The sequence below is a fragment of the Xyrauchen texanus genome, chromosome 8 (genome assembly GCF_025860055.1).
Source record: "Xyrauchen texanus isolate HMW12.3.18 chromosome 8, RBS_HiC_50CHRs, whole genome shotgun sequence".
Classification (NCBI taxonomy): Eukaryota; Metazoa; Chordata; class Actinopteri; order Cypriniformes; family Catostomidae; genus Xyrauchen; species Xyrauchen texanus.
Window position 1 is genome coordinate 48,584,934 of NC_068283.1, and position 72,089 is coordinate 48,657,022.

Genomic DNA, 72,089 nt, shown 5'->3' on the forward strand with positions numbered 1-72,089 from the left:
TCTTGGGATTTCCCTGGCTGGAGAAACATAACCCACACATTTCCTGGGTAGAGAGGAGAATTATTCAGTGGTCACCCTTTTGCCAGAGAAGCTGCCTGTCCCCTGTCCAGGGTCCTGAAACTAACAGCAGTTCCGCTGTTCGGAGTCCGGAGACGAGCTCTCCCCCCCCCAAGGATTCATGCCTCCAAGAGTTACCCGCAGCTTACCGCTGCAGACCCTGGCATTCAGCGAGAGGGAGGCTTCTCTTTTACCCCCACATCGGGCAGGTGACTGCGCCATCGAGCTCCTGCCGGGGGTCCGTACCACCGCGCGGGAGAATTTATCCGTTATCTCAACCTGAAACTGAGGCCATGAATGCGTACATCGAGGAGCAGCTGGCTAAAGGTTTCATCACCACCTCTACGTCTCCAGCATCTGCCGGCTTCTTTTTTTTGTTAAAAAGAGGGATGGGGGGCTCCGGCCATGCATTGACTTTCGGAGTCTCAATGATTTAACGGTCAAATACCGCTATCCGCTGCCACTCGTCCCGGCTGCCCTGGAGATGCTCCGCACTGCCCGCTACTTCACCAAGCTAGACCTACGAAATGCTTACAATTTAATTCGTATTCGGAGAGGTGACGAGTGGAAGACGGCCTTTTCCACAACTTCCGGCCATTATGAATATCGGGTGATGCCGTTCGGACTTTCTAACAGCCCCTCCGTTTTTCAAGCCTTTGTCAACAAAGTTTTCCGGGACCTGCTCAATCGGAGTGTGATCGTGTACATTGATGACATCCTGATTTTCTCAGATACCCTCGACACACACATCAGGGATGTACGCATCGTCCTTCAGCGGTTAATTGAGAACCAGTTATATGCTAAAATTCAGAAGTGCGAGTTTCATCGGACACGAATCGCCTTTCTGGGGTACGTCATCAGCGCAGAGGGAGTGCTTATGGATGACAGCAAGGTCCAATCTGTGGTTAACTGGCCCCAACCCACATCAGTGAAAGAGCTGCAACGCTTTCTGGGCTTTGCCAACTTTTACCGCATATTCATTCGGAGTTTCAGTATGATTGTGGCCCTGCTCACATCCCTTCTTCAGGCAGGGGGAAGAGGTTTTCGTTGGTCCGCGGAGTGCAGTTCGGCGTTTGAATGGCTGAAATCAAAATTCACCACAGCCCCCATCCTCCGTCATCCAGATCCTGAGAAGGAGTTCATTGTAGAGGTGGACGCCTCTAACACCGGTGTGGGTGCGATCCTGTCCCAACGCCACGTCAGCCCGCTAAAATGTATCCTTGCGCTTTCCACTCACGTAAGCTAAATGCAGCGGAACGCAACTATGATGTGGGCGATCGGGAGCTCTTGGCTATGAAGGCAGCCTTCGAGGAATGGAGACACTGGTTAGAGGGTGCACGTCAGCCCTTCACGGTCCTCACTGACCACAGAAATCTGGAGTACATCAGATCTGCAAAACGTCTGAATGATCGCCAAGCTCGTTGGTCCCTCTTCTTCTCCAGATTTGATTTTAAAATCACCTACCGGCCGGGCTCGAAGAACGGAAAGGCAGACGCCCTATCTCGTCAATTCGACAGCCTCTGTGAGCCTCCTAAACCAGAACCCATTCTACCCACCACTCTCATTGTTGCACCCGTACAGTGGGACATAATCGCTGAAATCACTGCGTCTCAGCAGCGACACCCAGCTCCTCTTGAATGCCCCACGGATCGCCTGTACGTCCCCCTCGAGCTCCGCAACCGAGTACTCCAATGGGTTCACTGCACCCCTTGCGCTGGACATCCGGGCATCGCAGCCACCACTCAGCTGGCCTCTAACCGCTTTTGGTGGTCTTCACTTCGATCGGATGTTGTAAAGTTTGTCCATCACTGTACCACGTGTAACGCGGTCAAGTCCTCTCACCTGAAACCTGCCGGCCTCCTACAGCCTCTGCCAGTACCACAACGTCCTTGGTCTCACATCGCCATAGACTTTGTCACAGACCTGCCACGGTCACAGGGGTTTACCACTATCCTCTCGGTAGTCGATCGCTTCTCGAAGTCCTGCCGCTTTATCCCCTTGGCTGGAATTCCCACAGCTCTGCAGACCGCCGAGGCGCTCCTCAATCAGGTATTTCGCATATTTGGACTTCCCGAGGACATCATCACTGATCGGGGTCCGCAGTTTACTTCTCGTGTGTGGAGGGAACTTTGCACCAAGCTCAATATTAATGTCAGCCTCACCTCTGGATACCATCCTCAGGCCAACAGGCAAGTCGAACGGCTTAACCAGGACCTCACTCGCTTCCTGCGGACTTATTGCCACCAAAATCAGCAGGACTGGAGCCGCTTTCTGGTCTGGGCAGAGTATGCCCAGAACTCCCTGCTCAAACCGGCCACAGGACTGACTCCCTTTCAATGTGTCTTAGGGTTTCCTCCCCCCCCTATTCCCGTGGACAGGAGACCCATCTGACCTCCCGGCAGTGGACACTTGGCTCCGTCGTAGTGAGGCGACCTGGGATGCTGCTCATGTCCACTTGCAGCGCGCCATCTGCCACTATCAGCATTACGCGGATTGGAGAAGGCGTGGCGGCCCTCAGTATCGCCCCGGCCAGTGGGTGTGGCTCTCCACCAGAGACTTGCGTCTGAAACTGCCAAGCAAGAAACTATCCCCTCGGTTCATTGGAGCATTTAAAATTCTGCGCCAGATCTCTCCCGTCTCTTTTCGATTGGCTCTCCCTGCTCATTACAGAATCTCACCCACTTTTCATATGTCTCTTTTCAGACCCGCGGCTACCCCCAGGAGAGAGGAGGTCCGGGAGGAGAGCACACCCACGCAGGCCCCTCCCATTGAGGTCGGCGCGAGAGGCTTACCGGCATGCAGTGGTCCTGGACTCCAGACGCCGCGGGGGTCTCTGCAATATCTGATCGACTGGGAGGACTACGGTCCTGAGGAGCGCTCTTGGGTCAGGGCTCAGGACATCCTGGATCCCGCACTGCTCACAAACTTCCACCGTAACCACCCTGATCGACCTGCTCCCAGACCCCGAGGAAGACCTCGTCGACATCCAGGACCTCGCTTCCGGAGCCGCTCGCAGGGGGGGGCTCTGTCACGGAACGCACTACAACACCTCCTTCTGACGTCATCCGATCCCTCTCTCCTGAGTATTAACTCTGCACTCATCACCATCCAGCCCTGCTGCATTCCCTTATTACCTTCAGTATTATCACCTGTTGCTCCCTATCCTCTATTTATATGGACTGCTTCCCCTTTGTTCTCTGTGAAATATTGCTTTACCTACCTGTCTGTTTCTCACGTAACCCTGTTGCCCTTAGACCTTGAATCTCTGACCTGGACTATCAAACGGACTCCCGCACCTTTGCCGCCTGCCCTGACCCTCGCCTGTGTTTCATTCGGATTATTGGATTGCCCCTCTACTATTCCAGCCTAAGGATTGGACCTCGGCCTGCTTGAGTTCACCTCTATTGCCAGCGTGAGCTGATGTCAAGATTACTTTGATTCTATTACCTGTGTTCATTAAAACCACTGCAAATGGATCTAACTGCCTCAGCCTCTTTATCACAGCAGTCCTCTTGAGCTCTTGCAGCAGCCACTGTTTCTTCTTGATGTGTCTTTAATGACTTCATCATTGTGCAGTTATCCCATGTACTGTGTAAATCATGTGTTTTAAGTCTTGTTGCTGTTCTGCTGCACCGCTCGTCACTGTCATGAGATAAAGGCGGGACTTAAATGTAAGTAAATAAATGGGAATATTGTGGATTATTAATATTCCAGCGCATCAGTGTCACAGTTCAGGTTAAGAGTGTTTGTGTCATATATGATGTCTGTATATAAACATGTAATATTTCATCACTGTTGTATGATTGAAATGTTGCACAGACTGACAGTCATTTCCAACAGTGCAAACTATTCTCCATTTGGCGAAATTTGCCATTTCAAATTGAAAATATTAATACGTCATTCATAATTGTGAATGTGGAAACATGAACTACATTAAGCCTCATGGGAGGAAGCATTGTTCACTAGAGTGAATAGTACAGTTCGGAATCAAGATAGGACTAAAATGTCCTCTCGGTGGTTTCATGAATAAAACTCATGAATAGAAGAACATGACATGTGTCAGAAGTGCAGCCTGTCATCAGTATTGTAACCAGTCAAGATATCGGTAAAAGGGAGAAAATAAACAAATAAAGAGTAAAAGCGGTGTGCACATCAGACAAAATGGAGCATTTCAAGCCACCCATCAGTTTTGGACATGCATGATGCAAGAGCCAAAGCAGACTGATAAGTTTGTTACAGAAAGCAAAGAACTACTGAGAGGACCAAATCTGACAAAAGGCCATAGATATATGAAGAGCATCAGAGAATAACATAATGATGTCAACTAAAAAGGAAAATGAAGTACATGCTGTCGTGATGGCTAAAGGAGAAAAATACAAAAACAGTTCCCTTAAAGTCACATTCACACAACAAAAAAGAGAAAGTTTGTGGCACATCAAAAGCATGTACCAGATGTGGACAGACACACGAATCAAGATCATGTCCAGCATATGGGGCTAAATGCAAAACGTTTGGCAAAGACAACAGCTGTGAAGACACTCCAAACTGTTGATAGTTTGTTTATGGGGACCGTTCATTTCACTCAGAAAAATGCCTGTGGATGTCATACTGAAGCCCACTTAAACCTTGTAGCATATGACCACACAAAGATCAAACCAGCAGCTTATGCATTCCTGAAGTGTCAAATGGACTTAAAGAGACAAAGCTGTTGTTTTTTGTTACAGAACACGCAACACTTCCTCCCATGAGGTTTCTAACACTGCCCTCTAGTGGGACACTGATGTAATAGCATCAATCAACACCTGTGTCATTTCAGTACATGTACATACACATACTACAGAGTGAATGTGTGTATGTTGTAAAGGAACTGAATGAATGTCGTTATCTGCCAGACATTTGAAAATTCACTTGATATTGTCTTAGAAAATGATCCATAAAACAAAAAATAGAGTGTTTTCACCCTCAGATTAGAACTATAGTCTAAAAAATGCTGTGTTAAGTATTTTAACCTATTTTGCTGGGTTATATTCTTCGGGTGCCCTTTAACGACATCAATTATTCAGTTTAAACCATGTTACTATGTTTCAAGACATAGTTTGTTCTTAGATTTATTTAGGCATATATATTTTTTCGTATTAAATGTTCTAGTGGTTGTATAAAACAGGTTATTTCCATATTGTGTTTTCAGTCTTATCAAACGATGCAATTATACAATGATAAGAGGAAAAATATCAGGCCACAATGAAACTGTTCAGTAAAACAAAGAAAGAGGTTTCAGTAAGGTTTAGGTGTCATGACGTATCGAGCATACACATCACATCATCACAAAAGAGGTGCAATATGTTTTATTAAACACAAAATAACAACAATATCCACGCGGTGTCTTTTTCATTCGCTCTGTGACTCCACCAGATGCTTCTGAAGACTGAAACTGCTTGTAGTTTGGCAGAGATGCTGCTGGATCTCTCTCACTTGACAAATCCTGATGTCAACACAACTCTATGTACTGTAGTTTAAAGTGTATTTGGATCATTATTTATCTGTACAAGAACAATCAGTATACAATGAACTCCAGAAAATCAGATGTGATCTAGGAGCTTTACACAGATTTATACTGTCCGAATTAAACAATTACAATTCACAATAATTTGCATATCAAATCCTACTTTTGTCATTTAACACAAACACATCTCCATATCACAATAGTTACTGTACACATACTCAAAATGTTAAATAGATAAAAAACAACTAAACAAAACAAGAATATATATATATTTCAATTCTTCAACATTCAAGGGGAGTTGAATTAATACAAAGCAAGCTTAAGAGTTGAACAGACAATAACTGAAAGTAAAGAGACTTAGACATCATATTATACCATTTGTTAAGAGACTGCTTATTCATAAAGTTTTTATGGAGTTTTTATGGATGATTCATAATTCTTACATTCATTTTTAACACAAATTAAGGAGGATTTACTCTTTTTCCATTTGCTTTTATGCATGTAATATTTACCATAATAATGATTATGTTAACATCTTTGTTGTTTCTTTTTTCTTGTAGTTTCAGCAGCTGGATAAACAGTTCATTGTTTTAAATAGTATTTAATTTATTTTTTAGAGAAATTGTCCATTTGAGGTAATCACAATATTTATTCATTGACATTACATTGCCAGAGATTTTGATTATAGTGTTTTAAAATGAGAAAATATCTTTGATTTTAAGACATTTCCCATTATTTCTGATCAGAGATGAGTAATTCACCAATCTTTAATCAGGCAGTTTAACAGACACCTCTGAAGATGTATTTTGTATTAGTTGTTTTAGAGCAAGTGGGATGTTTTGCACACACTATTAAAATCTCTAAAGGGGCATTTTATTTGTCATTTCTCAATAAAGTAATTATACTGTATAATTTGACCAGTTTCATCCATCAAATCAACAACATATAACACTTTTTCGCATACCGCTCTTGTACATATAATGTCTTCCTGTTAATGTAACTGAATGTTGCTCCGCCCATATGTCGCTCCGCCTCGTTTTGTTCAAACACACTTTCGCTTTTGATTTGGGATCTCGTGATGGCGCAGTTTTGAGGTAAGAATTAAATTCGATTAAAAAGTGTTTTTAGTGAAATTATGAGTTGCTTCAAATGCTCGTTTTAATCAAAGAATGCTATAAACGATTATTTTGGCTACTTCGTTTTGTTTATTATGTTTACCACTGTAGACTACTTCCGCATTGTAATAACGGCCAAAAAACAGGAAACTGATTGTTGTATTTGCATTTTTTAATTCCACAGAGGAATTAATAAGAAGTTTGAGTGAGTCTAAAGTTACAAATAACGAGATGTGAATAATTCAATCAGAATCATTTTACCAAACAGCTGAACATGAATGAATGTCAATATTTCCCCAAAAGCTGATCTGTGTTCATCAGTCAACACTATGATGTGATTTGTCACTCTAATAATGAACTTCCTCTAATCAATCAGAATCATAATGCAGTAATACTCATCAAATATTGTGTGTGTTTTGTTCTTCTGTTTATAGAAATGAAGAGAAACCAAAGTCCACCTGATGATCATCCCAACAGTAAGTCAATAAAATTGGAGGAAATAAAACTGTATAAAGTCAATCTGGAACTCTGTGTTGTTGAATCCAGTCATTTTAATAGACCCCTCTCTCCATCAGAAGATATCTAAACGTCTAGGTTATGGATGTAACCTCCACTCCCTGATGGAGGAAACGAGAGGTTGTGTCGAAGAATCGACACTAGGGGTCTCTCTTGAGTGCCGTTTGTATCTCTGATCTATGAGAAAAGGCCAATGAGAAATTGGCAGACTGAATTTGCATGTCCCGCAAATGAAATAGGGGCAAGAAATGCCTGTTCAATAACAAACCAGGGAGGGGCTCTCTCAGGTGGAAGTGACCAATTAGCCAAATGTCTGACACTGAACGCATAGTAATAAAACAAAATCTTGGGTAGGCCGTTACTGGACAGAATGCTGTCAGAGACAAAGCTTCGGATTTAGACCAATTGACTTTGTATCCTGAGAACATGGAAAATGAATTAATAATTCTGTGGAGGCAAGACATAGATCTAGTAGGTTCAGAGACAAATAATAAAACATAATCTGTCTAAAGCAGAAGTTATGCACCACACTTCCCACCACCACCCCTGGAAAGTCATCCTCCTTTCTTATCGCGGCTGCTAATGGTTCCAGGGCAAGACAGAACAATAATGGGGAAAGAGGGCAACCCTGCCGAGTGCCCCTATTCAGTGCTTTTTGACAACATTTTTACATCTAGTTGGATCAGGGAGATTAGACGGTAAATTTTACACTCACTTGGATCTTTGTCCTTTTTGAGAATCAGACTGATCTGGGCTTGTGCTATGGTTGGGGGAAGCTTTCCATTCTTTAATGATTCAGTATAAACTTCAAACAAAAATGGAGTCCGTTCTATAGCATAGGATCTAAAAAATTCAGCTGCAAACCCATCGTGCCCCAGAGCCTTGCCAGTAGGTAGGGACTTAATTACCTCATCAAGCTCCTCCAAGGTTATCTCAGACTCAAGAGAATGTTTTTGCTCCGTCGTCAGTTTAGAGTGATCTAATGGTTCCACAAAGCTTCTAATATCTTCATCGGTAGACGAAGACATGGAACAATAAAGATCAAGATAGAACTCTTTAAAAGCATTATTAATATCAATGGCTGAGGTAAAAATGTCACCAACCGCAGATTTCACTGAGGGAATGGTAGAAAAAGACTCTCTCTGCTATATATATCTAGCCAAAAGCTTCCCTGCTTTTCCCCCGACTCAAATTATGACTGTCTTGCCCTGAATAAGCAAAACTCCACCTTCCAGTGACAATCTATATTTCAGTTGGGTCAATTCTCTGAGGCCATCAGATGACATTCAGTGCTTCAGCGCTGCCTCTGCACTTTTAATATTTCCTTCCAACTCCAAGAGTTCCCGGGCTTTGGATCTCTTGATGAATGAGGCGTACTGTATGATCAGACCCCTAAGAACTGCCTTAAGTGCCTCCCAAGCCACACCCACAGAGGATACTGAGCACCAGTTGGTCTCCATATAAACATTAATTTCAGCTTTTAACATTTGTTGGAACTCAGGATTTTGCAAAAGGGATACATTAAGGTGCCAACTATATGATTTATTTTTCTCCGTATGTGGCAACACCTCTAAACTCACCAGGGCGTGATCTGTGGCTCAGGTGGTAGAGTGGGTCGGCCACTAATCTCAGGGTTGGCGGTTTGATTCCTGGCCCAAATAACTCCACATGTCGAAGTGTCCTTGGGCAAGACACTGAACTCCAAGTTCCTCACAATGGCAGGCTAGCACCTTGCACGGCAGCTCTGCAGTCATTAGTGTGTGAATGGGTGAATGAGTCACAGTGTAAAGTGCTTTGAAAACCGCTAAGATTAAAAAAGCACTATATAAGTGCAGACCATTTACCAGGGTGTGATCTGAGACTAAGATATTTCCAATTGAAAGATAGATGAAAGTAGAGATTTGGATAAAAAAAAATCCTATTCTTATTTTATTCTAATCTTATTGACTGATGAAAAAAATGTATAGTCCCTACCAGATGGGTTCAAAAGTCTCCAAATATCTGTAAGACCAAGATTTTGACACATCCTGTGAAGCATCAGTGTTGCTCTAGGGAATTTACACACTTTTGCTTCACTATGATCAAGGACTGAATCAATCAAAATGTAAAGTCTCCTCCCAATTTTATATCATGAGGGGTGCAAGCGGCTTGCAACATCCCTTCAAGATCTATAATAAAAGCCCTGATCATCAGCTTTAAGTGCGTAAATATTAGCCAAAATCAGACTTTGCCCCTGAATTTCTGTTAAAACAATAATTAATCTCCCTAATTTATCTTTAAACTGTTTAAGATATTTGAATTGTAGATGTTTATTTACCAATATAATGACTCCCTTGCTCTTACTTGAGCCAGCACTAAAGAAAAAACATCCACCCCATATCTTCCCAAATTCTTCAGCTTCCTGAGGGGAAATATGCATTTTTGAAGAAACACTATATAATATTTCTTACGTTTAAGGAAATAAATAACCTTCCTTCTTTATATGGGGTGCCCCAACCCATTCACATTCCACGTGGAGAGAGATAGTACACTCATATTAACATTTGACATTTTGATATAATAGAAAAAATTAATTGTGTGCCAAAAACAAAATTATGAAGACCACATTTCAACATTAATGCAACAATCAAATCCCGAACTTCCCCCCGAACAAAACAAACAGAAAAAAGAAAAACGTGCGCATTAACCCCGAGCTCGACATTGGCAACCGACATCAATCCCTTTAAACTCAAAGAGTCAATGTATGCCTACGAGAGCCCCCGCGACAACTTTGCCATTGGATTGCTCTATTTTGCCTCGTGAATTTGTTAGGAAAAATTACATAACATAAAATATTTTGTAAAGCAAACCCCAGCCAATAGTCAGAATAAACACAAATAACATGTAGACTCATTCACAGAACTGTCTCGAAAGTGTGTTCCTTCACAAAACAAATTTTAGCCGATATAAAATGAGTTTCCTCGGACAGACAAACGAATGTTCAGTGAGCCAGCTGATGAGTGCAACAGATGACGTAATCATTCCAATGTCCCATTAAAATAATCTACAAATCATACTCTAGCCAACAGGAGGCATAAGCTCAAGGAACTAACATATTCATCCATAACTGTCCCGAAGCAGTGTTATTTAACAAAACAAGCTCCAACCGCTAGGTGGAACCAGCACAAAAGATTAACAAAACATGCATCCAGCTTCCTCGGATGGTCAAGTGTCAGTTCACCCTGAGGCCGCATAAAAGTATGTACGATGACTTACACAGTCCGTCAGCTTTATAAAAGACATATTTTGTATGGGCATGTAGATATTTTGCGGTCATCCATAGTGTCTATTCTCAATCTGGCCGGAAAATTCATTGTAAAACTGATCTTTCGTAAATGCGAAGAAATTCTTGCATTCCTTGAACCGATCGCGTTTTTCTCTTGACGAGTTTGCAAAGTCCAGGAACAAGAAAATATTGTGATTCTTTGAAGAAAACTTTCCTTTGCTCCTCGCCTGGTGCAACACGAGATCTATATCGGATGATCTCAGAAATTTGGCCAGGATTGATCACTGTCTGTCTCTGCAGATCTGCGTTATGTCGAGCAGACTCAGGAAGAGCTCGTCCAGACATTTCACCATATCTCTGCCTTCCTCATGCTCAGGAATTCCAATAATCTGTAAATTGTTCCTTTGGGTTTTTATTTTCTAAATCTTCCAATTTTTCCAAAATATTTTCCACATCTATCTTGGTCTCAGGCAGTTTAGTGGATAATTCCCTTTCTGATGACTCCAGATAATCGATTCGTTTCTCAACATCTGCCACTCTTGGGAGTAACTCAGTGAATGTTTTTTACATTGCCATAATCGATCGACGGATTACAGCAAGGTCCTCCAAGTCAGCAAGAGCCTTCGTCAACATCTCCGACATGTTGGACAGTTGATGCTGGATTTCTTCTCCCTCCGCATCATCCAAATCTAGTCCCCGGTCCACAGGTCTGTCTGGGCTTTCATCTTGAACACGTAAGTGTCTTTTAATTACTCCAGAGCCCGAGGATTTTGACTTCTTTGCCATGTTTACCTCAAACAGCAGATGTGTAACTGGTTGTATCGAATAATAATAAAAAGAAATAGCAAGGTGCGCAGAGCTGTCTCTCTCATGTCTGCCCTTCGCATGGCATCACGTGGGACTCCTCAATGTGCATTCTTAAGTATTCTTACGTTCTCGTGGACTTTTTTGACATCATCATCCACTGCAAAAGTTAAATTCCAGACCTCAAGAATGCAAGTACAGAGAACGCATGAAATTACTCAGAACGACGTAAAATCAAATTGTCTTTCAAGAAGTGTCTCAGCTGTTGGCCGCACGCATCTACCACTGGACCTACCAACAGTGTAGGGAAAAGTTAAAAAAACTTAAAAGTGACTAAAGAACCATCAAGGACACAACAGTCAGTGGTTCAAACTGAAGAAAGTGAAAGTGGTTTGACCAAATGGACGCTATGGTACGTTAACTCTATACTCTGCTTGAAAGTTTCACTTTATTTAGTTGGGCAATTTAACTTTTACACTTGTGTAAAATCACCATGCAACAACTGCTTTATGCAACACAATGAGCTAGCAGCTAACAGCTAGCAGTCGTGTTATTGTTTATGGTCAGTGATGTTTGTGTTGCTTATAAGACGATGTCACGGCATTAGAGGCGGTGCAACTATGATGATAAGCCTATAATCCCACCCATGTTGAGGCGACACTAAACTGCAGTGGAAATGCAAGCTCAGAAAAGTAAAGCGAGTAGAGTTGAATCGAGTCGAACCGTAACGTGCAATGGAAAAGTGCCATAAGATCTTCTTCATGAGAACACAAGTCTATTCTTGGTGTTCTTGGAATTGTGAAACACCCATTGGCTCTCAAGTGTCTCGTGACCACTACAACATGCTGTACAACATGATGTTTGCTTTTGAATGAAATATGAAGGAGGTGATCAGGAGAAGATTTTCTGAGATGAGTAACTTTAATTTCTAATTTCCGCGAGGCTATTGTATACTGTCAGAAAGCACACGGAATGCAGCACATCAGCATTTGGACTATCTTTTACTGAATATTGTAATTTTTCTGAATAAATTGGGGATAAGTTCAGGGGTTGGTGTGGGATAAGCGGCTCTAATATAAATTAATTAATGTATTTTAACAACACATTTTTTTTCACTACATTAATCTGCCCGTGACATTTATATAATGTTGATTAGTGGTTATGTTAAGGGGAGGGGGTATGGTAAAGAGATGTAAAATATCTATAAAATAGTAAAAATGTACAAATACAAATACGTTTTTATTCTAAATTAGAAATAAATATGTTGATAATGGATTTGTAAATATTTTACGTTTCTAAATCTGTAAATACATAAACACGTTTACATTTTAGTGCTGTCAGTATGTCCATATTTTATATTTTAGCATCTATACAAGTGTAAACATATGTACGTTTAAATGTTCAAATAAACATTTTCATATAAATATTGTATAAATATGAGATCACGTTGTGGCTCCAGATCATCATAGACATATAGGGGTGTACTGTGGCCGTTGGTGGGACATTGTGGTGATCAGTTTTGCCACAGCAAGCACCACTCACAATTTCTTCAGAAAATTCATCCATCTACTGTCCACTGTGAAGACTGCAGCACATGTAAACTAAATATTCAGATAATTAAATCACTGCATGTGTGCTTTAATAATCACACTGCACCATTTAGCTTAATATTTATCTGAAGAAGTGACACTTCAGTCAACAGCATGCTTAAAAAAAAAAAGAAGCTTGATGCATGAAATTGCAGTCAAGTCATTTTTATTTGTATAGCACATTTCACAACACACATTGTTTCAAAGCAGCTTTACAGAAAATTAGGCATTAACAGAAATACAGAAGAAACTGCAACAGAAACATATTGCAACTGTATAGTAAAATGTAATATTCACTGCAGTAAAACTAATAATAAAAATGGTTTAATAATAATAATAATACAGGGCGCTGTGCACGCGGCGACCAGCAGCAGAAACAGGAGCAAACTGACTTGTCTGTCGCGTGTTTGTTGTTTTAAAGTTTATTTGAGTTATTGTTTGGGGGGAGGGGACTTTTTGTTGTTGAATTACGTCCAACGGGGACAAGTTTTTCAATATGGATGTGCTGTTTATTGTCCTACTGTGGGCTATATTCCTACTTTTCGCGTGTCTGGATGCATCACCTGTTAAACAGCCGGTGAGGATCCAGTATGGCAGAGAGTTTCTTCTTCAGTGGCATCAGCCTTATAATGTTCGTTATCCTGTGGATCAATGCCCGCCGCATGGAAACGGTGTTCATAATAATACGGGACCTTTTACCACTCGGGATTGTAACTCTCGGAAAATGCGGAAGAGAGGGAAGAAAGGAGGGGTACGGGTGAGGCTGAGAAATCTACGTCTAAACCGGATTCCTCTCCCGTCAATCGTCATGGCCAATGTCCAGTCCCTTAGGAGTAAGATTGATGAACTGCAGGCAACGGTACGTTTCCAACATGCTTATAAAGATGCCTGTATTATGGCGCTTACTGAGTCGTGGCTAAAAAGTAGCGACCCTGATAACTCCGTAATTATTGACGGTTTTGGTACTCCCTTTCGCACGGATCGTTGTCCTCTAGTTACGGGGAAAAAACAAGGGGGAGGCGTTTGTCTGTATATCAACCAAGAATGGTGTAGATCTGTTACTGTGAGAGAGAGTGTGTGCACTAAAGATCTTGAACTGCTCTCTGTATCACTCAGACCACAATACATGCCCCGCGAATTCCCTCAACATTTTGTTACAGTGGTTTACATACATCCGAGAGCAAATGAAGCAAATGCAGCAGAGACCCTTGGGAGTGTTGTGCATAGTCTGCAATCTATTACTCCAGATGCTCCAAACCTGATCCTGGACGATTTTAATAAATGTTCCATGAAGCAGTGTTTGCGGAATTTTTATCAATATGTGTCCTGCCCCACACGTCATAATACAACTCTTGACCTTTGTTATGGATCAATTAAGGATGCATATAAGTCTTTGATTCAGCCCCCAGTGGGGTCATCGGACCATAATACTGTCCTACTTGTTCCTGTGTATAAAACTGTTTTAAAAAGAGTACGGCCACAGACTAAGAACATCAGCTTGTGGTCTGAGGAGTCTACTGCATCCTTGCAGGGATGTTTGGAGAGTACGGACTGGGATGTTTTTTATGACTCTTGCTTGAATATAGATGAGCTTACAGATGTTATTAGTAATTATATCTCCTTTTGTGAAGAGATGCTTATCCCCCGTAAGACTGTTAAAATATTTTCAAACAATAAGCCATGGTTCACAAATTCCCTCAAAGCACTTATGAATGAAAGATGTAGAGCATTTCATGAGGGTAATCTGGACAAAAAACTTGAACTGCAGAAGGAAATAAAAATAGAAACGAGAAAAGCAAAGTTAAATTACAAAATAAATCTTGAGAAAAAGTTGAGCATGAACAATTTGGGGTCTGTCTGGAAGGGATGACGCTCATAACCGAATTAAAGGGTGTGAGATCAAGAAAGTTCAATTACCTGGGTATGACTCTAGCAGTCAGTTGGCAGAGGACTTAAATAAGTTTTATTTACGATTTGATGTGCCTGAATTTGGTCCTGTGACAGAGTCTATGAAATCTAAAATGAGTTATGGTTGTGCTTATAACTTTTTGATGAATTGTCTGTGATGGAAGTCTTCAAGGGTTGTAATGTGAGAAAAAGCCCTGGTCCAGATAAAATCGGAGGGCGTTTGATTAAGGTCTGTGCAGAACAATTGGCACCAGTGTTTTGTAATATCTTTCAAAGATCACTTGCCCTCCAGAGAGTTCCAAAACTTTGGAAGGAAGCCACTGTAGTGCCAGTGCCGAAAACTACACATGCTGTAACATTAAATGACCTTAGGCCAATAGCATTAACATCCCTTATAATGAAATGCTTTGAGAAATTAGTAAAAGAAGAATTGTTAGGTAAAACTAAGAATCTGTTAGACCCTCTTCAGTTTGCCTACAGAACTAAGCTTAGGTGTTGAGGACCTAACAGCAACTCTACTAAATATAGTACTGCAGCATCTAGAGGGTAGTAAAACACACGCCAAGCTCTTATTTATTGATTTCTCATCTGCTTTTAATTCTCTACAACCACATATTTTAGCAGATAAGTTAATTACTAATTTTGGTCTTGATCTTAACTTGGTAGGTTGGGTCTTAGATTTTTTAACTGAACGAACTCAAAGAGTGCAAGTAAATGGTAGTCTCTCAGCCCCCCTGATAACATCTACAGGTTCTCCTCAAGGATGTGTCTTGTCTCCTTTATTGTATATTTTATATACAAATGATTGTATAAGTAAACATAAAAATAGGCATTTTTTAAAATTAGAGACGACTACAGTCATTTTGAGTCTTCTAGAAGACAATGAAATCTGCCATGGTCCAGTGGTTGATGATTTCAGTAAAATGGTGTGATGATGCCTGTTTGCAGCTCAATGTATCCAAGACAAAAGACATGAGTATTGACTTCAGAACACAAACACATCCTTCCCAAGACACATTTATTAAGAACAAGAAGGTGGAATGTGTGGAAAGCTATAAATATCTGGGGACAATTATTGATAAAAGATTGCGGTTTGACTTGAACACAGAGGCCCTGTGTAAAAGGGACAGCAGCCTTTATTGTCTTAGAAAATTGGGATAATTTAATATAGACAAGACACTGATGGAACTGTTCTATAAGTCTTATATAGAGCCAGTGTTGTCCTTCTCCATTAGCTGCTGGTTTGGAAATCTTAGTGTGAAATACAAAAATGCACTAAATAAATTAGTCAGAAACAGTGGGAAGATCATAGGCAAAGAGCAAAGATGCTTGACAGGTCTGTTCAACAGAAATGTTTCGAGTCGAGCGCACACTGTGATTTTAGACAGTGAACACTTCTTATACCCAGAGTTCTCCATGCCGCCCTCAGGTCAGTCGATTATCGATTACCAAAGATTAAAAATAATCGATATAAATTCTCCTTAGTTCCGAGTGCAATTAGACTACTAAATAAGTCTTAAAGGTATTTATTAAGGGTTTTTATATTTTTTATTCTATATTTTATGTATTTATTGTATTTGAAATCCTTAATGTGTATTGTTATTGCTATTATGATGTATTGTATGTGTCAGTTTGTGTCTGTTTATCTGTGCTGCACCCAAATTGCCCATAAGGGATCTTAATAAAGCTTAACTTGTTCTTGAACTTAATAATACAAAAATTATGTAAGCTAAATTTTACAAGCAAGAGTGCTGTTATACTGAAGAAAAGGATAAATGTTGATATGACAATGGAGAATATCTCGACCCTGGAGCACTCACAGGATCTCAATATCACAATATTTATTCTTTCAATATTTCCATATATTCAATATATTGTGCATCCCTATTCAACAGCTTTTAAAACAAAAATAGACAGCCATGTATTCACATGAACTATTTCTATATTGTGACGGTAGTGTTCTGTACATTAACATTTTATTTGTAATATATTCTTATAATATTGCTTTAGTTACTCACCCGACATATCTAATGACCTCATGAGGATGGCATCTGTGTAACGTCACTGATTTAAATGTAAGTTAGTCTGATGTGAACGCACTTTAATACAAAGAGTAAATAACAGTCTGTTACTAATAATGATATCAGTTCATTAGCTGTAGTCAGTATATCTCTGAGTGGAGTGACACAGGATAGAGATTATTACAAGATAAATCCATGAAGAACTTTTGTTCATCTAATCAAATAATTGACTTTTATCTTTTTCAGTGTCGATGTTTAGCAGGTCTGAAAAACACAAACTGAATCTGGTGTTGTGTGGAAGTGATGCAGATCTGAAGACCTCCGTATCAAAACTCATAAGAGGGAAAAAGACTTCAACATCAGGACAAAGCTCCAGTTCAGAGTGTGTGAAGAGAGAAGGGGAGGTGTGTGGACGTCAGATCACTCTGGTGGAGCTTCCAGCACTTTCTCAGCTCTCAGAAGAGGAAGTGATGCGTCAATCTCTCCACTGTGTGTCTCTCTGTGATCCTGGAGTTCATGTTTTCCTCCTCATTATTCCTGTTGGTCCACTCACTGATGAAGAAAGAGCAGAAATAGAGATGATCCAGAAGATATTTTATTCAAGAGATCACTTCATGGTGCTTTTCACCTCTAGAATCCCTGTTAATGAACCTTTGATTGATCTTGCTAAATCTATCATAAATTCTCAGAGTCTCTGTGGAGGTCGACACAAAGTGATGGGATTAAATAAACATGACAACACCAAACAGATCTCAGAACTGCTGGGTAATATAGAGAACATGAAGACTGAACCCTATTCACTTCAGATGTATGTGAGAGCTCAAGAGAAGAGAGGAATAGATGAAACAGAGGAGAAATATAAAGAAGAACTGAAGAGAATGGAGAATGAAATCAAAGAACTACAAGAGAAGCTTCTGAGATACGGTGAGTAGATTTACTATATAACATTTCTTCTATAGGACCATTTCTGATTTTATATGAATCAACAAGCCTTGATTCAAAACAGAACAAACCCGTCACATGCTGGATATCATAATCAACAGGTTTACAACTTTTATGCTGATCATTCATAATGATAAATTGGGCTGTCAATTGATTTACATTTTTATCAAATGAATTACATGACATGGCCGATGTACATATGTTCTAGGGGGAGGATAACTGTTGCTTATGCAAGCATTGTGAGTTCTGTGTGACTCATCAGCTTGAGAATACTATGGATTCTGATCAATAACATGAATTCTCATTCCCCTTCACATCTGGCACAACAGTTTAAATTCATATTTTGCATTTGTGGCTTAAATAAACAAAACATTTGTACATAATGTAACAGCTTTCAAATTAATAGATATATTTTAATGAATCAAGTTTCAACATAATGTCAGATCTCTTCAGTTCAGTAACGTAATGCAGCTGTGAAAAGACTGCACTTTAAAGTGATGCTTGTGCAGATATATATTGAATATTCTGTGTTCATTTAATAATTATATTTAATAAAAGGGTGGCACAATGATGGAAGGATCAACTACTGTTCTGGTGACCACCCAGGTCTCAACAATAAGGACTGCCCAATGGCCTGGGTCCTTTGTGAGAGGTTTGGGCCAGATGCAAGAACTGTCACTTGCCCAATCGGGTCAGTGCTGCATTTATAACATTAGTGTTAGCAAACAACGAGTGAGAGAGTACAAATATACACAGATGAACAAAATCTTCTAACCGAGCACTCGGAGACTAGAGAACGTGGTTATATTTAGCTTGCGTTGACGCGTGAGTGAGAGGAACAGTTTCGTGAGCGCATGAGCGTGCAGAAATAATATGCCCCATTTCCTCATTCAATTTATGAATGATCGAGGATCAGCGTTTTATTATGACAGATTGACTGAGGAGGCATGTCACTCATTTAGTTCGGTAATCTCATTTAACAAGTAGAGAAAGGAGCTGGATTAATTAAGTGTAAAAGTGACAAATGACATTACAATGACATCAGGATGTAATTGAAACCTGTAATTATTTTCAGGATATGTTGTCTTTTTTGTATATTTGCAGAAAAACACTTATGATATTTAAACACTGCTAAAGTCTCTTAGTAGACACGCTGTTTGAATAAAGTGTCATTAGACTTGTTTCGGCCTCTGTGCTTTATCAATGTTTTAATGACTTAAAACACATGAAAGATGTTGATTTGCTTTCACCTAAATGTGATTTACAGAAATGGTTATCTAAATGAATCAGTAAACAAATCTGAACGAATCGTATATGCTGTATATATATTACCGGTCAAAAGTTTAGAAACACTTGACTGAATTGCTTCTCATGATCTTAAAAATCTTTTGATCTGAAGGCGTATGATTAAATGTTTGAAATTAGTTATATTATATATTAGTATTATATTAGTTAAATACAATTGTGCCACCATATTAATTTATTTCATTATAAAGCAAAAATGTAATTAAAATAAAAGTTTTGAAATGAATGATGTGGACCAATTAATTAAAAAGCAGCAAATAAGTGCCCAACAGAGATGGGAACTCCTTCAATACTGTTTAAAAATCATCTCAGGGTGATTCCTCAAGAAGTTGCTTGAGAAAATGTCAAGAGTTCATGTCTGCAAATTCTAGACAAAACTAATGTGAAGATGATCAAATATTACACAGTTTTGATTTATTATGGATTTTGTTTAGTCACAACATAATTCCCATAATTACATTTATGTTATTCCATAGTTGTGATGACTTTACTATTATTCTAAAATGTGAAGAATATATATATATATAACAAAGAATGTTTTTCAAACTTTTGACCAATAGTCAAAATATAAAAAAATAAAACACCTTTGGACAATATTTTTAAGCCATGATGTATCAGCTATTTTTTGTTTTTGTTTTGGGGCAAGTAAAAGTCTTAAGCACTTGCCCAAACGGACCAGCAGAAAAAATATTTCGCGTTGAGCCCTGCCACCTGTCATGCATTCTAGTTATTTGTCTTTGGTGGTGGTGTAGCGGGTTAAAGCACATAACTGGTAATCAGAAGGTTGCTGGTTTGATCCCCACAGTCACCACCATTGTGTCCTTGAGTAAGACACTTAACTCCAGGTTGTTCCGGGGGGATTGTCCCTGTAATAAGTGCTCTGTAAGTCACTTTGGATAAAAGCATCTGCCAAATGCATAAATGTAAATGTAAATATCTTTAACAGTGCATTTTCTTTTCACAATCCCACATTTTAAAATAAATAAAAATACAAATTGGAAACTGATTGGCATTTAAAATATGTTTGCACAGCCGTCATGTTTATTTTATGTAAGGTTGTGGGGTACTGGAGCCTATCCCAGCTGAATTAAAGCAGAGAAATACTCTTAACAGGTGCATTAAATGAACATGTATGATGTAATTCTTCCATTAATATGTAAGATTTGCAGGAACATGTATTTATTATCCAACATTGTAATATGCAGAAAACTGAAGCTTGGTACCTCTGCACAGGACATTAATATGCAGATATTGAAGGAAATTATTCCAAATTACTTCAACACAGTCGAGGGTTTTTAAAATAATAAATTTATTGACAGACAATAAAAACTAGGGATGCACCTGGATCGGTATCGGCTCAGATACTGAAGCTTTAGACGGATCGGGTATCGGTCCGACGAGCCCGATCCAAATCCGATACTGTGTGTTAGTCATGTTCGTTACTGTCAAGCTCAAAAAATGACAAAAGTATTATAAAGACACCATTAAAGTAGTTAATATGACTTGTGCAGTTTATTCAGAGCCACTTGAAGACGTGTGATTGTTCTGTGAATCACAGAAGACTGTTTAATAAATAATATATAGTATGCGCAGCTCCAGTGCATCAGTGAATGCCACTGCTCTGTTTACACACACACACACACACACACACACACACACACACACACACACACACACACACACACACACACACACACTTGTGGCTATTTTTAGCCTTCACGCGGAGCACAATATTTGAGTGTTACTCACAAACAACATCTCAAATGCTCAATTGTTTGGTTCACTTATAATATGCATTTAGAACGGCACCGGAGGAGCATTTCACCAGAATGTGAATAAGAAGCGAATTAAACTACTGTGAACTAGCCCACAAACAGACACATATAGGACATCCTGGAGACTTCAGAATGTCAAAATAAAAGCATGAGGGGTTAAATTTAGGTGCACGATTGAGATATATTCATGTTATATTTAAAATTCTAAAAGTTAATAATTATTGTAAACATTTATTATTTTTATTATTATTAGTAGTAGTATTTGTTTGCAAATTATAACAATATTTAAGTTGAATGGGTTCCAAAAATAACTGTGTGAATAAAAAGTGAGCTGATATCTTACAACTACATTGAAAAAAAAAGAGATCTGAATCCTTTAAAGTCCAGATACAAGTTCAGACCAGCCAACCTGTACGCATTTTGACTGTACCAGTACGCCGGTACGATTTGTCACTCTAAACTGCGCAAAAACCCGGTGACACCTCTGTGCAGGCGCAGTACTCAAATCAAGCAACAGCAAAAGAAGAAGAGTTCGACCAATCATAGCGCTGGGTTCATTCCCCAAATAGCAAGCGGGGATGATTGACAAATAATTAAAAGAGATTGCAAATCGACAGCAACACAAAATCCCGCTCGAACTCCCTTCCACTCCTGCATCTTACTTATATCTTAAGCGAGGTCACTCCTTAAGGTAAACGGTTTGGGGTGGATGTGGAAAGTTGAAATATTGAATTGAGTTAACTTAATCCTCTGGAGTCGATGATCACACATGGATTAACTTAAAATATTCTGTCATTCATGGTCACTCAGATAAGAGGAAGACATACTTCAGCCATGCAAATTATAAAATGCTCAAATAATGCTGAACAATAATTCTAAATAAAATTGAAATCTCTATATGACTTAGTGATTATGAAAGCGCTGTGATTTAAATAAATATTTTTATGCTGCTTGTGTTCCAGAGTGAAGGTTTCAAGAATTGTTCAGGCGCGTGGTCTGTGCTCACACACGCTGTGTTTTTCCATCTCAGAGCAGCATATTTTACCAGCAGTAGTATTTGCATGTCCCGCCCCCGGACATACGGGTATTTAAGCGGCGCAAATACGGGAGTTCATTCCGAAAATTTCTTCGAAGCCGATGGTCGTGTCTGCAACTGCTGCGTGTTACACACCGAGTTCCTGCTATCCTCTGCTGCATGCTGTTGGATTCTATGGCGCACAACCACGGCTTTCTCCTGTTTGCACGGCTGTGCACTTCCTGCCCCTGAGCGCATCGACAGCGCAGATAATAAAGATCTCTTATGAGTTCTTTTTTTCATAAAAGAGTGATTTTATTTAAAAGAGTAATTTCCTCTAAAAGAGCAAAACACAGCGGCTTCTCACTGCGAGAACATGACCATGACAAGTTGTGATCGCGGCTTGCTTACAACTGTAAGCAAGCCACTCCAGCTGCCCCCCGCGTCGCTCCTTCTTTCCACGGGATTGAGGATGATGCGGCTGGCGATGGAGGCGATTCGGGGATGGCAGCGGGTGCAGCTCCGCCGGGTACGCCCCCTCGGAGCACCCGCGCCCCAACACGCTCGTTGATTCCGTCCCCGCTCGAGGTGACGGCGACTCGCCTCACAGCCAGTCTGCCTACCCTCTTGCGATGGAAGCAGACGAGTTCGCCGCGACATCGGAGGGCGTGGGATCTGATGCCGAGGACTCCTCTAGGCTGCCGCCTTCGGGCGCGCATGCCCAGGAAGAGGCCGATGCACAGATGTCCGATATGCTTTCCTGGGCAGCCAACAGCGTGGGCTTGGACTGGAACCCTCCATCCTCCCCACAGCCATCACGGCTGGATGACTGGTTCTTGGGTGCTGGGTGCCGCTCACAGCCTCACCCCCCCCCTGGTTCCATTGTTCCCGGAGGTGCATGATGATCTGACGTCTTCGTGGAGAGCACCCCCTCCACTCGTCACACCGCCACCTGCTCATCCGCCCTCGCCACCCTCGACGGCGGAATGCGCCACGGATACACGGCGATTCCCCAGGTGGATAGGGCTGTTGCGCTCCACCTATGCCCCGGAAGCTCTACCACCTGGCGGGGTCGCCCTGTACTCCCTTCCCAGTCCTGTAGAGCAACATCCTCGCTCACCGCAAAGGCCTACAGCGCTACCGGACGTACCGCTTCCACCCTGCATGCCATGGCTCTCCTGCAGGTCCACCAAGCCAAGGCACTGCGAAACATGCACGGGGGTGGCCCTGATCCCGACGCGCTTCCAGGAACGTCAGCAATGGCTGGACTTGGTTGAGATGCGTGAAACCGACAAGACTCGCTTTCTCAATGCCCCTGTCTCCCAGTTCGGCCTCTTCGGCGACACCGTTGAGGACTTCGCCCAGCAGTTCTCCCTGGTGAAGGAGCAGACGGATGCCATCTCTCACATCATACCGATGGCGTCCTCCCACGGCCAGAAGACCTTCCGCTCCGCCTCAAGCCGGGCCCAGCTCTCAGCCCCGGCGTCGAGCAAACCGTGGAAAGCGTACGCCCCCTGACTCACGGATCGCATCGAGGACACGGAAGGCTCCCAGGCGCTTCTGAGACAGCGGACCCAGAGCGCAAGAAGTTAGCTCCGGAGGTGGTAAGACCGCTCCATCCCCCGGTGGAGGGCCGGGAGGAGAATCTTTTGTTTTTTCATTTGCCGCACCCCTTAACAGGGGCTGCAGTACCCAAATTCTCAATAACAGAGCTATTTCCTTTACCTCTGGGTCACATGGCCCGCAAATGCCGTTCTCACGGCACTCTGCTTTCAGGCCTCAACAGTCCCGGCTCCCTGGATGCGGTGCTCCCGCCCTCAGCCCCACGACTGTTCCCCGGCTGGCCGGTTCAGACGAGTCCAGAGGACGCCAGCGTCGGACCTCCTCCTCAGTCACGAACCCGCCCCCCGCCGGGTGCGCGGAGCAAGGTAAGTGCTTTGAGTTTTCTCTCAGCACCAGAGCCTTGGGAGGCCGCGTTGCCCCCCAACGCCGCGTTACCTGTTCCGCGACCGCTCATGAAGCCCGCTGGGTACGTCCTAAAAACCCGTCCCCTTGGTGCCCCTTGCACGGAGCTTAGAGGCATGGCTTTCGCTGCCCAACCCGTCGCGATGGCTGCACCGGACCATTTGACTCGGTTCTGCAATTCAGTTTGCCAGGTCTCCGCCCCCCTTCATGGGTGTTCGAGAAATCGCCTCCCTTCTAGCCAAGGACGCGATAGAGCCTGTCCCTCCAACCGAAACGAAGAAGGGTTTCTACAGCCCTAACTTCGTTGTACCCAAGAAAGGCGGCGGCTTACGACCGATCTTGGACTTGCGAGTTTTGGCTCATTCTGGTCTCCTCGCGGGAATTACTATACGTACACAGAGACCAGGTGCTCGAAGCACCTCGGCCGTTTAGGGTTTCAGGTCAACTGGGAGAAGAGCAAGCTCACCCCGGTCCAGAGCATCTCTTTTCTCGGTTTGGAGTTAGACTCAGTCTCAATGACAGCACGTCTCTCCAACGAGCGTGCTCAGTCAGTGCTGAAATGCCTCGCTTCCTCCAAGCTAGGCACTGTGGTCCCTTTAAAACATTTCCAACAGCTCCTGGGGCATATGGCATCCTCCGCGGCGGCCGCGCCGCTGGGGTTGATGCATATGAGACTACTTCAGCACTGGCTCCAAACTCGAGTTCCGAGACGAGCATGGCGCCGCGGCACGCACAAGGTGAAAGTTACCACTGCCTGCCACCAAACCTTCAAACCCTGGACAGATCTCTGCTTTCTAAGGGCAGGAGTGCCCTTGCAGCAGGTGTCCCGACGTGTTCTGGTTACGACCGACGCTTCCAAACTGGGTTGGGGCGCCGTTTGCAATGGGCGCGCAGCCTAGAGCTGTTGACCTGTTTTTCTTGCCCTAAAGAGGTTTCTTCCGTTAATTCGGGGCAAGCACGTCCTGGTCAGGACAGACAGCACCACGGTGGGGGCCTACATAAACCGCCAATGTCTCCCTCCACATGTCACAGCTCGCCCGTCGTCTCCTCCTTTGGAGCCAGCAGTGACTCAAGTCACTGCGCGCCACTCACATCCCCGGCAACCTCAATGTGATAGCGGACACCCTATCAAGACAAAGCTTGCCCAGCGGAGAGTGGAGGCTCCACCCCCAGTCGGTTCAGCTGATTTGTGACAGGTTCGGCAAGGCCCAGGTAGACCTGTTTGCTCCCAGGAAACCTCCCACTGCCTGCTCTGGTATGCCCGCACAGAGGCTCCCCTTGGGACAAATGCTCTGGTGCACAGCTGGCCCGCGGGGCTGCTCAAGTACGCTTTTCCCCCAGTGAGCCTTCTTGCACAGGTGCTGTGCAAGGTCAGGGAGGACAAGGAGCAAGTCACTCTGGTGGCCCCCTACTGGCCCAACCGGACGTGGTTCTCGGATCTCACGCTCCTCACGACAGCCCCTCCCTGGTGAATTCCCCTGAGGAAGGATCTGCTTTCTCAGGGATGGGGCACGCTCTGGCATCCGCACCCAGACCTCTGGAAACTCCACATCTGGCCCCTGGACGGGACGCGGAAGATCTAGCCGGCCTACCACTGGCCGTCATAGACACTATCAACCATGCCAGAGCCCCTTCGACCAGGCATCATTACGCCCTAAAGTGGCGTCTGTTCGCAGACTGGTGTTCTTCCCGAGCCGAAGACCCACAGAAGTGCGCGGTTAGGTCAGTGCTCGTGTTTCTACAGGAGAGGCTGGAGAGGAGGCTGTCCCCCTTCGCGGCCCACCACGACACGGTAGACGGCACACCCTTCAGGAGAAGATCGGGTAGTGAACCTGCAAGTGCTGCCCCGGGAGGAGGCAGACCCAGCCCTTTCACTGTGGTGGCCAGTACGTGCTTTACTTATTTATCTGGACCACTAGACGCTCTGAGCAGCTCTTCGTCTGCTTTGGGGGACAGCAGAAAGGGAACGCTGTTTCCAAGCAGAGACTCGCCCACTGGGTTGTCAACACCATTTCCCTGGCTTATCACACCCAGGCCGTGCCCCCCCCCCCTTGCGGGTCCGAGCTCACTCCACCAGGAGTGTTGCGTCCTCATGGGCACTGGCTAAGGGCACCGCCTTAGCAGACATCTGTAGAGCAGCGGGCTGGGCAACACCTGACACGCTTATGCAGATTCTATAATCTCGAAGTTGAGTCAGTATCGTCCCGTGTTTTCTCAGGTCCGAGCCCGTAGAACTCGGTAGCATGCTGACGATCTGACTGGGTGGATTATTTGCACCTAGTGCCCTTTCCCTTGGCCAAGGTAAAATCGTGTGCTTTTTTTCTCCCAGGAGATCTCACTCATTCAGATCCCTGGATGACTCCTCCTTACCCCTTTGGGTCTACATTTCAGCGGAGGAACTCTCCTACCCGATCCACTGCGGGTACTTAATCTACCCTACTAGGTGCTCCACAGCTCAAGGCCTCCTATATGGACTCCTCTTGTGTGTATTTTCCGTGGTACTGTCCCCTTACGAGTGGACCCCCTTAGGCAGTTCCAGCTGCCCCCGGTTGCCGTGTTGTAGCAACTCCCCCCTCTCCGAGGCTGGATCTACCACCGCGCCATTCTTTCCAAATAGGACCTAAGCGGCCCTTGTGAGGTATTCGCCACTCTTACCTCCCCTTCCGGGCAGGTGTGGTCTCCGCAGGGTCTTTTCCCCCTGAAAGAATGCGTGTAAGGGCCCCAGCCGTTCTTGTTCTATGCGGAGAAATGTAGAGAGAAAAGAGGCCCAGCCAGGCTTGGCCCATTCCCAGGTTGGCAAGCATCGCCTTGTTCCCCTGTTCAGGGTAACCAGAAGGATCCGGACGACTTTTTTGGGGTATTGGGGAAGGGTACGTGCAGTCTGACACAGCTGGTCGTCCCCGCACGTTAAAATACCTGCTCGCTCCTGTGTCAGCATAACACGTACACGGCTCATCGCATGGCGTGATTTAAATTGGACCCCTAGTGTCGCTTCTCCGACACACCGTCGAAGAGTGCGACGTTTAATACTGGTGTAAAACAGTTAAACGATGGGCAAGGAGGAGGCGAGAACCGGCTTGTCAACATAAATCATAATCAATCCTGTAAAATTAGCCTAAAACGCCTAATCAAGGCATACCCAAAGTAAATTTAAAGCTGTTCTTGAACCTTTTTGAGTACATGCATGGTTTTGGTCACATTTGAAAGGGGACACTCTGAAGTTTTTTCCCCAGCAGTCAGAATTACTGTAAGTGCTACTGATTTTGAGTAATAGAAGTTTGAACACAATGAAATAGAAGTTTGTTTTTCCACCTGAATTTTTTTTGCATACAGATGCCTGCAGATGACTATAACTTGTAGCTATTAGCTTGAGAACACAATGGGATCACAGCATGAAGCCTTACCTAGTCCAAGTTCAAATGTTATAACAATACCATAAAAATGAATATTTTACACATGTTTTCTAAGGGTACACCCAGGCGTTTTACAAAAGTGCCTTTTGGATACTCCAAAAGGACCCTTTGGTAACCTAGGACAAAAAGGCTACTACTTTTGAACGCTTCAACGTACAGTCATAATTTTGGGCTCTAATGAAAGATGACACTTAGAGCTATCATATTCCATATCCAGATCCACTGTAAGCCCGTTTATCGGTCCAATGACGGTCTCCAATAATACGGGTGAAGGTCTCTGCCCGTTACTGTCTTTCTTGTTACGCAACACAACAATATTAAATGAAATACATTTTATCTTATGTATTACCTCGTTTATTCATCTGACTCCATAAATGAAAAAGGTTTTTAATGATATCTGAGTATCATTAAAAGTGAGCTTAATGTTTGATTATTCCTTTAACTCTTTAATTATACTTTACCCGCTTAGATTAAGAAACTATGTCAGCTTTGAGGTCCTCGCGTGTTTTCTCTACACCGATGGTCTCCACGATCACAAGCGGCCAGTATTGGATCATCAAACAGAGGTAATTGCTATATACCTGAGATCGGTAACGTTCACGTATACACAATCAAAGATACTTCAGTATAGCCCCATGGAATTGCACACACTTGAATGTAATTTAAGGTTTTCTTCAGTAGAGGTCACGGCCACTATTACAGATGTAAGTTGACCAACATAACTTCTCTTATAATAGCTTTGGATTGGCCAAGCGTGGTTTCCCACGTACACTTATCTGGAGAAACATCAAATTAAAACAGAGGTAAGACACCCAAATTTAGATTGGTCAAGCAGCGTTTGCTCTTCTAAACGGAAATTCCTTTTTTGTCTTTGCAAACCAAGTACACTTGAATCGATGCCAAATATTAGTCGTCACTAATCTGACGCAGACTTGCGGTAACATACGAATCGTTTAATCTGTTTGGGAAACACAATGTCAGAGTCAGTCAGAATAAAATCAAATGTTTACAATTTATTGATCAGTTAACATAATCAATTCATCAATTCCAATTAGACAGTGATAAGTCAAAGTTAGACATTTTATCAAAACATAAGAGATTCGAATTGCAATCACCTGAAATAAACTACACACAGTAAACTGTGTGGGTTCGTCTGATTACAGAGAGCCCTGAGCAATGTGTCGCCTTTCCTTAAATACCCAAACCATGGACAAAGGGGATTTTGGGAGTGGTTAGGTTTGGAAGTCTTGGGGACATACTTCATTAACATACAAGCAGGGATGGAGACAGACCTCCAGAATTATAAAGCATTTGGCAAAGACCTTATAACTTTGTTGTCATTAAGTTTTACAAACCTGGGAATAAGAACACTATACCTGTCGCACTGAGACATTTTAAATGATTCCAAACATGTTACACTAGTTACATTATTTGTAGACACCAGATATAGACTTTTGTTACATACAGATCTTAGGTGATTCTGAGCTGAATGGGGGAGAGAGGAGAGAATGGGACAGATGTGGAAGGGCAACGATGAGGTGTGAATTTTCAGTCTTCGCTCAGTGGGGTGTGGTGCCTCAGAAAGAGTTGCTAATTGCGAGAAAGTTCGTTTGTTGATATTCTCAAAGATCATACATTTGCTCTTTGCCTTTGAATGCAAACATATTGGCACCCTGCCTTACAGTTTCCTCCGCTTGACCCCCGGGGACAATTCCAGAAGTGTCCCTGTGGGGTCATTGTGCCTTAGTTTCTATTTTTATCTCAGTCGCAGAAGAGTGTGCAGTTGCGAAGGGCTGAGAGCCAGTGCCATGTCTGTTGATGTCCGCATGGATCTGATGAGGCAAGTCGCAACAATGTGTCTGGTTGAGGTTAGTACATGCATTCAGTTCATAGAGTCCATCAAGGCATTTGTGGCTTGTTCAGTGGACATGTCATTCCATCATGGAGAAACATTGCACCTTCCCTTTGATGATGATCTGACTCTTTGAAGAATTCTCTGCCACCTCCAGTGGTGGTCTTCTGGGCAGACCTCAATTAGGTGAAGGGGTTCCCACTGGCAATGCATAAACACCTGAACAGCTTCTTAAATGACCGTGTAAAGATGAAACTCTGAAGAACTTAACTGACACAAGAAAAGGTTGAGTAATACATGATGAAAAGACAAACAATGAATCAATGTCACCAGTGCGAGTGGTAATCCAGGTCTCAAGTGTGTATTTAAAAATGCAAAGGGGACTAATTAATCTGAATTAATTAAAGGAAAGGTGGCACAGAGTTCAAGGCAATTAGAACATGTATCATCAATATACAATATTACAGTGGATACTAAATTAAAGGAAACATACCACAAAGTCAGTATAACTAGTATTTCCATCAGTGGCAGGCATCATTAAACATATAGTTATAATAATAATTCTATGATAGTAGAATCACAGTTACAGACATATACAATAATAATAACAGTGTTAATTCAAAATTATCTAATATGTGTGATTTGGTGGCTAAGTCACAATCGATGATATATGCCTTTTTTCAAAATGTGTGGTGATCGATAGAAGCGTTTGCATTTCATATCGTCAACTTCTTTTAATTTTTAAATTGTTATTAGCAATGCGTTGGAAACCAGGGGCCCTCTGGTTTGCAACCATTCCAACAACAATCAATTGGTTTGATTTATATGTAGGTGGAAATGTTTGAAATTTTGTTGCTTGCAATTAGTAATTAAATCATCGATGTGTGACTGTAGCCATGCACATGTCCCATGTATATTACAGTATTTAAAAGGAAAGTTGTAAATAGTGCCTGTTTTATGGAAACAGGTTTGTAATGTCCTATGTATGAGAGGCTATGTGTATTTGAGAGGCGGGCCAGATCTTCAGTGGATTAGTATCTTCAGAATCTTGGCCATTATTTTGTTCCATGATGTGTCGTAATAAAAGTGGGTGCTCTGTATGTTTAGGAGATGGGTGGAACCTGATCTAGAGCAATTGGTGTTGTATAATTTTTGGTTCCGGTGCTAAACTGGGAGGCCGTACAGATATTTTTGTTTTTGTGGAGCTGTGAGGTGTGAATGGCCTGTTAGATTTGCTTTCGCACCCATCTCCAGCATGGCCAAATTGATGTCCTGGCTTGAGGCCGGGGGATCAGAATTCTATTTGCATCTGTCCCTCACAACATTGTAACCTGAAATATGAACAACTACAGAAAGAGAAAACAGTTAATGTTGAACCTTTAATTAATTTGCATTTAGACATGTGGTACTTTATTTTCCTCCGATGGTCAAAGCCAAACTGTTACAGACAGCTTTAGTCTCATAATGTATGGTTTGTGCCATCAGGGGGAAGAAACATGTACCATTACAATGTCTAATGCAAATTTTATTTCAGAGATCAAATTAGACTGAGCATCCTTGGTGAGATCTGAATTACTGCTGATATTTTAGTGCAGTTTGAAGTGTGAAGCACCTTAAGCTGTTCTCACAGTTGAGTCTGTACAGTCTGCTGTTGTGAGCAATATAAGCCCCAGTTCTGCTGGGGAACTTTCTGTGCTTTGTTTTATTGCTCCCAATGCAGCTCTGTGGTCAAAGAATCAATTCACATTTTTGGTGATGTGTCTTCTGCTTAGCATTTTTTAAGGATGCTATTCACACGTTTGATCATCTATGACCTATGATCTCGGTGGTCCGTTAGGGTTATGAAATTTTTGCCTGATGTTTAGCATTTTACACACAAATTTTTTCATTGTCTATCCAGTGGAATGGTTCCCCTGACCAGATTTTAAATTCAATTGGTGCTTCTCAGCGAGAGATGATTTGGTTCATTATCATGTGCCACTGCATTGGTGCACAGTAAACAACGACCGTATACTCCTCCCTCTTGGCACTGAGAAGAGAACCAATGAAATTCAAATAACAAGAATTTTCAGGGCCGGTAAGGTTGTTCGGTTTGCAGTGTCACTACAAATATACATGTCTGATATACATCTGCAACGCCATGCATAACCTTTCCCCGTCTGTGGCCATGCGTGGCCATTATAATATAATGCATATTATAATGAGATTATAATACAACTATATTATATTAAAATAGTATAAATTAAACTGATTTTATCACTGGTTTCTGGAGGGCTTCTGGAACGATGTATTTATCGTCATAAATCATGCCTTCAGTGACCTTGACTAGTTGGTCCTGCTGCAGGTGCGGTGTCAGCTCTCCATCAGAACTCCACAGTTCTTGTTGGTACTGTTTTAAGTTAATAGGAATAGTCTGAACCGCACTCTCAGCAGGAACAATCAGCCTGTCAGGCTGCCATTCATCTCCCTATGGGGATGGAGGCCACATATCCCTATTGGTGATGGTATTTTCCATTATTCCGTTCAGCATTGTGGGCCACCCTTTTGGCAGTTTTGTTTTTTAAACTCTGTGAAGAAATTTGTGAATAGTTTCAACAGGTCGCTATAGGGCGCTTTTTGGCAATGTTTTGCTTGTTTTCTCAAATCTCTTTCTCTTTTTGGCAATCTCTTATGAGATGGTTACACTTTTTGCAATAATGGCATTGCATTTTGCTCTGAGATCTTTGGTTAAGTTTCTCTGGGCCTTTCCTTCTGTTAACCATTTTGCAGGCGCTAACACTCACGGGGTTTTGATCTCCACCTGTTTTCTATTCTTGAACCCCAGTCTACGATTGCTCTGAGCGTGTGTTCGACCGGTCGACACCATTGGATAAAGCCGTTTGAACTGGGATGCCGGCATTTTTCTTAACAAGTTGTAGTAATGCGTCATGGTCACGGTTTGCATTTTCTAGGCCTGAGTGTTCTTTGTATGTTACCCATAACCGTTCATGCGACGTTTCAAATGACTCATTACTGGCTTGTTTGATTTCAAATATTTTTCTCCAATCTGCATGTGTCGGTCCCCTCATGTCTAATAATGCCTGTTTTAGGCGTTAGTAGATCATTTCAGTCGGTTTCAGTTATTGTCTCGGTTCATAATGTTGCCAGATTTCATCTCTGTGGTTAGTTTTGGTCTGAGCTCCTCAGGAATTGTGAAGAGAGCTATTTGCCAAACGTCTCTAATTTCTAATTTGTACACCATGGCCTGTAACATCAATGCTTCCCAGTAGGGTTGAAACGGCCCTTTTCTCGGCATAATTCCTACGACTTGTTTATGTCTAGAGCATTCTTCGCATGTTAACGGGCGGCCGATTGTTGTGATTTCAAAATCCGCGTTCGTCATGGTTTTAAGCACAGCGACATTAACTGATTTCTTTGGCAAGTCATTCGATTTTGTTCGCGTCTTTACTGGGCTTCGCAGGTTTGGTTCTTCAGGCCACAGGTTCACAAGAGCTTGGTTACGAGTTTCTCTCTGTGGCCTGTCTCCTAACGCGGCATTGTCATCATCATTTTGAGTCTCTAGCTCAAAGGTTTTATCCAGTGCTGCTCGTTTAACTGCAGCTACTGGAAACCCAGATTTATCGCAGCAATCTTCGAGAGCAGATATGTAATTTCTGCCGGTTTTAAGTTTTCTTTGAATTTGATCAATTGTTTTTGCCATTTCTTCGCGTTGTCTAGCCCACCCCTGTTGCTCAAACGCGAAGGCTTTGACTTGTGCTCTTAACTTTTGCAATTTGTCAGATCGCAATCTTTCGATTTCTTTGATATTTGCTATTGTTCGTTCGTTCTCGGTTATGGTCTCGAGGTCGTTACGACGAAGCAAATAAACAATTGCAGCGGGAATGTTACTGTATTTTGATTTAGATTTCAATTTCGCACCCTCAGCAGAATACCAGGATATTATTTCGTTGTTACTCCACTTTAAATTTAGTCCCTTGTCGCTTAACCGAACAAGGAGGTTTTTCAATTGCACGCTTAGAATCTCCATAATTTCCCCGTCTACACCGCTGCTGTGCTTTCCCTGGAAAGACATGTTTCCCGTCTAATTCTTATGCCCACCGGAGTTTTCGGTCCCGGTCTTAATAGATGTGAGGTGTAAACAATCTCCCCCTCAACACTTCTAAAAGGCAAATAAAGATTGACTTACCACAGCAGCTGGAGATAGGTGAGAAGATCAAACCTCATGTCCCGGGCAGGGATCAACTTGAATGTCGCGCTGGAAAGACGTTGCTCGTCTGGTTGCGAGATCACGGAAGGGCTGTCACCACTTTGTAAGCCCGTTTATCGGTCCAATGACGGTCTCCAATAATACGGGTGAAGGTCTCTGCGCGTTACTGTCTTTCTTGTTACGCAACACAACAATATTAAATGAAATACATTTTATCTTATGTATTACCTCGTTTATTCATCTGACTCCATAAATGAAAAAGGTTTTTAATGATATCTGAGTATCATTAAAAGTGAGCGAATGTTTGATTATTCCTTTAACTCTTTAATTATACTTTACCCGTTTAGATTAAGAAACTATGTCGCTTTGAGGTCCTCGCGTGTTTTCTCTACACCCGCAGTGTCACGATCACAAGCGGCCAGTATTGGATCATCAAACAGAGGTAATTGCTATATACCTGAGATCGGTCACGTTCACGTATATACAAAGATACTTCAGTATATCCATCCATCCATCCATCTTCAAACGCTTATCCGAAGTCGGGTCGCGGGGGCAGCTGCTCCAGCAGGGGGCCCCAAACTTCCCTATCCCGAGCCACATTAACCAGCTCTGACTGGGCGACCCGAGCGTTCCCAGGCCAGTGTGGAGATGTAATCTCTCCACCTAGTCCTGGGTCTTCCCGAGGCCTCCTCCCAGCTGGACGTGCCTGAAACACCTCCCTAGGGAGGCGGCCAGGGGCATCCTTACCAGATGCCCAAACCACCTCAACTGACTCCTTTCAACGCCAAAGGAGCAGCGCTCTACTCGAGCTCCTCACGGATGACTGAGCTCCTCACCCTATCTCTAAGGGAGAAGCCCGCCACCCTTCTGAGGAAGCCCATTTCGGCCGCTTGTACTCGCGACCTAGTTCTTTCGGTCATGATCCAACCTTCATGACCATAGGTGAGGGTAGGAACAAAAATTGACCGGTAGATCGAGAGCTTTGCCTTTCGGCTCAGCTCTCTTTTCGTGACAACGGTGCGATAGAGCGAGTGCAATACCGCCCCAGTTGCCCCGATTCTCCGGCCAACCTCCCGCTCCATTGTCCCCTCACTCGTGAACAAGACCCCGAGGTACTTGAACTCCTTCCTATACTTCAGTATAGCCCCATGGAATTGCACACACTTGAATGTAACTTAACGTTTTCTTCAGTAGAGGTCACGGCCACTATTACAGATGTAAGTTGACCAACATAACTTCTCTTGTAATAGCTTTGGGTTTCCCACGTACACTTATCTGGAGAAACATCAAATTAAAACAGAGGTAAGACACCCAAATTTAGATTGGTCAAGCAGCGTTTGCTGTTCTAAACGGAAATTCTCTTTTTGTCTTTGCAAACCAAGTACACTTGAATCGATGCCAAATATTAGTTGTCACTAATCTGACGCAGACTTGCGGTAACATACGAATCGTTTAATCTGTTTGGGAAACACAATGTCAGAGTCAGTCAGAATAAAATCAAATGTTTACAATTTATTGATCAGTTAACATAATTCATCAATTCCAATTAGACAGTGATAAGTCAAAGTTAGACATTTTATCAAAACATAAGAGATTCGAATTGCAATCACCTGAAATAAACTACAAACAGTAAACTGTTTGGGTTCGTCTGATTACAGAGAGCCCTGAGCAATGTGTCGCCTTTCCTTAAATACCCAAACCATGGACAAAGGGGATTTTGGGAGTGGTTAGGTTTGGAAGTCCTGGGGACATACTTCATTAACATACAAGCAGGGAGGGGGACAGACCTCCAGAATTATAAAGCATTTGGCAAAGACCTTATAACTTTGCTGTCATTAAGTTTACAAACCTGGGAATAAGAGCACTATACCAGACGCACTGAGACATTTTAAATGATTCCAAACATGTTACACTAGTTACATTATTTGTAGACATCAGATATAGACTTTTGTTATGGCGCTTTTCCATTACCAGTACCAGCTCGCCTCGGCTTGCCTCGCCTCGGCTTGCCTCAACTTCGGCTCAGCTTTTGGCTCCGCTTTACATTGCAGACAGTACCGCCACAAATAGTACCCGATTAGTCATAGCGACGCCGCAGGAAACTGCCGTGGCGTAATCTTATCGCGCGACACACATATCCGCTACCCACACACACAGGACAATGGAGGAAATCGAGTGTATGCTGTTTTTGATCCTCGGGATGTGGCTGTTTCTCACAGCAAGAAGACAAGCGTTGTTTCATGAGAGGCTGAGGGCAGCAAAGCGAAACACTGCTGAAAAAAACAGGAGAGTTTGGGAATTACTACAGAGTTCAGACTACGAGGCGAAGTCCGGTTGTTCAAAGCCGACGCAAGAGGGTAAGTTATGCTAACATAGCTAACGTTTGCATATGTGTAAATACTATATGCAAAGTATTTAATCAACTTTATAGCTACCAGTATTGCGTACTAAAATGTGCATGGTTTATGTGTTTCAGATCCGTTTAGCTTTGCAAAGTCGCCGTGACGAGACCGTCTGTTTGGGCTTTCAACCGAGCTACCGAGTGGTGGGATGTTATTGTTCCTGGTTTCACAAGCGCGCAGTGGGTTCAGAACTTCAGAATGTCGGAAGAAACATTCATATATTTGTACAACAAACTGCGTCCAGTGATGGAGAGACAAGACACAAGCTTCCGCAAGTGTGTTCCTCTAAAGAAGAGAGTGGCCATCGCACTATGGAAGCTTGCAACCGGTTCAGAGTACAGAACTATCGGCCATCTTTTCGAATAAGCATAACAACTGTTTGCGGTGTGTTCAAGAGTTCACTGCTGCTGCAGAAGCGTTGTTGGTTCCCGAACAAATCCGTTACCCAGACCAGGAGAAGTTTGAAGAAATGGCTGCCTACATTGAGAACAGATGGGGGCTCCCGCAGTGTGTTGGTGCTATTGATGGATCACACATACCCATTTTGGCACCACAGGAGTACCACTGTGACTATTTCAACCGTAAAGGCTGGCACTCCATCGATCCTTCAAGGTGTTGTAGATGGAAAAGGGCTGTTCTGGAATGTGTTTGCAGGACTGCCTGGCAGCTTGCATGATGCTCGTGTTTTAAGACTGTCCACATTGTGGGAGTTGGCCAGCCGTGGCAACCACTTTCCAACTTACACCAGGAATATTGGTGGGGTGAATGTTGGCTGCTACATCCTGGGAGATTCTGCCTATCCCTGCAGAACTGGCTCCTAAAGCCATTCACTGACACTGGACGGCTGACAGTAGAACAGCAGATCTACAACAAGAAAATATGTCGAGCACGGGTAGTGGTTGAACACGCTTTTGGTAGACTGAAGGGAAGGTGGCGTTGCCTCATGAAAAGAAATGACTGTGATGTTACAATTGTGAAATCTATGATTCTTACTTGCTGTGCTTTGCATAACCTTTGTGAGAGTCACGGAGAGGACTAGGACAATGACTGGGATGCACCTGCAGCAGCAGAGCCTGTGGTGCCAGTGGCACCGGGTGTTGAGGAGGAGGGCAGAGATGTACGAGAGGGTCTGATGCGTTATTTTAATTGCTAAATAAATACATTATCATTAAATATGTTGTCTCTGCTGTTTTGCATTAAAGGTTATCACAGTATACAATCTGAAAATACTTGTTCAAACCCTTGTAAAAAAGCAAACCATCCAAAAAAAACACTGCTTGTAATAAGTTTCAAAAAGGTTTTATTTAAACACGCATACAAATAGAAAAAAAAAATAATATTAATATAAATTCACACATCCAACTATATACATATGTTACATGTAGTAGTGCAAACATTTAATTAAAATAAACAAAGGGGTTTCAGTCCAGGGGCGGTGGAACAGCATCCCGCCCGGTTCAGTGCCTGGACAAGCTGGCTCAGGGTTCCCAGAAAGGCCTGGTTGAAGGGCGACATTGCAGCAATCTCCTCTCTCCTTAAAGCCGCTCGAAGTTCTCGGGCATGTGCTGCATCATCGAGTGCCATCTGTAAATGGCGCTCCCGCTGTGCCAGTTCAACTCCAGCTGCTCGACATCCGATGTCTGCATCTCCCTCAGGACAGTCAGATGCTCCTGTTCCTCTTTCGTTTCCTCCGTCCTGGCCAAAAAATAATTACAATGAATGAGTTATAAAGAAAAGCGGACCAGTCACGTTTCATTCAAAGGTTGTGTGTGTTTTAAATTGTTCACAGGTATTATCATTACAGCTGCTACACAAAAAAGACAAGCCCACAACTTACTATTACTTATGTAGTATATGTAACGACTTAACATCTGAGCCCAACTATTTTAGTAAATGTCAACATTAAAATACTATGTGTACAGTATAGGTGTACACTGTGTACGTCTGGAAAGTTATAAAAATACTGAACAGGTATATTAATGAATCCTGTATTCCCATAACTGGGAATGCTTCCTGTTGTTATGCAAGTAAGTTTACGTTATTGAGTTATTGATACGATTAATGATATATTAATAAGTGTGTATGGATTCACAGACAACAGGCTAGAAGGGTTTACTTTTTCTCAATTATACTAACCGGTTGCCGGTGTCGACGCTGCTGCGGGTCTCGGTGTCGACGCTACGATCTTGTTGGTGTCGATGGTGCCGCTGGTTCTGGTGCCAACGTGGCATCAGTGGCATCAGTGGGTGTCACTGAACCATTCTCCCTCGTCGAAAATGAATCTTAGATAGAAAGATCATACAAAAGTCAACACAATACGAAAATAGCAATGGCAGATAGTTAGCAGCTAGCTAGAGGTAGCAGCAATTGTTATCTGCGACACAAGTTTACAGTCTTCGTTGTTATAAGTGAGCTTCAGCTTTTCAAAAGCCAGCCTACAGAAAACATAACTCTCGAGCTGAGTGCTCTACAGAATTAATGTAATGTAAACTTAAAACACTTACCATCCTCCATCAGCTGACTCCAACAAACTGGTGGCCGAGTCAAGTCCACCCTCCCCCGTTGCTCGCCGGTCTATGGCCGTGATACCGCCCATCTGTTCATACCACTTCCAGCTTTTTCGGTTTGAACCACTGCGGCCGTTGTGGTCCTTTACAGCTCTGTAGTCACTTTTCAGTTTTTTTAACTTTTCCCTACATTGCTGGAAAGTCCTGTTGTAGCCATGTGTGGACAGCAGTTCGAGATTTCTCGATAAACTTTTTCGTTCCTCGTTGCCCCATCAAGCTCTCGCTGGATCCTTTCTTCGACAACCAAACAAAGAAAAGTCTGCACCTCCTCGTTTGACCACGGCGTATTCTTCCGAGTTGCCATAATAATACTTTTGTAGGCTATATCTGTGTTTACTTTTTAAACTATTTAAAAATGGCGGGTTACTCTGGCTACTCCGTCTGGCGCTGCAATGATGTCGCGAGTGAATAGTGACGATTCTCTCTGACCAATCAGCAGTCGGCATTGTTTTTACGTCACATTTTAGTATCGCCTCAGCCCGCTCAGAACCTCGCGGAGGTGGTACGAAAAAAAGTACCCGAAAGCAGGTACAGGTACAACTTTTACACAGTGGAAAACCAAACAAAGTCGAGTTGAGTTGAGCCGAGGCGAACTGGTACTGTGTAGTGGAAAAGCGCCATTACATACAGATCTTAGGTGATTCTGAGCTGAATGGGGGAGAAAGGAGAGAATGGGACAGATGTGGAAGGGCAACGATGAGGTGTGAATTTTCAGTCTTCGCTCAGTGGGGTGTGGTGCCTCAGAAAGAGTTGCTAATTGCGAGAAAGTTAGTTTGTTGATTTTCTCAAAGATCATACATTTGCTCTTTGCCTTTGAATGCAAACACATTGGCACCCTGCATTACACCACTATTAGTTTTGCTGACACAGAGTAACTGATGCATAAACACATTAGAGTGCCTTTTCCCTTCTTGAAACTAAATGTTGTGCATATAAAAGAGTCAAAACTAGTGCTATGGTGGACAATTTGTTTATATAAAAAATACACAACAAACTATTTACATGAATTTTTACACAAAGTATTTACAAACCATTATAAAATTGTACATGTTTCTAGCAACATGCCAGTCATTGTAGCAGTCACATTTGTGTACAAAGCACATAGGCACAACACAGGAGAGTACTTCACTGGTGTCTTTGCATGACACTGCCTGCACTTCAGACGACCAGCGGTGCAAGATTTGGTGATGTGCAACGGCCTGTGATGTGCTCTTCGTGGAGCAGGAGATACGGGTCTGGCTGTGGAGTGAGACCCCAACTCTGCCAGCTCCTCAGCAAGGGTCTCTCTGAAAGCCTTCTGGTTCATAGGGACCTCTCCTTTACATGGGGCTCCTCTCTTGATGAGATGCTGTCCTGCTGCTCCACTTTATGTGGCCGCTTGCTGAGTGGGGAGAAGTATCCGGCTCCCAATCGCTATCTGATTCAGTGAGAATAAATAAATGTAATTTACAAAGCTAGACACAACTTTTCCATCTTTTCTGTATTCTATATATATATATATATATATATATATATATATATATATATATATAGTTTTTCTTTTCGACTGTGTAAATATGTATTATTGTATGTATATTTACTGTAAACTTTGCCCCATGATTTCAGCATTGTAACAAATAGATTCTCAAACACAACATATATTCTTATTTTCAACTTATATTTATTGATTTATTTATATATATATTTCGCGTCCATTTATATATATATAAATAAATATTTACAGTAAATATACAAAACATCTATATAGCATGTCAATAGATCTGAAACAAACAAATACAAAAAACACGCACAAACGGTTCAAACACTCACTGAGGAAACACACGACAAAGGGTAATTACAAAATGTGTATTCATTATTCAAACTAAAGCTTATTTATGCGGAATATACATTAATATATGTTATAAACACAAGAAAACACTTACTTGTCCAGAGCCATGTCTCATCTCTCCATATTTCCTCTGCCTCCGAATCATCCGTATTGTTTTCAGAAATTTCATCTCCAAACTCAGAATTTTGACAATGAATGCCTTCTTATATCACATCCTGGGGTGAAAATGCTGTTTTTCGCGTCCGTTTCACCATATTTAAATCGCCAAATGTGTAAACAGTTCCAAAACAACTCTCCAATACATTTACGCACGGACGCACAAAACACTCGGTAATGGCAACGCAACTTTGCGCACACACATTACAGAACCTTGCTCTAATCGTCACACTAAAGCCGCATATCACTGTTTTCAGAATTTCATTGGCTATACGAATTGCCTGTCATTCACACTCTCGGATATAATTGGTTTGATCAGGAAACAAAGGAAAGGGGGGAGGCCCTTACATTCGACACAGACTGTGGTTGGGTATTGAAGGCTTTGGGCAGGACATGGAAGCTCCTATTGGGTCAAATGAGGTGTCAATCGAATGGTCAGAGTGTGTGCTTCCATTTTGATACCGGATATAGGAAATGTTTACATCCGAACTGAAGTTATGACCGATAGATCATAGAATGCGTCGAAGTTGTGATAGCGCTGTCGGCTAACGCGAAATGCTACTGCTGTATTCCGTGGATGTTTATTGATATATAAATGTGTTATGGACTAAATACTTCATTGAATTGGATTGTATGGACCCTTTACAGTGTAACCAAACCATGTTTGTTGGAATGTAATGGATCAGTGGACTAAGAGGACGCTTCATGGGTGAGCTTCTTCCAGTTTGGGTTTGTTTAGTGGCTGTTGGTGGTCTGACAAAGAGACATATTGTACCCGCTGTGTTGATTGTATCTTAAAAAGGTTTACATCGTTCGAATCACGAGTATCTCAGCTTTCCAAATATATGTATTATGTTTCCTTTTTTTTTTTTGGAGTTTTATCTTTCAAAAACATAAACCTCTGAAACACACCGTGGGTCGAGTGCGGCACATCGGACAGGGAAAGCGCTAATAAGAAACTTAAAAGACAACATAAACAAACACACATGACGGACATGCCCGTAATTCTCTCCCTCTTGAACCATCGTCACCGGCCGCCTTTTTCCCTCGCGCGCCTCATCAGGCCGATTGGGGGACCGGGCGCGCCCCCGCCCCCCTCCGCTCCACAACTGGTTAATAAACTATGACCTCATCATTTTCCCTTTTCAATATAACTAATATAACGTTAACCCTGTCCCTGACAACCATGTCACTCATGTTCATCACATCTGTTTGCTATGTTAGCCAGCTATAGTTTGTCAGAGCATCTTATTGAAGCTCAGCAGACAATGGTGGATTGTGTCTGTTGAGTGTTGACTTCATGTAATGTTGTTGCCTAGTTGGTGAGACGCATTGCTGAAAAGTAAAATAAACAATGTCCATCTTTTACTCTCCATGGCAACGAGCTTATAGCTAACAAGCTAACCACGTAGCTACTTTCATTGCTTATCAGCTGAGTGGAAGATAATGTGTAAACATGTATTCACCAAACTGTTTTGTTCAGGATTTACAGTTTGGTACCCCCTTCAACTGAACAATTACAGTCTTTGCATTTTACAAAATGTAAGATTTAAAAGTCTGTTTTTTCACTTTTGAAAGTTTCCCCTGGAAATTGTATAGCAGAATATGGCTTACAATACTATACTACCGCTCCAGTATTAATACAGTCATCATTTTACTGATACTAAACCGTAATCCTGATGTTTATTTAGCTATTTATTGTGTTGTTATTTTTTCTTTATTTAAATTTTCATCCATTGACTGATACTAAACATACAGTATTCATTTTTATTTAGCTATAATTTTAATGTATTCTTTATTTAAATGGCCAGCCATTGACTGATGTTGAGCATACAATACTGATGTTTATTTAGCTATATATTGAATTTTTATTTATTCTTTATTTTCTCAGTGTTAATTTCTAGAATTTGTTGACAATGTATCATAATAATGTAAAATATTCTTTGATATTATTTGATTATTTGTACATGTAGTACCTTTGCATAGTCGTATCTTGCGTCCACGCAAGAAAATCCTAAATTAAATTTTTGATTGGGGCACCAGGTTGCTTTAGCAAGAAGGTCCCCATTCAGTCAGGGCCTTTATGTGTGTTATGTGTCTCGCCACCAGGTGATAGGGGGCGTTTTTGATTGGGGCACCAATTTGCTTTAGACTGTTTCTGTGGTGTTCTTTTTGACTGTAGGTTCTTCTGCTCTTTTGTTCTAAAAGTTTGAGATTTTAACATGGTCCAGTTCTTTGTTTGTATCATAAAATTGTGCTGTATGATACAATTATGGAGAATCATCAAGCTTGTAAAAACTTGTAATCTTGTATGAGAAACATCTTAACAAAACAATATTTCTGTTCAAATTTAAATGTATTTTTGTTTTTAGATTCGAGAGATTCCAATAAAACTGGAGTTGTGAGGAGTGCAACTGGAAACACCACCAATAATCAGAGAACTAAACAAGATGAAAGAGAGAAATCTGATGAAGAAATAGAGAAAAAAGACCAACAGAGGATGAAAAGAGAAGAAGGGCTTAATGAGAGAGAAGAAGGATATAAAACAGAAATAAAAGAGAAAGAAGAGCAAGAGAGAGAGATGAAAGATGAGATGAGAAGAGAACGAGAGGAATTGGGGAAACAGATTCAAGAGGAAAAATTGAGAAGAGAAGAGGAGAAAGAAAACCTTAAATTGGAGAGAGATCAACAAGAAAAACAAATGAACATAATGATGGAGAGAGTCGAGACACTGAACAGAGAGAGAGAAGAACTCTTGACCAAACATGAAGAAGAGAAAGAGAGAATGAAGAAGATGATGGAGGAAGAGAGACAGAATCAAGAGAAAGAGAATAAGAGAAGAAAAGAGAAATTTAGAGAGCGAGAAGAACAATTAAAAAGAGAAATGAAAGAAAAAGAGGAGCAAGAGAGAAATATGAGAAGAGAACGAGAGGAATGGGAGAAACAGATTCAAGAGGAAAAATTGAGAAGAGAAGAGGAGAAAGAAAACCTTAAATTGGAGAGAGATCAACAAGAAAAACAAATGAACATAATGATGGAGAGAGTCGAGACACTGAACAGAGAGAGAGAAGAACTCTTGACCAAACATGAAGAAGAGAAAGAGAGAATGAAGAAGATGATGGAGGAAGAGAGACAGAATCAAGAGAAAGAGAATAAGAGAAGAAAAGAGAAATTTAGAGAGCGAGAAGAACAATTAAAAAGAGAAATGAAAGAAAAAGAGGAGCAAGAGAGAAATATGAGAAAAGAACGAGAGGAATGGGAGAAACAGAAACTGAAGAGAGAAGAAGAGTTTAATGAAAGAGAAGAACGATATAAAAGAGAAATAAAAGAGAAAGAAGAGCGTGAGAGAAAGATGAGAGAGATGAGAAGAGATCGAGAGGAATGGGAGAAACAGAAACAAGAGGAGAAACTGAGTAGGGAAGATGAAGAGGAGAAATTGAGAAAGAGAGAACAAGAAATGTGGGATGAATATGATCAGAGAAAAGAGAGAGAGGAAACAGAAAGAGAAAAAATTCTTCAGTCCAAATATGAACCAGAAAAAGAGAGAATGAACACAATGGAGAATGAAAGACAGAATAAAGAGATGAAGAGAAGAGAATTCAGTGTGAGAGAAGAACGAGAGAGAGCGATACGTGAGGAGGAGAAACTGAAGAGAGAAGAACGAGAGAGAGCGATACGTGAGGAGGAGAAACTGAAGAGAGAAGAACGATATAAAAGAGAGATAAAAGAGAAAGAAGAACGAGAGAGAGCGATACGTGAGGAGGAGAAACATGCATTTAAAGGTCAGTGAACTTTAAGAATTCATCTTTTCAAATAAAAATGAGAATATAGTGGAGAACAGGAAGTCATCAGCCCCTGATTGGACATTCACAATCCGATCATAATGATTGAATTAATGAATTATCAATGGAATAGAGGAACGATTAGCACAATTAACCAAATCTGATTCCAGATGGATACATATATAATAAATGATAAACCCCATTTCCAGAAAAATGCCATAAACACAAGAATGTGTGATTCGTTCATTCTCTTGAACCTTTATTGAACTGACAAGATGTGCAATGTTTTCACTGACGACACATTCTGATGTCTGCAACACACTCAGAGGCACGTTTACCACTGTGTTACATCACCTTTCCTTTTAATGACACTTTTAATCGTTTGATTCAAGATTCAGCTGCTCAACAGTCTGTGTCATCGTTGTCTGATTCTCCTCTTCATGATGTGTCATTCATTTTCAATAGAAGATGATCTGGACTGCAGACAGTCGAGCACTCACACTCTGTGTCTGTCACACTGTTGTAGTATGAGTAGAATGAGGGCTGGCATTGAAATAATCTTACACTTCCTGAGAAAAGATGTTTCCCTGAATCTTTTCCCAATATCATGTACGGTAGATGGTGAAAGACCTGAAGTCTTTGTGATCTCTCATGAAGTTTGGCACACAGTGGTGAGACATGACCCATCTTTGCTTGAAAAGCATCAAATAAAACAATTACATCTACAAAATACAATGGTCAGCCAAAACATGAAAGGACATTTCTTTGTACTTATATATGTGTTAAATAAAGGTTGAAGAGAATGAACAAATGACAGAAGATGATTTATTCTGGAAACGGGGTTTGTAATTCACTGTATGTTTTAAGTACACTGCTATAGATTAATCAATACTGTTGAAATGATCATGACACGAGAGTTCATGTTTATTTAATTACTCTGTCAGATTCATAAGATATCACATGAAATGTCTGTTTTGATGGTCTCTGCAGAGGTTTATCCAACAGCTTCTACATCACAAACTTATTTGACTTCTGTGATCAATTATCCCTTCGATAAATTCAGAAAGCAGTTGTTTTCAGAGGACTCCACTGCTCACGATCGGAGTACATTTAATTTAAACAATCACCTACATGACGTCGACTAATCGATGATATCAGTACAAGTGTTTTATTTCAGTAGTGTGCACACAATGAGTTGGCAGCTGTATCAATGCTTTGAGCACGTTTGACTCGTGATTTACATATTCTAAAGTGATGTTTACTAGCAGATAAATAATATATTTACCATGTTAATGATTCTCGATTCAAAGATCAAGATCCATGCATATCAATTGGCAGGATTATTAATCAATGCATCAAGGCAATTAGTGAATTTTGACTCCTCTAATATACAATAACACTTTATTCTAGCTTTATTTACACACAGTAACCTACAATCAGACATCTCGCTGTAAATCTGAAATACTTTGAAATGAGATTGTTAACTTTCTATACCCACTGTAATTACAAATGAAACATTATAAACATCAGACATAAACATTAAAGTAATCAGTGCATTATCTGGGTCTGTGTACGTTGTGTACAAACAAATAAAACAAAGTAAAATGTATTCATATTCTTTACTTGATTATTTTGTAATATTTTTCATTATAATAATAACAATAATAATGACATTTGTTTATTTATTTTGTTTTGAAAACATTAAAATGAGAAATGATCTTGATTAATGGACCTGTTATCTCAATCACATCATCAGAATAACAGTTCAACAGGAAACAGTTCTGCAGATCCTTTAATCTCATCAGTGTCACAAAAACGTGACGAGAAATATTAACAATTATGAATCTATATGAATATAAAGATGATGAAAACAGACATTTGTAATGAACTGCACACAATAAGACCCGGAGCATGAACTGTATTAAAGTCACTGGTGTCATTTTGATTTTGTGTTGATTATGATTTTATGAATTGATTGTAAATTTATAAGTGAATGAATATTTATTTCTTGTCTTTTTAAGATCAGGATAAAAGTCAGGAAAAGTCACTTGGACATTCAGACAGACAAAACATTAACAGTAACATCCTGGAAGTACATCACAGCAAAGGAGAGGTCTTCAGTCTTGCACATGTTATTAAAGACACGTTGAGCAGTAAAGTGAAAGATGGAAACAGAGAGAGTCCACCGATCTTTAAACTCCACACGGATGAAACATGGCAGAACAGTGATGGATCCTGCAGGAGAAACACATTTGGAAAAAACACTTCAAAAGAGAACAAGACCATAATGATGATTGGAGCGACAGGAGCAGGAAAAACGACTCTAATAAACAGCATGATTAACTACATTATGGGAGTGGAATGGGAAGATGACTTTCGCTTTGTATTAATAGATGAAGGGAAGCAGAAATCACAGGCTGAAAGTCAGACATCAGAGATCACTGCATATCAAATTAATCACATGGATGGATTCAGGGTCCCATATTCTCTGACCATTGTGGACACACCAGGATTTGGGGATACTCGAGGAATTTCACATGATCAGAAGATCACATCACAGATTCATGAGTTCTTCTCTCAGCGTGGAGGAATTGACCATATTGATGCCGTGTGTTTTGTGGTTCAAGCTTCACTTGCCCGTCTGACACACACACAGAGTTACATCTTTGATGCCATTCTCTCCATATTTGGGAAGGATATTGCTGGAAATATTATTGTGCTGGTCACCTTTGCAGATGGGAAGAGACCTCCTGTTCTTGAGGCGATCAAAGTGTCACAGGTGCCCAGTTCCACCAATGATTCTGGAGAACCGCTTCACTTCAAGTTTAATAACTCCGCCATGTTTGTGTCCAGTAATAAACCTGTGAAATCTGATGATGAGGAGTCTGATGGTGGAAACCTTGATCAAATGTTCTGGAAGATGGGATTTACTAGCTTAAAGAAATTCTTCACGTCCCTCAACAGGATGGAATCCAAGAGCTTGTCTTTGACACAGGAAGTCCTTAAAGAGCGTAAACAGCTAGAAGTGCTGGTGGAAGGTCTCCAGCTGCAGATCAATAATGGTCTGTCAAAACTGGATGAAATAAAGAAGACAAAAGCTGCTCTGGAGCAACACGAAGCTGAGATGAAGGCAAACAAGGATTTTAAATATGAAGTTGAAGTAATTGTTCCAAAACAGATCAAAAACACAACCAAGTCCTTCTTGACCAACTGCCAAACCTGTCATTACACATGTCATGACACATGTATTTATGCAAATGACCAAGACAAATATAAGTGCATTGCCATGAAAGATGGAAAGTGTACGGTCTGTCCTGGAAAGTGTGATTGGGATGTTCACTTTAATCAAAAATATAAATGGGTTTATGTCAAAGAAAAGAAAAAGGAAACCTACCAGGATCTAAAGAAGCGATTTGAGGATGCACATGGAGAAGTGATGTCAACAGAGAAGATCTTTGAGCAACTTGAGAAGGAGTTTGCTGCAATGAAGGATATTGTGGTTCAACTAATTGAAAGATCTCAAAAGTCTTTGGAGCGACTGCAGGAAATCGCCCTGAAGCCCAATCCTCTGTCCACCCCTGACTACATTGATCTGATGATTGAATCTGAGAAACAACAAGCTAAACCTGGATTTCAAGATCGCATTCAGTCTTTAATGGAAGTCAGGAAGAGGGCAGAGATCATCAGTAAAGTCTCCACAGGAGATGTGCTTTCAGATGATGGGAAGAAGTATTAGCTCCAGACAGGGAAACCAAAAAAGAAAACATCTCTCAATCCACACACTTGGTTCAAATGATAAAATATATTTGGGGAGAATAATTAAAGTAGAGTACATTGACTTTTATCAAGTTAAGTTGCAGATTAGTTTTTGGATCCTTTATTAATAATTCAATACCTATTAATTATAACATTAGTTTGTGGTGCAAGATGTTTCGTTTCCAAATAGATTTACAAAAGCAGTGCATGGTATGGCTTGCTGGTTCTGGTTGGCAGAAATTCTACTGGAACTGTCTAGTGGATTTCATTAAAATATATGTAAAATATATTTACTATTAATCAATGCTTTATACCTTGATTTTGGATTTGATTGAGTTTTGAAAAAAACCTGAAGTTAACTTGCACAGCGGTAGATGGAGATTCATATTAAACAAACAGCCAATCAGCGCTGCAGACTCCAGCTTTTAACATGTATTGCTATTGCCATGGAAATACTATTTAATGTAGAAATTGTGCTTTTCTCCACTCATACATCTTCATTATGCAGCATTTTTAGCTATTGCAAATCAGCACAACTGTGTCTCTCTCATGCAGCATCCCAAAGTTCATTGAACGCTTGTCCTGCACTATTGATGACACCCCTGCTAACAGGTCAAAGTGACTGACATGCTATTTGTTTAAGACTGTGCAGTTTATTATTATCACACAGCATCTATCCGTTTACACAGTGTAGAAACAGAGATTTGCTGATGTAGATCTGATATGATTTTGTGTTGTTTCATCACCAGTGCTAAATGAAAATACATTTATTTTTCTTCAGTGAACACATTATAATAGTAGAAATAGTTTTGTTGAATTAGCGACTCGACTGTATTTAACACTTAACAACAGGACTGACAACCATATTCTTCTGCTGAGTGAACTTCACCTCTGCTTTTCTGTTGTTTGTGTTCATTTAAAAGTCATTGAAAATTACTTGGAGATATATTTACCTTCTTATATAATCTTCAAACTATTAAGATCACAAAATATGCTTTTAATAGCACTTAATGTGTCATATCACCTGGAAACTGCAGTGATTTCTATCTGGAGGTTAACATTTTGAGTTTTGCAGAAATTCAGAGATTCATGTTTTTAACTAAAGGACAGGTTTATGAACAGAGAGAAGAAATCAAAATAAATCAAGAGCTGATTAATGTTATACTGAATGAGTAATATAATGAGTGTTCATTGTATCATGCTGTTTAAGGATGACGTCATCATTTTACTTCCACTGATTTGAGCATTTCTGTCTGTAAAAACAGAGAAAAAATTATTTAAACAAGTTGTGCTATTAATTTAACAAATATTGTGTTGCTTATTAAACAAATAAATAAAGCCACATAAAATGTCTAATTGTCTCCATGTACTGTTGAATGAATTTCAGAATCAAGTCAGAACATTTCTATTAGCAGGAAGAGTGTTGACAATGTTCAGTGTTATATTAATCAAACAACTGTATTAACAAGAACAAAAATTAATGAACTGTTCTTAAATCTATTTATACATAAGATTAACGACTATATCCATGACATTTATGTAATAATACAACTTGCCACATAGCAGACGGACTTGGCCCGAGTGTGGCCTCAATCTGGCACTGATAGCCTCATGTAGGCAACGTCCTGTCAGTGAAAGATAGGCCGTGTGTGACAATGACGTCTCTACATACGTGACGGCAAACAACATGAGGACTGATTGTTGGTGGGAGGTGTGAGACACAGATCACACTTATGAATCATGGGCCACATTTGATAAGTTACATTGATTTCATATATTGTTTTAAATGAATCCCTAGATAATATAATTCTTCTTAAAAATATTAATTGTAATAAATGTTAATTGAAGATCAAAAAATCAAGACATTGTTCATTGTTACAAGCCTTTCGTAAGCCACCTGCATGACCCATGTTTGTATATACAGTAATGGGAAAAAGAAAGTACACCCTTCTTGAATTATATGGTTGTACGTATCAGGACATAATAAAAATCATTTGGTCCTTAGCAGGACTTAAAATTAGGTAAATTAAACCTCAGATGAACAACAACACATGACACATTACACTGTGTCATGATTTATTTTACAAAAATAAAGTCAAAATGGAGAAGCCATGTGAGCTTTTAGAATCACTTTTAGCAGCAGCAAATAAATACATGATTGTATTTATTTTTTCCATCACATTTGTTAAATATTGACAATGTTTGATATTTATTACAAACAGGTCAAGGTTTGTCAAGATTACATTCAAAGAACAAATTTAAATTCAGCAGTAATATCTGACTACAAAATTATCATAAATTGTGCTTCTTTAGCTCAGATAACATTAAATATATATATATATATCTGACTGTTTCAGCTAAAGTGCATGCATGTGCACGAGTTGACTGACAGGTGATGTCTGAATCTAAAATGTGATTGGATCTCGTACCTTAAAGGCAGGATTTTCTTTTCTACATCTGGACTGTTGACCATTGGGTGTTTCAATTTAAACTGCTGTTCCCGCCAAATGTGAAACTAAACCTCACAGGCATGTGTGTCTGTGTGCCTCTTTTTACTTCCATGAGGGCTGGGAGATAAGTGATGATGTTTCTATGATAAAATTGCATTGCACTATTATCCTGGTGTCTTCTTGAAAGATGTTATTTCTATAGTAACGAGACCACTTTCAGTGTTTTATCTCTATCACACAAGACCTACCAAACATCTTGGTTACTAATGTAACCTCCGTTCCCTGATGAAGGTTGTTTCTATGTAGTGTTATTAGGGGTCGCTCCTGGGAGCCCCAGACATCTCTGATATTTTGAGAAAAGGCCAATGAAAATTGGTGAGTGGAATTTGCATGCCACTCCCCCAGACATATGGGTATATAAGGAGCTGGAATGCACATTCATTCAGGTTTCACACTGAGGAGCCAAGACAAGGTCCCGGCCGATTCAGCGGGTAGTTCAGTGTTGTGGCAGGAGGGACACAATGTCTCGTTCCCTCCATCAGGTAACGGAGGTTCCGTTAGTAACCAATACTTTCCCCTTCTGTCACTCACTCGATGTTGTGTCGATGTAGTGACAGTGTGGTGTATTTTTTATCAAGTTAAATATAAATTAATGAAGTGTAATCAAATGTAAATATAGCTATATTTCTTGGTCATATGTGTTTTTTGTGTATATGAGTGGTTCAGCATAAAAGTCTGGGAATGGAATGTCGGAGGTACATGGACACTCACACATAAATGACTTGCAGATGTTTCCTATTTACTTCTTTTGAAGCTAAAGAAAATATATGATGAGGCCCCCACTTAGTAAAATGTTTTTACATAGTTTGAAAATTGCTCACAGGATGTAACTGAAGCCTTCTGGTTTGAAGATAAGGAAGATTGGTTGGGGCCTCTCAAAGATGTTTTTCTGCTCAAAACACTAGAAACAAGATATGTCATGCCTTGGAAGAGCTATATAAGCACTGGAAACTCAAGACACAGGAGTGTTTCTGCAGGGGCAACTCGGCTTGTTAACTCTGATAATAAAATCTATTCTTCTGAAATCAAAAACTCTTTTTTGAGTGAGTTTTCACAAGGTGGGCAGAAACCACAACAAATGGTGACCACGAAGGGACGGAACAGGGCAGAAGTGATCACAGCAGCGGGTTGACTGGCCTAGCAACACAATAAATGGTGGCCACCGAAGTAGTAGGTATTATGTACGTTGTGACAAAAAATGATTTATGGCCCTGATTTATGGCTTAATTGCTGTACATTTGACCTTTCCCTCCAGCCCCTCCCCTCCCTCCGGCAGTTGTACATGCTGTAATATGACGTGTCTGTTCTGATACCCCCATCGGTGTATTTAAAAAGGGTTAGGTTTGTTCATTGCAACTATTCAGCAAGTATTTTGTGATTTCCACTTGTGCAATGGCTGCTCCCAGCACTCCTAAAAAAACTATGTTAAATGATGTAAAAAGACTTACTAAGATATATTGGGCTCCGAGGAGATGTCATGGTCCAGGCATGACCAGGTCTCTCCATGAGCCGTTAGAAGATCTGAAATATGAATTTCATCTAAACAACACACAGTTGTGTGTGTACGACTTTGACAGATCATCTTGTACTGTTAAGTTATTCAACAGGGGTGATGCAATGGATGAAGACCATTGTTTGTATTTCACGGAAAAGGACTGGGATGTATTTTACAATCGTGTTTGGAGGGATCTGAATAATGGAGCATCTCCAGAATCATTTCCAAGAGACCGTGTGTTTGGTAACCACACTATCAAGAGGGTGGCTGACCATGTCTACATACTTACCAGTGAGGACAAACAGGGTCTCAGTGACAGATGGTGTCCTTTCCCAGAGACAGAGCACAATGAATGTTTCCAAATGAAGTTTTTGTTTCAGTGGAAAGATGTTCCTATACTGAATGATGTTTTTTCAAAGATAGACAAACTGTTTAAATGGTGTGATGCAAATGACCAATACAATGTAATTAAGGTCAGCCTGTTTGACCCCGAAAAAGCGTGGGAGTGACCGTGTAACACCGCCCACCTTCTACAGACCTTAAAGGTTGGCGGTGACTGAACGCATTTCAAACCAACATTCAAACCAACATGTCTCAATACTATCCTACAGATCTTCCTGGGCCCGTCGCATCACCCAATGACCCAGATACTTCAGCAAGAGATGGCCCCGTTGTAGGGTCTTCTGACATCGGCCATTGGCTTGACAAGTTTTGCATGGAGCTTGGCTACAGCAATCTAACGTTCATTTCATCCCACGGATCAGGATGCCCACTTCCGGATGCAGCGGCTCTTAGGGGAGAGGACGACACGGATGGCATTATTGGTGTGAAGGGGTTCAATTTCATAAAAGCAGTCATAGTGGTCATTCTGGATCATCTCCTCGATTTAAAGTTAAAAGAGTTGTGCTACGGTTGTGAAGTGGATCACCCCAGTCAGATCCAGCACACGTGCTTGTTTGATCCTGACAAGTATTTCTTTTACACTCATTTTGAAGAAATTTCCAGTAAACTGTTTAAACCTGTGTTAAACCAAGTCATCGGCCAGGCTTTAAAACCATTTGGATTGACACCGCGATCCTCAGAGAATCCATGGAGTTGTCGGCGTGTGTTGTGTGAACTAAGAGAGGAGCCGAACATTCTACAGAGAGTGCGGGAAATCCGTGAGAAGCTGGTGGATGATAGCTGTGAACAGGCTGTCTACGACGCTGTGGACGGTTGGAAAGGCTGTTCGGCTGGGTCCAAAGTTTGATGCTAACAATGGGGAACTGCTGCGGAGCTACTGGCCTGATTACATTTATTCTGAGACATCGACTTCAATGTGAAATAACCAATATGCTGTATAAGATCATTAATGACGAACGTTCTGGACAAAACAAGACTGTAAATGAACCCTATATTAACAAACGGCTGATTTGTCTAAAAAAACACATGGATATAGTCAGAGGTCTATCAAACAATTGGACTGAAATGATACAAGTCTATGCCTACCAGAATTATTCTCCCTGTTTGTTGCTTAAAAACATTCTAAATTAATTGTTTGAATGCGATAATGACTGTAAAATATCTGATATAATATGCTTATGTACATTTGTGATGGATACATGTGTGATGTTATTGTCAAGAAACGATCAGAGTGATAGTCATGTCTTTGAAAATGTTGATACTCTGGTTAATTACCTGATTGACAAAAATACTGATACATGCGTTAATTTCCTACAATATCTAGACATTGGTTGATGTTGGTGTTTCTATTTGACTATTTAAGCATGTATTGTATGATTACCCCTGATTTTAAAATAAAAGGATACTTTTATAGAATCACTGTTTCATTATTTAGGTGGTGTCTGATCTGATAACATGACCGAGCAATTGCATACAGTGTACTACACACCATCAAACCCCGGCTCTTTAGGGGGTGTGAGTAGATTAAAACGTGGTGTATTAGAGGAAAGTGGTGATTTGCTAAGTGATAAAGAAGTTTCAGACTGGTTAGCCAGTCAAGATGCTTATACGCTCCACAGACCACTACGACATCATTTTAAAAGGAATAGGGTCGTTGTTTATGGTATTGATACACAGTTTCAAATGGACCTGGTAGATATGTCAATATATTCTATGGAAAATGACAATACTAAATTTCTTCTCACATGTATAGACGTGTTTAGCAAATATGCATGGGTACGTTGTATAAAGAACAAGACTGGATTGGCTGTGACCAATGCATTTAACTCAATACTACAAGAGGGTAGAATCCCTCAGAAAATTCAGACTGACAAGGGGAAGGAATTTTTTAACAAGCATTTCCAACAACTAACTAAAAAACACAACATTTACCATTTCAGCACGGGGAGTGAATTGAAAGCAAGTGTTATTGAACGCTTTAATAGAACGTTAAAAGGACGGATGTGGCGTTATTTAACCGCTATAAACTCTAAACGCTACATCAATGTTTTACAAGACATTATTCAAGGATACAACAGTAGCTATCACAGAAGTATTAAAATGAGGCCTGTAGATGTCAACAAAGAAAATGAACCGGTCGTCTATGACAATTTGTATGGTAATGTGTGTAAGAATTCACCTGTATTTAAATACAAAATCGGCGACGTGGTTAGAATATCAAAGATGAGGGGTCCTTTTACCAAGGGGTATGAACAAAATTACACAGATGAGTTCTTCACTATAACCGAATGTATACCACGACAACCACCAGTCTACAAACTATCTGATTATGATAACGATGTTATCGATGGATAATTTTATGAAGAGGAGTTATTGTGGCTAAGGACAAAGCTTTTAAAGTAGAAAAGATATTAGACAAGAAGAAGCATGTTAAAAGATCCATGGTGCTCGTACGTTGGTTGGGATGGCCTCCGAAGTTTGACAGCTGGGTTAATGAAAAAGATGTTGTAGATCTACAAACCTCTTAAACCATATAAAAATAAAACATCTGTCACCTGACTTCATTTCTGCAGTAAACGGTCATGGATGAAGCAGGGTTTTATGTTACATTGCCATGCAATGCTTCATTAGATCTTTACCCCGAAAACCGAATTTCAAATTACAGAACAAGATTAGCCAAACCTATAAATTTAAAAGGTCATTGGGAGGTGGGTGTTACTGAAATTGAATACCCTAGATCATGGTACTCTATTACTGATGATGATGCGAAAGTCCAATACAGAGAGATTATCGATGGAGTCAGCCATTTTGTGAAGATAAAGCTGAAAAGTGGTTATTACGACGATGTTTTGTTTGTAATTAAGGAACTAAATGCTATGCTACCTCGGCATGCACGTCTTGGCTACGATCATGTGAAAAACAAAGTGTTCATGATAGCGTCACCAGGAAGTTCCTTAACATTCCACGGTAAACTAGCCATTATTTTGGGTGTAATACCGAAGAAACCATTGGTAGCTGTAAATGATTATACTGGAAATGAAAGCATCGAACCTGGTTTTACGCCAGTGTACGCGCCACACCAAGCAGACATAAATGGAGGGTTTTACACCATGTACCTGTACACAGATATTATCGAATATCAATCTGTGGGTGATGCACATGCCCCGCTTTTGAGATGTGTACATATAACCGGATCGGATCGTGAAATAGTCAGTGTTGCGTATGACAGAGTGCACTACGTGTCAGTGAATAAAAATTCTATTGGAGAGATTTGTATTGAGCTCAAAGACGACAGAAACAGGGAAGTGCCATTTTCTTACGGCAAAGTCGTCGTTAAACTACACTTCAGGCCTGTGAAACAACCGATCCTTTAAAAATGGTGTATTATAATCCGTACCAAATGGACCCCACTCATTATGTAAACTATTATAAAACTCAAGTAGGCGGTGGAATGCCGGGGTTTTCTGGGGAAGGGGTCATGTATGGGGCGGGGCTTGGAGGCCTTTTCAGGGGTTTGTTTCGAATGGCTCTTCCGTTGTTAAAAAGAGGTTTCAGCATAGCCAAACCACACCTTAAAAACGCTGCTAAAAACATAGCCAGCGACGTTGTTACCAGAGCTATGACACATTCCTTTAATAATAATGATAAATCTCAAGATGGTTCGGGGTTAATGGTTATGTTACGTAAACGGAGGTCTAAACCACCTGGAATGAGGAGTGGTCAGGCGGTAAAGAAAACCAGGAAACCCCCTAAGAAAACCGCAGTTAGGCAACGAAAACAAAAGAGAGCTGTGAAGCGTTTTTCATCTGTTAAAACTATATTCTAAACCATGGCACTACTACACACCATGTCCGAAGAGTGTATTAAATCCGAACTGGATCTGTTTACAGTACCGATGACTCAGACGGCTATTGAAAAAAACACATACGTTGAAATCCCTCTGCTATCAGCAATATCGGACAGTGCACCGTTGGAATTTTTCATAGCGGGGAATGGTGAAGATTATATAGATTTAAATAATACACTGCTTTACATGCGTGTTAAAATCACAAATCCGGACGGTTCAAATATCGCAGATGGAGATCCTGTTGGATTGGTCAATTATCCAGGAAATACAATTTTTTCACAGGTTGATGTATCGCTTGGCGATAGGTTAATTTCACAGAGTACAAACACTTACCCCTATCGATGTATTATAGAATGCTTTTTAAACTATGGTAAAGATACATTGGAAAGTGTTTTCTCAGCAGGGTTATTTTACAAAGATTCTGCTGGACATATGGATGCAGGCGATCCGGCAGGTGCTAACATTGGGCTGAAAAAGAGGGCTGCCTTTAGCAACGAAAGTGCAGTAGTTGAGCTTTTATCACCAATACACAGTGATATTTTCTTTCAAGAAAAACTAATGCTTAATGGGGTGGACATTAAAATCCGTCTGACAAGAGGCAAAGATGAATTTTGTCTAATGAGGAGTGATGCTATAGCATACAAACTGCGTATTTTGACAGCTTCTCTGTTTGTTAAAAAAGTATCTGTAGCACCAGGAGTGAGACTGGGGCATGCTCAAGCACTACTCTCAAGCACTGCCAAATACCCCATTGATAGAGTCTGCCTGAAAAACTTCTCCATACCAGCTGGAGGCCGCGTATCAAACCAGGAAAACCTGTTTTTAGGTACATTACCCAAATCCATCATATTGGGTATGGTCGATAATGATGCTTTTACAGGGGCATACGATAAAAACCCTTTTGCATTTAAGCATTACGATCTGGAGTTTCTAGCTGTTTATGTGGATGGTCAGCAACACCGCGCCAAACCATTGCAGCCTGACTTTGGAGCAGGAAGTGCAGTGCGAGAATTTTATCAGCTTGCGCTTTCATCTGGAAGACATCTAAAAAACCAAGCATTGGTAATCGACAGAGAGGATTTTCTGCAGGGTTATACACTTTATGGTTTCAACCTCACTCCAGATGAAGAATGTTCGCTACATTTTTATGCTGACGATACAATTATTTATTCCACTGCATCCTCTGTGTCTCAGGCTATTGAAATTCTTAAGGATTCTTTTTATACTTTTCAGCTTACTTTGTTGAAACTAAAATTAGTTTTAAATGTAAATAAAACGAAGTATAATCTTTTTACACGTAGCCGTTCTATGTCTACTGTTATGCCTATTCTGACTATTGAGGGTTTACAAATAGAAAGAGTACCAACTTATAAATACTTAGGAATATGGCTCGATGAGAAGTTAGCCTTTGATGTTCACATTAATTACTTGGTGAAAAGGCTTAAACCAAGATTGGGTTTTCTTTTTCGGGAAAAATTTTTTTTTTCCTTTACAGCTAGAAAGAGAATAATACAGAGTACTATTTTACCTATTTTAGACTATGGTGATGTTGTTTACATGCATGCTTCTACATATCTTTTGAAAAGGCTGGATGGCGTTTATCATGCTGCACTGCGTTTTATAACAAATTCTTGTTCACGTACGCATCATTGTTTGTTGTACAACTATTTGGGTTGGTCCTCTTTATATCAAAGAAGGAAATCCCATATGTTAGTATTTATTGTAAAGACATTGATGGGTATGTTTCCAAATTACATTACTAGTCTTCTATGCTTATGTAGAAAGAACTATAGCACTAGATCATCTAATGGGATTAAATTAGTAGTACCTAGGGTACATTCAGAGCATGGAAAATCATCTTTCTCCTACTATGCCCCATGGCTGTGGAATGAATTTCAAGATACTGTCCCTCTAGAAACAATTCCTCCTTTGTGTAATGATTACCCTGTCTTGTCTCTCTGTTGCCCTCTCGTTTTTCCATCTTGTCACTTTTGCACTTCTCAGTTTTCACTTTAGTCCCTTATTTAGCTCCATAGTCCTTGTTAGCGTTCGTGTTCACTGTTCATTGTTTACACCTGCCCTTGTTAATTTGCTTTTGGTTTCTGTTAATCACCTAGTTATCTTGTTTGAGTTCTGTTCTTTCATTGGCCACTTTTCCCATGTTTGTGTATTTATACCCCGTGTCTTTGTTCAGTCTTTGTCGATCGTTGTTTGATGTTAACCTGATGTTTCTTTCCTTCCCGAGTTCCCTGTTCGTGCCAACCTTGTTCAGCTCAGCCAGTTTATGTTTCTTTTCCCCATCGTGGGTTGTTGCTTTGTGTTTAGCCCTTTATTCACCAAATAAAGTTCAACTGCGTTTGGATCCGCATCTCCTCGTCAGCCTCATTACTCATCATTACAGAACGATCGACCACAATGGATCCAGCAGTTTTTCGGGCAAACTATGAACTGCTCTGCCTGAAGCAAGGGGACCGACCGATAGAAGACCACATCCATGACTTCCTTGATCTGGCTAACGTTTCAGACTTCCCCAATTACTCCCTTGTGGTCTTCTTCCGAGGCAACCTGTGTGACGGGCTAAAGGAGCGGCTGCCTCCGGCAACGCGCGACTGGACGCTTCGCACGTTCGTCGAGGAGACCCTACAGATCTGCGGTTCTCATCTAACTGTGGACATCATCGAGGAGAACCCCGTAGCGCCTCCCGCGGAATTGACCCTCCATTCGCCCGTGGTTCGTCCTTTCACGCCAATCAACGAGCCAGCGCGGCCCTCTTCGTCTGCCCGGAGGAGGAGGAGAAGACAGGCTTCCGCCTCCCGGTCCACGCCGGCCCCGGTCTGCGAGCTAGAGCCCACGCATGTCACGGTGAGCGAGCTAGAGCCCACGCATGTCACGGTGAGCGAGCTAGAGCCCACGCATGTCACCGTGAGCGAGCTAGAGCCCACGCATGTCACCGTGAGCGAGCCCGAATCCTCGTCAACCACGGTAACCCAGCCAGAGCCTGTAGCCTCAGACGTCAGTGAGCCAGTGCCGCAAGCCTCAACCGTCAATGAGCCAGTGCCGCAAGCCTCAACCGTCAATGAGCCAGTGCCTGTAGCCTCAAACGTCCCTGAGCCAGCGCCTGTAGCCTCGACCGTCCTTGAGCCAGCGCCTGTAGCCTCGACCGTCCTTGAGCCAGCGCCTGTAGCCTCGACCGTCCCTGAGCCAGCGCCTGTAGCCTCGACCGTCCCTGAGCCAGCGCCTGTGGCCCCGACCGTCCCTGAGCCAGCGCCTGTGGCCCCGACCGTCCCTGAGCCAGCGCCTGTGGCCTCGACCGTCCCTGGGCCAGCGCCTGTGGCCTCGACCGTCCAAGAGCCAGTGCCCAAAGCCACGACCGTCCAAGAGCCAGTGCCAGAAGCCTTGACCATCCAAGAGCCAGTGCCAGTAGCCATGACCGTCCAAGAGCCAGTGCCAGAAGCCTTGACCAGCCAAGAGCCAGTGCCAGTAGCCATGACCGTCCAAGAGCCAGTGCCAGTGCCAATGGCCGTGACCGTCCAAGAGCCAACGCCAGTGGTCGTGCCCATCCTAGAGCCAGCACCTCTCGAGCCTTCCAGGGCTCCTCCTCCCGAGCTTTCCAGAGCTCAGCCATCCGAGTTTTCCGAGCTTTCCAGAGCTCAGCCATCCGAGTTTCCCGAGCTTTCCAGAGCTCAGCCATCCGAGTTTCCCGAGCTTTCCAGAGCTCAGCCATCCGAGTTTCCCGAGCTTTCTAGAGCTCAGCCATCCGAGTTTCCCGAGCTTTCCAGAGCTCAGCCATCCGAGTTTCCCGAGCTTTCCAGAGCTCAGCCATCCGAGTTTCCCGAGCTTTCCAGAGCCCCGCCTCCCGAGCTTTCCAGAGCTCCGCCTCCCGAGCTTTCCAGAGCTCCGCCTCTCGAGCTTTCCAGAGCTCCGCCTCCCGAGCCTACCAGGGGTCCGCCCCTCAAGCCTCCTAGGGCTCCGCCTCTCAAGTCTCTCGAGCCTCCCAGGGCTCCGCCCCTCAAGCCTCTCGAGCCTTCCAGGGCTCCACCTCTCGAGCCTTCCAGGCCTCCGCCCCTCAAGCCTCTCGAGCCTTCCAGGCCTCCGCCCCTCAAGCCTCTCGAGCTTTCCAGAGCTCCGCCCTCCGAGCTTCCCAGAGCTCCACCTCTTAAGCCTCTCGAGCCTCCCAGGGCTCCGCCCCTCAAGCCTCCCGAGCCTCCCAGGGCTCCGCCCCTCAAGCCTCTCGAGCCTCCCAGGGCTCCGCCCCTCAAGCCTCTCGAGCCTCCCAGGGCTCCGCCCCTCAAGCCTCTCGAGCCTCCCAGGGCCCCGCCCCTCAAGCCTCTCGAGCCTCCCAGGGCTCCGCCCCTCAAGCCTCTCGAGCCTCCCAGGGCTCCGCCCCTCAAGCCTCTCGAGCCTTCCAGGGCTCCACCTCTCGAGCCTTCCAGGCCTCCGCCCCTCAAGCCTCTCGAGCCTCCCAGGGCTCCGCCCCTCAAGCCTCTCGAGCCTCCCAGGGCTCCGCCCCTCAAGCCTTCCAGGGCTCCACCTCTCGAGCCGTCCAGGCCTCCGCCCCTCAAGCCTCTCGAGCCTTCCAGGGCTCCGCCCCCCAAGCCCCTCGAGCTTCCCAGGGCTCCACCCTTCAAGCCTCTCGAGCCATCCACGGCTCTGCCTTCCGAGCCTCCTCCCGAGCCTCCTGCGGCTCCGCCTCCCGAGCCTTCTGCGGCTCCGCCTCCCGAGCCTTCTGCGGCTCCGCCTCCAGAGCTTCCTGTGGCTCTGTCTCCTGAGCCTTCCTTGGCTCCGTCTCCTGTGCCTTCCTCAGCTCCGTCCCCGGAGCCTCCCAGGCCTCCGCCTCAAGAACTGCCTACGGCGCCACCGCCCTCAGCTCCGCCTCCGGAGCTTTCCAGGGCTCCGCCCCCCGAGCCTCCTGCGGCTCCGCCTCCCGAGCCTCCTGCGGCTCCGCCTCTAGAACCTCCATCGGCTCCGCCTCCTGAGCCTCCCTCAGCTCCGCCTTCTGAGCCTTCTACGCCATCGCCTCCCCCGGCTCCACCTCCCGAGCCTCCCTCGGCTCCGTCTCCCGAGCCTTCCAAGGCACCGCCTCCCAAGCCTTCTACGGCTCCGCCCACAGGGTACACCATGGCTCTGCCTGCCCCTGCTCCGCCCCCAGGGTCTCCTGCGGCCCTGCCTATGCCTCCTGCGGCGCCGCCACCCAAGTCTTCGACTGCCCCGCCTCAGAGGTCCTCCTTGGCTCCGCCTCACGCGGCTCCGCCAGCTGCCCCAGTGGCCACACCTCCCAGGTTCCCCGAACCAGCCCTTGCCCTGTGGTCATCTCCCAGGACCCCTGAACCGGCCATTGGCCCACGACCTCCTCCCAGGCCACCGAAGCCGGCCTCTTTCCTGTGGCCTCCTCCCAGGCCTCCTGACCCGGTCCCTGTCTTGTGGCCTCCTCCCAGGGCTTCTGACCCTGTTCCCGTCCTGTGGCCCCCACCCAGGCCTCCTGCCCCTGTTCCCGTCCTGAGTCCTCTCTCCTGGCCTCCTGACCCAGTCCCTGCCCAGTGGCCTCCTCCCAGGCCCCCCGACCCGGTCCCTGTCCTTGCCAAGTGGCCAGCTCCCGGGCCATCTAAACCGGCCTCTGTTCTGCAGCCATCTGACCCTGGTCCCTTGACACACCCCCATAGACTGCTTGCCTGCCCTCTCGGCCTCCTTGGTCTACCTGTCTACCCTCTCCACCTCCCTGGACTGCCTAATGGCCCCTGTGGACTGTCGCACTGCCCCTGGTACCCCCGTGAACTGTCTCTGTGTGTTTGCCCCTGGTGCCCTCATTTTGTTTTTTCCTTTGTGGGTCTTTTTGTCTTTTGTGTTCTTTTGTTGTTTGCGATCGTCTGGTATCCGATCCTTAAGGGGGGGGCTATGTAATGATTACCCTGTCTTGTCTCTCTGTTGCCCTCTCGTTTTTCCATCTTGTCACTTTTGCACTTCTCAGTTTTCACTTTAGTCCCTTATTTAGCTCCATAGTCCTTGTTAGCGTTCGTGTTCACTGTTCATTGTTTACACCTGCCCTTGTTAATTTGCTTTTGATTTCTGTTAATCACCTAGTTATCTTGTTTGAGTTCTGTTCTTTCATTGGCCACTTTTCCCATGTTTGTGTATTTATACCCCGTGTCTTTGTTCAGTCTTTGTCGATCGTTGTTTGATGTTAACCTGATGTTTCTTTCCTTCCCAAGTTCCCTGTTCGTGCCAACCTTGTTCAGCTCAGCCAGTTTATGTTTCTTTTCCCCATCGTGGGTTGTTGCTTTGTGTTTAGCCCTTTATTCACCAAATAAAGTTCAACTGCGTTTGGATCCGCATCTCCTCGTCAGCCTCATTACTCATCATTACACTTTGAATGTATTTAAAAATTTACTACAGTATACAATGATTGAATCATGTTGTTGTTTTACTTGATTTATGATGAATGTTGTGCTCTGACTTTCTGGAATGTTTTATATATGTTGTGTGTTTGTGTGTAATTTTGTAGTGTGGCCATCTTGGCCAGGACTCCCTGGAGGAAGAGATTTCTTTTAATCTCAATGGGACCTTCCTGGAAAAATAAAGGAAATTATTATTATTATGTGGTCAACACATCTCGCTTGTTAAGTCTGGGAATATCAGACTAGAAGTACGTTTCAGACAACCGCTTCCAAGAACCATTAATCTGATTGTTTATGCTGTTTTTGACAACATCATTGAAGTTTCTAACCGAAGACAGGTACTTGTTGACTACTATTAATTGAAAACATGAATACCATACAACTTACAGCGGCTATAGACAGAATCACACAAAACACGCATTTTCTTGGAGTACTACCGTGTGATCATTTACCGAAGGACCCCTTAAGAATATTACCTACGTCAGTCATAATCAACACAGACCCTGCACATCTCCCCGGTGAACACTGGTTAGCAATTTACATAAATAAGGATGGTTCAGCATTTTTCTTTGACAGTTTCGGTAATAGTCCTGATTTTATTCGTTTTCCTGTATCAATCACTGATTTTCTAAAAACGAATTCAACAACTGTTCGCTATTCAACTAAACAAGTTCAGCATTTTATGTCTGACACATGTGGTCATCATTGTATTTTCTTTCTATATCATATGATTCGAGGTCGTGCTTATGATGATGTTATGATGCTTTATAGCGATGATTTAATTAAAAATGATGAATATGTATTGCATTTTGTGAAAAAACTAAGGATAACTCATTGTAATAGTACTACATTTAAGTGTATGCAATGTGTGCAAATGGGTGAAACGTTTATGTTAAATACATGATTTGTAAATGTTTGCTTCTAATAAATAAAAAGAGCACAATGTCAAATGTACCAATGTCATAGTTTTATTGAATACCATATGATTAATTTGTACAAAAATACAGCCATACGTTGTGATCAAGAGACGGTGATTTAAACGGTGATACATCTGAATCCTTAGAAGATGGTGGACTTAAATAACTTCTTTGACCCGTAGAGGGCGACGTAACCTGTTTGTTTTTAAATGAACTTATTACACGTCTAACCGTATGGTTTGGTACTGTTGAATAGGGTATGTTTAAAGTAGCAACTGCCTGCAAAAACTCAGTCCATCCATGAGGTCTACGGTCAGCCCTAATATTATGTGGAGCCGTAATACTCTTTACAAGATCCATCACGTGTGATCCCTGTATAGTAATGCCTTTAAATACAAACTCTCCCGAATCATTCCAAGATGCCATTTCTTTGGCTTTAGACATTTTATCCATGATATATCTTGCATTTTTCACACATCTCAATGGGACATTTTTCAATACATCTGCTATAATATCTTCAACAGGGTTGACAGATTGTTCTTTGTGAGACTCATTGGGGGATGTTAATGCAAGCGTTAATGTGTTACTATCTCGATCACCCTGTTTAACTACCGTTAAAAATCTTTGTAAAGCAGAGGTGTAAAGCTTAGCCTTCTCATGAGCATCCAAATTGTCTTTATTCAAAATATTTCTTATAGCAACATCCAGATCGTCTTCCACGGTTTGTTGAATAGACTCTCGGTATTGGACATCTTCAGTTTATCTATTTGGTTTTGAGACACTAAAAACAGCTTCTCAGCATACTCCATCTTCAACCTTGTCTAGCAGTTAGCAGGCTTGTAATAAATGGAACTGCTATGCTCAAGAGCAGAAGAAGAAATCCTCCTTTCTGGCTGATCAAGCGTTTTTTTCTGGACACACCAATCTTTTTATTGGCTATGTATTTAATTTCAGTCTTTCTCCTCTTCAACCGTTTGTGTTGCTGGGTCGTTAGTGGGATTGTGCCATAGAGAACATTAAAAGCAATCTCACACAATGTTAAAATGAGCTCGTCAGATGCTGATTGTATAATAAGCCGCCTTTGCATCAGTGTTGCTTTAAATAGCATTTTTAACAGGGGGAGGTTTCTAGATAGTCTAGCAGACATTTTACCAAAATCACTGTTTTCTTTTTTGAACGTAAACTACTGGTTGGTTTGAAAGTAAACCCGTTCTGAGACGATAATGTTCAGGGGTTTTTGGTTTATAGTCGATCATGAGGTATCCAAAAGGCTGATTGGTAGCATCTTGGTAGCACTCCATAAAATATTTTGTATTTCCGGGTACATTTGTTTCCCAACACATTTATCTGATTGTTATCACGAGGATTCTTAAACAATATTAAATAATTTGTATTCAAACTGATGGTTCTGCTGGATTTACCTTGGAAAAATAAATTCTGCACAATATAAATAGCTTGAGGTTTCTATGATGGACATATTGAGTTTCCACTGGCCTCCTTCATCATGGCATCAATTATCAGCAGATTTGTTTTATTGACAGGTAATAAAACATCATCATTCAGAGATTGCGGTATTCCTTCCACAAATTTAATGTTATACAATTTATACAGTTCATCATACAGTGGTTGCCAGCAATCATAAATGTACACAAAGTTTTCAATATTTTTAGAAATCATATTTACAGCATTTTCCTACATCATTTTTACAAAATAAGACTTTCCAGAATTTGAAGGTCCACTTATTACACATGAAAAAGGATGTTGAAGTCTAAAATCAAAACCATCAACCTCCCGCACACTGCGGTGGTTTAAAAAATGATTAGTAGCCATATGGTAGAGTTGTATAATCAGGGAATAGCTGCCTCTTATTATACACCACTTGAAACTTTTTAACAACTTACTTGTTTTGCAAAGTGAAGTTCTTTTTATTCCTCGCGATGTTGTCTGTGTAGGCTAGGATGTGATTGGTGTCATGCGATTTTACATAACTGTCAACAAGCCCGATCAAAGTGTCTAATCTAATCGCCATAGAATTTTCAGCATTCAAAGTTATACCCTTTGCTTTCATACACACTTTACCTTTTGCAGTGCGATATCCGTATGTTTTAGGACCTCCTGAACAAAATTCTGTGATGTGATCATCATTGCCGATTTCGTCAGTCAGATCTCCTAAATAAGGCCCCAGAGGAGGGTTCCAATCACCGTCTCTAGAGATAAAGATAACGCTGTCTGTGTAGCTATACAACAGTCTGTCACCCAGTTTATCCATAAGACCATACAATTCTAACCGTGCATGTGCTGTTGTAAAGGCCCCCAGAAATATATTCACATCCCGTGTGTTGTACATGGCTCCATCGTCATGTTTGTACTGCACCAGCGCAATTTCATCAGACACGAATGTGAAATATTTAACGTCATACTGACAGCCAAACATGATGTGAGCAAATTCTTCTGGGTCTTTCAAAAGTTTAGAAGTGGGTAGATTTTCTCTCATTGAAAAACACCACAGACTATTCAACAACAATTTGTTGATTGATCTCTGCGCAGGGTTGTGACAGATCTTTGCAGGGTCGAGTTTAATCCCTTCTTTTTTAAAGTAATCGTCGATATAGTCTTTTTTGTCTGACTCGGTGACTACGTGAGAGGGATAATCTGACGCCTCCTGTTTAAATTTCAGAAAGGTCTTTACACCTCTGAGACCTCCATTACAAGATATCCCTTCTCAAGCGCCTTCAACAATTCAATGCTCACCCAGCAGCCTGAGACAGACCTCTCCTCATCTGTATGCGTACAAGATGTAACATTGATTTGTTTCTCAACGCATGTTCTGCACAGAGGAAACATAAGTTTCCCGGCGCATCTGTACGGACGCAGTTTTCGGGTGTGGGGGTAGCATTGTGGCCTTAATAAGTCCGTAATAATTTTCAAGGGGTTCAAAATCCTTGAAAATTATTTCAGGATGTCCAACAGGGTAGCTTTTTCGAGCCTGACAGTAAGGATAAAGACTCGTGAAATCAACATATCTGATCTTTTCATTTTCTGAAGTTTTGTGGTACAACTTGTAAGCATTTGTACGCCCCCCAAAGAGTGCATCACGCGGTTTCAGTCTCTCAGGTGCCGAATAAGTGGTCATAAACGCAATTACATGAGGGTCAGTTTGCTTAAGATTGTTCCATACACACTCATGCATCACCTCAACATCTAAACAGTATGCGTTCTGCAAAACATCAATCTTGTCATTAAACCGTCTCCTGAGCACTCCAAAAGGCACTTTTGACAGGGGGTTTACATAGTCAGATCTGTAACAACACTCGTGACCGTGGTGAAAACACCCGGCAAATTCTAGAGCTTTTCGTACACCATCTTTTTCGTAATATCCATCAACAAAGTACTCTCCAAATTTCACTTCGCCATGATTTAGTGCGTGGTGAATGTCTACGTCACGTGTTTTTTTCACATACTCAAGCCATTCAATAGAGATGTTAGAGAATGTCTTATACTGATTGACGTATGCGTTATTATATTGTATATTGTATTTCTAGAGAGAAATTGCGTCTTGAAAGTACCCATACAGCAACTAGCAAGAGTCACGTAGCTGAAAGGATCTACCTGCGTGCATCGTAGGAATTCATCTCTAAATTTAATGCATGCTTCACGTAATAAAACGACGTCATTCATGCAGTAGATGCCAATCTCTTTTTTGAAATCAAAGACTTCACCATCGACTGTTTCGTACCACTGATCAAATTTTGTCCTGGCACTATCTGTCATGGAGTTGTACCCGTAGTAGTTTTTAGCAGGGTATGGACCTATATAAGTCTGATTTTCCTGTCTGTTGAAATAGTGAGGAAAGAAGCCTTTTTCTTTATTTTCCAAATTTAACGCAGATGGCATCTTAGACAGAGCCATGTGGAGGAATGAGTAAGAATCGATAAAACGTTGCCTAAAAGTCTCATCATACATGAAAATGGTTCTACATCCCTGCATTACTATGTTAAGTTGGAGTCCTGCATTGCAAAAATACTCCAGAATTAAATAGTTGTCGAAGCCGCTTGCATTGTGTGCAATCCAAGTGTAATTTTTGTACCTCGGCTGTCTAAACCTCCAAACGAGTTGTCTCACACACCCCTCACCTCCAAATTCAAATGTCTCACCATCAAAAGTCATGGCACACACATAATTTGCTATATGTTTACCATTATCACATCGTGTTTCAAAATCATAGAAAATGTAACGATCTGTATATTCCTTGGGTATGGTAGGCTGTATGAAGCACTGGTGTAGACCTTCGTGGTTTACATCATCCCCGCAATGTAGACATTTATCATTTGGACAGTTATGAGGTTTGGGGTTTTTGGCTGTATGGTAACGTTTACTGCATTTACGACAATATTTTGTAGTATCGCAAGGAGATCTACCACAATCATCGTCCGTAGGGGGTACTATTTTATGAGCATTAAAACAGAATCTAGATCTGCAATAACGCAAACAGTCTTGACAGTGTATTATGCTTTTAGGCTGTTTGTAGCACTCACAATCGTTGCAAACAGAGCACACATATTTACAATCATGATTCTGTCTGCTCGTATAACCTGTGTAACAGTAATCACACACATATGCAGACCCTATAAAGGCTTTCAGATTCTTTATCATGTAATAATGAGAATCATGAATGTAAAGATATGCTGTTTTGGTGTGTGGCTCATCTGAAGTTTTATATTTTTCCAACTTTCCATCGGCTGACCTGTAAAAGACAACAATTTTTATGTCTAATGCACGTTCAAATTTTGCAATGTCTCCTAGACTTATTTTATCCCGAGGTGTGAAACCGCCAGCACTCTGAATGGATTCACCCCGTCTTTCTAAGTTGTCATGGGAAATCTGAGGGTCGAGAAAATATGCAAGACATAATGAAAAACACAGGTTGTTTGACGTATTGGCAGGACAGAATAAATGCATTATTTTTCTTCTAATCACGTCATCATGTGCTATATCAACTAGCCTCCTACGAGCACCACCGTTCTTACTTCTGGCTATGGATGCGTGTAACTGCAAACTGTCGGCGGCCATCACTTTCGCATTGCTCTGCATAATTTTTTCAAATTGTTCAACAAAAATGCGTTCGTTATAGCCATTGCTAGGTGATAATACACAGTTTACATCAGATTTCAGACTGGGACCTCTCAGTGAAATATTAATAAAACTGGATTCACCGCCCATCTGTCTGGAAAATGACACCATCTCTGACAATGCATTGTGCACAGATGTACTGTATTCAGCAAGGTCTGTAGATATTAAATCCCTTAAATTTAGAGCCCTGTGTATCTCTATGCAATTGAAACGTGGTCTTGGTACAATTGTGAACTCATTTACAACACCTCCGTTTCTAACCAATGTTTCAATATTATTCTGACTTAAACCTACATGGGGTTCATTCGTGTCTGATGAAATATTGCTTACACCGCCAGTCTGTACTGCATCAACAATCAGCTCATCCTCATTATTAGCATCCTCGTGCTTTTTTATCATTGCTTTTAATCTTTCACAAAGGTTAGGTCGTGAGACCCCCAGTTTGTCATTATATTTTTGGATCATGTCTTCTAATCGTCTGCGTACTTTAGAGCGCGAGGGGCCTGATATTAATGAGGATGAACTGTGTGATGATGGCTCTAGTGACTGATTTAACATTTCACAGTCTTTATTGCCATTAGAATAATTTAGACATCTTCTCTGTGTTTGAAGAATAGCCTCTAATCTAGCATTTAAATCCAAATAGGCAGGACCTAAAACAACTATCTGTTGATTGATTATGCTTTGTAGCTGTTCAATATTTGACAAATGATCGTATCTAGTCCTTGCAGAAGGATTTTGTTCAAAGTCTGGTTGACAATCATGCAATTCATCGACTGAATGTGTTCTTTTACTCGTCATATTGAAAACTTTTTTCAATTCAGTTTTATTTTCCACTGATTATACACATACACCAACTACAAAAAAAAGCACAGGTCACCTAAATAATACAAAACAACAACACCCTTTTAACACAAATCAATCATAAACACAATTAGTTATTTTATATGTTCTATGACAGCGTTATTGATGTTAGTCAATATATTTACCATGAGCTGGCTTTCTCGGAATCCGTCCTGGAGAATCTTTTCAATTTTATTCAACATCTCGCGATTGGCACCAACTCGATCGAGAATAAACCGTATAAGACTTACTTGTTCTTGTGAGTTTGTCATCACCATGTGGAAGCAGTCACAAAGACGTTTGACATTATCTGAAATGATGTGTAGCTTCTCGTCCGCCAATCGATTCTGTTCACGCAATTCCATCAACAAATCATGGGAAAAGTTCTGTTGATTTGATGGTAGATTTTCATCCGCTTCGATAACTGTCTCTTCCACACACCCATGATTATTCGTATCATCCTCCGTACAATCCGATACTGCATCAATAACCGAAATCACATCCTCCGCATCGTTTAGCAGCAGCTCCTCATCTGACACCACAGGCCCACCGGGTGATGAGACAGCATTATCGGTGTTGTCTGGAAGTATGGGTTGGTTAAGAGCGTCCCACTCCCTCACGAACGCATCATTATCGAAGATTGCTGTGGGGTCTTCGTCAATTTGCAAACTGGTAGCGTACAAATCTATATAAAGAATGAGAATATGTGTATTAGCAAGGGGTTTCCATTTTTAATGATGTTAGTGTGAATCGTACTCACCAACTGATTCGTTTAACACAGAAGGTATTTGACGTGACGTTGTTTGATCGCTTCTCCTTTCTCCTGATGAAGACCGATGTTTTTTTTCTCCAAAATAGTGTCTTGCACCGTTTCCAGCTGGGGGTACAACATGTAATCGAGGGCTTCGTGAAATCCTCGGAATAGGACTAACGGGTTTGTTGCGTCTCCGTGAACTGAGTGACAGTGATGTCTTCGGTTTGGGTGTAGCAAACCCCGGTTGTGAGACAAGCGATGACAAGTCAACGTTTGAAATATCTACAAACACAGAAAATAAATTTTTGTTTTATCAATATTGCATAATCAAAATAGAACACAAATAATGTATACATACCTTGCAGTACACATCTGTTGACAGATTTGCTCTGACCCGTTGTTTCATTAATTAACGGTTCAGTCACTGAAAAACAAATAGAAAATATTCACATCAGTACTAAGCAATTCTATTATATAAATACATAAAAAATGATCTTTATGTAAACTTACGCAGTTGATCGATGCGATCCAGGTTTTCATATTCGTTGATAGAGCCTGAATTACGTACAAATAAAAATGATTTAAACGCCTGTTAAAAATCAAGTTACCAAAATGTAAAACATCCATATTTAAAAAAAAATCACATACTTCTGAAAATAAACGCCATTTTAAAGTGCAATCACCCGTGTTCTACAGATGCATCCGTCTGGTCCAGCTGTAAATGATCATTTATGGGGGAGAACTCATGTAGTCTACAACTGCCGGAGGGAGGGGAGGGGGCGGAGGGAAAGTTCAAATGTACAGCAATTAAGCCATAAATCAGGGCCATAAATAATTTTTTGTCACAAGGTTCACAATCACACCACAGCTATATGGCGCCATCTTCTGTTTAAATCTGGGTTCATGAAGCATCGCGACAAACTCAAAATGACGTATAAAAGTTTAAAACACATTTTATTTAATTGTTAGACTTGTTTTAACTTGTCACGTAGGATTCGTTGCTAGATTTGCTTAGACTTCGGGTTGGTTATCCTATGTGTGGGTAAAACTATCGTCGTTTTAGTGTCTGCAAACAGTGCTTCACTTGTTTTAGAGTATTATTTATTGCTAAGTGCAGCATAATTTATTTGCGCTGTACAGAAGTTGCGTTTGTTCCCGCGCAACCCTGAGTTTTGGTTTCGGGTGACTACGTGACTAGCTTTGTTGTGCTAAGTAGCATTAAGGCGTGGCCAGCGCCAGGTAAGCTATTTAAACTGTTAGATACATAGTCATTCAGGAGAAGCGATCTATCTACAGGAGTCTGCAGTTGTATGTAAGTGTGTTTATTTCATTGTTTTAACGTTGTTATAGTGGTATTCATTACTAGATCAGGTGCTGTTTGTTTACTGTCTTGAACGTGGGTCGCTTAGACGTGTGTTTGGTGTGTATGCGCTATATTCTTGTCGACTTGTCCCATAGTATTCGCTGATAGAATTGTTAGACTTGTCACGTAATATTAATTGCTAGATTTGTTTAAACTTCTCACGTAGGATTCGTTGTTAGATTTGCTTAGAATTCGGGTTGTTATCCTATGTGTGTAAAACTATCGTCGTTTTAGTGTCTGCAAACAGTGCTTCACTTGTTTTAGAGTATTATTTATTGCTAAAGTGCAGCATAATTTATTTGCGCTGTACAGAAGTGCGTTTGTTCCCGCGCAACCCTGAGTTTCGGTTTCGGGTGACCATGTGACTAGCTTTGTTGTGCTAAGTAGCATTAAGGCGTGGCTGCTTTTTTTCCACTGAACGGCTCGTAAAAGTGGTTATTTATTGGACTTAATGCTGACGCGGAAGCAGAAGTGGTGGCCCTCATGTGAAGCCCTCCTCGTGTGAAGAACTACTTGGGTAAAGACCAGCGAGTCTACTTGTGCGAGTCCACCGAGCAAGGACACTGACAAGACTCCACTCACCAAAGCACTTAAGTATTTTTCTATTCTATCTCTTTTATTATTTTACTTATACATAAATACTAACATGTCTAGTTCACTAATAACACATGCCTTCAAGCACATCCCTGTTAT

At 41.9% G+C, this 72,089-nt stretch overlaps 1 protein-coding gene across 1 annotated transcript; it reads left to right on the forward strand.

The window, feature by feature from the left end:
* The first annotated feature begins 6,618 nt into the window (after positions 1-6,618).
* si:ch73-170d6.2 (reticulocyte-binding protein homolog 2a) lies at positions 6,619-49,080 on the forward strand. Its single transcript, XM_052131898.1, has 5 exons — positions 6,619-6,654; positions 7,110-7,151; positions 17,025-17,702; positions 42,578-43,987; positions 46,009-49,080. Exons 2-5 carry the CDS (start codon positions 7,112-7,114, stop codon positions 47,721-47,723), a joined length of 3,843 nt encoding a protein of 1,280 aa, XP_051987858.1. The 5' UTR covers positions 6,619-6,654; positions 7,110-7,111; the 3' UTR covers positions 47,724-49,080.
* Positions 49,081-72,089: the final 23,009 nt, after the last annotated feature.

What these genes read in the sequence shown, in the direction of transcription:
- si:ch73-170d6.2 (XM_052131898.1), top strand. Translation starts at nt 7,112, where the DNA reads ATGAAGAGAAACCAAAGTCCACCTGATGATCATCCCAACA. An exon ending in AGAGAAGCTTCTGAGATACG is followed by an intron (nt 17,703 to 42,577) that starts GTGAGTAGATTT and finishes TTTTGTTTTTAG; the next exon opens with ATTCGAGAGATTCCAATAAA. An exon ending in GGAGAAACATGCATTTAAAG is followed by an intron (nt 43,988 to 46,008) that starts GTCAGTGAACTT and finishes TGTCTTTTTAAG; the next exon opens with ATCAGGATAAAAGTCAGGAA.